General features: G+C 37.3%; 2 pseudogenes; one reads left to right on the forward strand and one right to left on the reverse strand.

Annotated features, from left to right (window-relative positions):
- Positions 1–2,873: 2,873 nt before the first annotated feature.
- Positions 2,874–55,281, reverse strand: LOC122444732 (annotated as a pseudogene).
- A 4,149-nt stretch (positions 55,282–59,430) lies between these two features.
- On the forward strand, positions 59,431–59,982 carry LOC122444733 (annotated as a pseudogene).
- Positions 59,983–64,981: the final 4,999 nt, after the last annotated feature.

Raw genomic sequence — 64,981 nt, forward strand, 5'->3', positions numbered from 1 at the left:
TTGACTTTGTACTAGGCACCATGTTAAGTACATATACTATTTTATTTAATGAACACAGTAACTCTGTGAGGTGGGTATTTTCATTCTACTTAACAGATGAGGAAATGATGAGACATTAACTAGATCTATTTTGGTGATCAATTCACAATATATACAAGCATCAAATACATTGTACACCTGAAGCTAATATAATGTCATGCATCATTAAAAAAAATCATGAGACAGAGAAATACTGTACAAAGTCACACAGTTGGTAAATGAGAAGCCATATATAAGGCATTACTGCTAATCAACAGATAATATTTCCTAGAACAATGTGAAGGCATGGACTTTTTCATTTTTCTATCACCAATCTTAACACATAATAACATTCAATAAATGTTTGGCCAACAAATTAATGAATGAAACTTGTCTTATTCAGAGTAGTAAATAAAGTGGTGACTTCTATAAGAAATAGAAATACTGGGAAGGAAATAATTGTTGTCCTTGACTATCTACTGAATAAATATTATTAAATTATATAAAATTATTGATACTTTATCAACAATAAAATAGCAAATAATAGCAAATGATATTTTTATGGCTGCCAGAATAAAAAAATATTTAGAGAATGTATTAGAAAGGAGTTAATGTATTAATAAGAGTGGTATCATCTGCATATGTGAGGTTGTTGATATTTCTCATGGCAATCATGATTCCAGGTTTAGATTCATCCAGACCAGCATTTCACATGATGTATTCTGCATATAGGGGCTTCCCTGGTGGCTCAGACGGTAAAGAATCTGCCTGCAATGCAAGAGACCCAGGCTCAATCCCTGGGTCGGGAAGGCCCCCTGAAGAAAAGAATGGCTACCCAATCCAGTATTCTTGCCTGGAGAATTCCATGGACAGAGGAGCCTAGTTGGCTACAGTCCATTGGGTCACAAAGAGTCAACACAACTGAGTAACTAATACTTTCACTTTCACTCTGCATATAAGTTGAATAATCAGGGTGACAATATATAGCTTTGACATACTCCTTTCCCAATTTTGAACCTGTCAGTTGTTTCATGTCCGGTTCTACTACTGCTTGATAACCTGCATACACGTTTCTCAGCAGGCAGGTAAAGGGGTCTGGTATTCCCATGTCTTTTTAAAGAATTTTCCACAGTTTGTTGTCATCCACACAGTCAAAGGCTTAAGCATAGTCAACGAAGCATAAGTAGATGCTTTTTCTGGAACTCCCTTGTTTTCTCCATGATCTGATGAATGTTGGCAATTTGATCTCTTTGAAACCCAGCTTGTACATGTGGAAGTTTTTGGCTCATGTACTGCTGAAGCCTAGCTTGAAAGATTTTGAGCATAACCTTGCTATCATGTGAAATGAATCCAATTCTGTGGTAGTCTGAACATTCTATGGCATTGATCTTCTTTGGGATTGGAATGAAAACTGAAGTTTTCCAGCCTGTGACCACTGCTGAGTTTTCCAAATTTGCTGACATACTGAGTGCAACACTTTCACAGCATCATCTTTTAGGATTTGAAATAGCTCAGCTGGAATTCCATCACCTCCTATAGCTTTGTTAGTAGTGATGCTTCCTAAGGCCCACTTGACTTCACACTCCAGGATATCTGGCTCTAGGTGAATGGTCTGACAATCTTGGTCATCTGGATCATAAGACCTTTTTTGCATAGTTCTGTGTATTCCTGCTACCTCTATTTAATTTATTATGCCTCTTGATGAGGGTGAAAGAGGAGAGTGAAAAAGCTGGCTTGAAACTCAACAAAAATAAAAAAAAATTTAAGATCACAACATCAAGCCCCATCACTTTATGGCAAGTAGAAGGAAAACATGGAAGTAGTGACATATTTTATTTTCTTGGGCTCCACAATCACTGCATAAATTGACTGCAGCCATGAAATTAAAAGATGCTTGCTTCTTGGAAGGAAAGCTATCACAAACCTAGACAGCATATTAAAAACCAGAGACATCACTTTGCTGACAGAAGTCTGTATAGTCAATGCTATGGTTTTTTTCCAGTGGTCATGTACAGATGTGAGAGTTGGATCCCTAAAGAAGGCTGAGTGCTGAAGAATTGATGCTTTCAAATTGTGGTGCTGGAGAAGACTATTGAGATTCCCTTGGACAGCAAGGAGATCAAACCAGTCAATTCTAAAGGAAATCAACCCTGAATATTCATTGGAAGGACTGAGGCTGAAGTTCAATATTTTGGCCACCTGATGCAAAGAGCTGACTCATTAGAAAAGACCCTGATGCTGGGAAAGACTGATGGCAAAAGGAGAGGAGGGTGGCAGAGAATAAGATGGTTAGATAGCACCACCGACTCAATGCACATGAGTTTGCGCAAACTCTGGGAGATAGTGAAGGACAGAGGAGCCTGGCGTGCTGCAATCCATGGGATCACAAAGAATGAGACATGCTTTAGTGACTGAACAACAACAACAGTATTAAGTGAACTAAATATGTAGTTAATATGGTGCCTAGTACAAAGTCAGTACTCAATCTGACAAAGGAAGACAATTTCTCTAGCATACTAGTACATTATCCAGTTACATGTTAAAAAGTATCTTCAAATTAGGAGCATAAGCTTTCTTATTTCCTGCTTGGTTATTCACAGTCTTCTGTGAAAGAAAATATTGAGCATCAAGTTCACTACTCTAAAGAAATAGGTGCTTGCCTTGATCCAATTCCATGGACAGACTCTTTTTTTTTTTTTTTTTTGACTGTCTTACCATACTTCTTTTATTTTTCCTGTTGTCTCATTTTAAAAACATAATTTAAACCAGTTGAATCATGTTGTATGTATACATATGTATCCTGGTTACTTCAAGTAACATTATCCCCCAAGCTATTTTCCAAGTTGCTCCATAGTTTACATATTTATAATTTTTAGTGGTTGCATGGACAGACTCTTGATGCCAGTCAAGTGGGAGACAAAGCAGGACAGAGCAAGCACATGTCAGCCCTGCCAGGGCATGTACTCTGAACGGTCACTGTGCCATTGCCCCAGTAAGGTTCTTGCTCAGTGACACAATCTCCCTCTGAGGTCCAGAAGATCTGTGCAGCAAGCTTCTCTGAAACTTCCTTGCACACTGCAGTTCCCTTTTCAATTGGAACCAGGGACACCTCAGGGGCCCTTGCAGAATTGTAGGGGAAATGCTTCAGTCTTAACACATGTGACATGGAATTTAGATAGAGACTTGTTTCAGTCCAAAATGTGTTTATCTGAAACACATCAATATATGATGTTCCTTACCTAACACTTGGAGGCGATACTCATGATGGAAATTCCCATCACTTGTTACTATTTGACACGTGTAAGTCCCATCACGAGTGATGACCACTGGATCGATCTGAAGGGCAAGATTCTTGTCAGGTCTGGAGGCCCAGGTTATTTTCTTGTCAGTACAGTTTCCTCCTATGGTCTGATTTGTATCATGCCTAAAGGCTCTGAAGCAGGGTGGCTTGTCTCTGAGGACTATTTCCCATGTTGCTAGCAGTACACTTGTCCACAGCACAGGAGGGCAAGGGAGCACAGCTTTTGTAACTACTAGTACTGATAGTGAAATTTTAAGTGGAAACACATACATAAACACACAAACAGAATAATAAAAGAAAAACTTTATAAATACTTCATGTGTTAAAATTTATTCACAGCATACTACATGAAATTGTACTTGAAATTTACTTTGCAAGTGGTCTTCTTCCAGAAATATTAGACTTCCAGAAATAACATTCATGAAATATATAAAGTATAATATTAAATCCATCCAATGATTAACCAACTTCTTCCTGTGTTATGTATCATTAGGAAAATAACATGTATTATATGTATGATGATTTTTTTAAATGTCATGAAAATTAATTCAGAAGATTTGATATCTATGAAACAAACTGATGAGAAAACAGAATCTGAATTAAAAGACAAAGACAGTGTTCTAGTCTTTCAGTCATAGAGACTGTCAGATGTATCTTATAATTCATACTCCTCAGGATAGAAATGAAATGATAAATGAAGTTTTGTCTCTTACTAAGTTTTGATGAGAGAGTATCAATCATTAACATCAGAACTAAATGCCTTTTCCTAAGGGTGGCACTTCAGGCAAATGTTAAGTAATGAAAACATATGGTACTTTCATTAAAAATATCTAGAATGATATATTTTTCTTTCTCTGACTTATTTCACTTAGCATAACATCCTCTAGGTCCATCTATATTGTTGCTAGTGGCAAGATTTTATTTTTTATGCCTCAGTAATAGCAATAGTAAAATAGTCCATTGTATAAATATGTGTGTGTATCACATCTCTATACAGTCATCCATCCATTTATCTTAATTATGTTGAAGTACCAAAAGAAACATTTGACAGTATTAAATAAAACATCAGGATGTACAGATATAAAGCACTATTTATAAACAAGTGGAATTTAAAAAATACCAAATCAGAAATTAAAATTCAGTGGATGGATTAATTTCATCAGAATAAAAATGGATAAAGAACCACCCAAGTTAAAGTTAGACAAATGAAAGTCCTCCAACCAGTAACATAAAGAACAGATTAAAAATAATAGAACTTCAACAGCTGGTGGGGCAATATAAAAAAGATTAACACATGTATATTAGAATCCAGTAGCATATTAAAAGTATTATATACCATAACCAAGTGGGATTTACTCAGGAATATAAGGACAGATCAACATATGAAAATCAATTAATGTATTACAAGACAAAACCACACCATATAATCACTTCAGTTGATGCAGCAAAAGTCTTTGACAACACACTTTCATAATAAAAACACTCAACAAACTATGGATAGAAGTGAACACCTCAATCTGATAAGAGATATTATGAAAAAACCATTTCTAAGTCAGTCTTAATTATCAAAGGCTAGATGCTTTCTTCCTAAAACCAGGAACAAGACAAGGATGTCTTCTCTTGCCTCTTCTATTCAATATCATTTTGGAATTTCCATACAGGCAATTAGGCAAGAAAAAGTAAATAAAAACATAATAGTAATTGTAAAGAAAGAAGTGGGCTTCCCAGGTGGTGCTAGTGGTAAAGAACCTGCCTGCCAATGCAGGAGACATGAGACATGGTTTTGACTCCTGGGTCAGGAAAATCCTCTGGAGGAGGGCATACCAATCCACTCCAGTACTCCTGTGTGGAGAATCCCATGGACAGAGGAGCCTAGGGGTTCCTAGGGGTCACAAAGAGTCAGACACAACTGAAGCAACGTAACACATACACACAAAGAAAGAAGTAAAACTATTTCTATTTGAAGATGGCATAATCATGTACATAGAAAATACTAAGGAATCCATTAAAAAAACATTTCAACTAATAAACAATTTCAGCAAGTTTGCAGAATACAAGATTAATGCCTAAAAATCATATTTTCATATACTTGCAATAAAAAGTTTAAATTTAAAAAACAATTCCATTTACCGTAGCATCAAAAAGAATAAAATACATTGGGAAAAAACTTTAGAAGAGAAGTGTAAAATTTTCATTCTAAAAATACAAAACACAGTTGAAAGAAATTAAATAAGACTTAAATAAATTTAAGACATTCATATTCAAGAATCAGAAGACTCAATGTTGTTAAGATGCCAACACTCCTCAAATTAATCTACAAATTAGATACAACCTCTACCAAAATCTTAACTGGGTTTGTTTGCAAAAATTGAGAAGTTGATGTTAAACTCCTATGAAAATGCAAAAGATCCTGAATAGTCAAAATAACCTTTTAAAATGACAAAGTTGGAGGACTCACATTTACTTATTTAAACATCTACTATATTTATTATGACACTGTGATATTGACATAAGGATAGACCCATAAAGCAATGAAATAAAATTTAAAGTCTAGATATAAACCAGTGTGTCTCTGGTCAACTGATTTTCAACAAAGGGTCAAGATCATTCAATGGAGGAAAACAGTCTTTTCAACAAATGGTGCTGGAGCAACTGGATATCTACTTGCAAAAGAATAAAAAAGTTAACTCAATATTAATCATAGACCTAGATATAAGAGTTAAAAGCATAAAACTCATAGAAGAAAAAAATAGGAGTAAATATTTGGATTAGGTAAAGTCTTCTTAGATATGATGCAGAAAAGCATAAGTGACAAAGGGAAAAGTAGATAAATTGTATATCAAAACAAAGAAGTCTTGTACTCAAATAACACTGTTGAGAAAGTGAAAAGACAACCCACAAAATGAGTGAAAACATTTGTAAATCACATACTTAATAAGTGATTTATATCTGACATACATAAATCCGTGCATGCTCAGTCGTGCCAACTGTTGTGACTCCATCCTGACAGGCTCTTCTGTCTATGGGATTTCCCAATGGAAAATTGGGAAAATTTCCTCCTCCAGGAGAATCTTCCCAACCCATGGATCGAACTTGAGTCTCCCATGTCTCCTGCATTGCAGGCAGAGTCTTTACTGTTGAGGCATCAGGGAAGCCCCTAAAGGGCTTTTATGAATAAATCACATAAAAAGTAAATAATCCAATTTAAAATTGAGAAAAAAAAAAAAAACAAACCACTATTGAATAGATAGTTCTCCAGAGGAGATATAAAAATATCACATCATCACATAAACACATGAAAAGATCCTTAATATTGTTAATCTTTAAAGAAATACAAATAAAAACCACAATAAGATGTTATTTCATCCCCACACAGGTAGCTGTAGTCAGAGAGGTAGAAAATAACACGTGTTGGTGAGGATATGAAGAAATTGAATCTTTAACAAATCTCTGGTGAAAATGTTACATTGTTCATTCACTTTGGAAAATAATTTGTAAGTTTTTTAAAAAAAATGTAGAGTTACCATATGACCCAGCAATTCTACTTTAAGCTCTATCTCCAGAAGAAATGAAAACATACATCCACAGAAATTTCTATACAAACATTTGTAGGAGAGTTGTTCGTAATAGCCCAAAAGTGGAAGCAATCTAAATGCCCATTAACTGATGAGTGGGTAAGTAAAATGTGGTATACTCTTACCATGGAATATTGTCAGGCAATAAAAAGTGACATAGTGATACACACTATAGCATAGAAGGACCTTGAAAGCATTTTGGTAAGCCAATCACAAAAGACCACATATACGATTTCATACATATATAGTTTCTAGAATAGGCAAACATATGAAACAGCAGTATACTTGAAGTTTCCTAGAGAAGGTGTTGTGGGGAGATGAAAGGGGAATTTATCCTTAAATCAAATACTAAAAACGGATAATGCAAAGTAGTATAGGCAAAAAATAAGTCAATAGATTAGTTTAAATGGTGTTCTTAAAAATATTAGTTAACTCAAAAGAAGGCAGGAAAGAAGAAACAAAGGAACAATAAACAGAGGGGACAAAGAGAAAACAAATAGTAAAATGATGGGTGTAAATTTTATCATATTAACAACTATATTCTATATTGAGACAAAAGCAAAGATTATCAGAAAGGATAAAAAAGCAAATTCCAATTATATGAGGTCTACAAAAATCAACTTTAAAATAAAGATACACATAAGTTGAAAGTAAAGGATGGAAAAATATAAGCTATGCAAACAGGACAAAAAAGCTAGGGAACCTATATTAATAAAAATAAAGTCTTCAAGATAAAGACTGTTACCAGAGATAAAGGAAATTTTGTAAAATTACGTAGATCAGTTCATCAGAAAGACAAAATTACTATAAATGTGTATATATCAAATAACCAAGCTTCAAAATACATGAAGCAAAACTGACAAAATTTAAAGGAGAAATAGACTATTTGCATAGTCATAGTTGGAGATTTTGACATCCTTCTCCCAGAAATTAATAGGACAATTAGAATAAAATATTTTTAAAGACAAAATATATGAACAGTATCAATTACCTTGATATAAAATATTTATAGAATAGTACACCCAATATACAGAATACACATTCTCTTCAAGAGCTCTTGATACATTTACCAAAGTTGACTATATTCTGGACAAAAAAGCAAGTGTCAGTAAATTTAGAAAGATCAGGGGGAAAATATATGAGTATCAAGGACTCTCACACTTTTGTTTTCTATTGAAGGCAATATATTGTTAATTGTGTGACTCATCTTTGTCTCTTGCTCTTGATTTTATACATTCTGAAATAAAGAAAAATTTGCACTGGTATTTCTACTTTTGAAAAAAAAAATACTTTCTTTCATATCTATCAGTCTATTTTGAAATAGTGATCCCCAGTGAGTAAAGAGGGTAGTCATACCATATTTGTGTAGTATTGTGCTCTCCCCAGTCTAGGTAGTGGTAATTTCACTATCTTTGTTCCTCATCTTGCTCTCCCTTCTTCCTTGACTTTCAACTTATGACTTTGCTTCACATTCTTTGAGAAAGAGCACCCCAATCTTCCCACTCTCAATCCAAGAATGACTTACATCTATGCTATCTCATCTTTCTTCTCCTTATTAAAATGCAAGACATTAGATTTTTCAATGCGAACCAAAATTTCAGAAATGGAAACTTGACTGAAATAAAGAAGTGCTTATTTGGGGCTTGTCAGGACTGCTGCAAAGGACAGACAGATCCAAAAACATTTGGACTGTATTCCACTGGACTACAAAATGGGAAAAGCTTATAAAGGCAAAAAAATGCAAGTTATGTGAATTGTTTGTCAAGAATTAGGATTGAAGCTGCCAAAGAAGTAAGGGCATTTGTTAACAAGATGTATTTGTTAAACAAGAATTGGTTGGTGTTTGAAAAAATTACATGGTTGTGAATGGAGTGGGGAACTTTGAAACAACAAGGATGCAGCTAGCAATTACTAGCAGATATTGTTTGAAAATAGCTGGTGGTGTCCTTGAGCTTGATCCAGTTCAGAAAAGTTCAAATTCTCAATGATGCAGAAATGTGTCCAAAAGCACATCCACAGTGGCCATCCAGCTTAATTGTGGATGGTTGTAGTATAGTTTAGTTATAGTTATTTAAATGGTTTTAAATGTGTCTTCACTGCCAAAATCCAGTTCCTTCATTTGTGCTCTGAATCCTGTTGATTCTCATCATCTCAGTGTTTTTTGGGTTTTTTTTTCTCATTTAGTTAATAAATATCACTCTCAAGGAAGGGGCAAAAACAAGAAACCTGACAAAACATTTCTTTTCAAGGAAAAAGTAATCTTGACATTTATGATAATGACTGATAGAATAATTTCTTTTTATGTAATATCTGTGAAATATCTATATTTTTATCAAATCAGCTTAAAGGTAAATTGTAGAATAGTAAGTGATCCTAATTTTCTACTGGCTTTAATTATAAACTTGAGGTTTATATAACAGAAGAAAAGTCACAAATAAAGAATGAAAATTTCTCAACAAATCAATGGGCAAATATTTAAATACTATTCAGTTTTTAACTTCTTCCAGTGTAAGGAGCTTGGAGGCCACCACTGCATCCTAATGACAAGCCAAAATCTGAACAAAATGAAAAATCAACAATGGCATTTATATCCATAAGTAAAATAAGGATACATGGCAAACTACTCCTCTCCAAATTGGAGATACCAGCAGGGAGATACTGAGAATCACAACTTACCAAAGCAGAAACTCAGAAACTTCAAGGGAACCCATGACAGAATAGGAAAACCAGAACTGTAATTGAGTTTCTGGAGGCTCAACCTCGATAAATCTGAGTTAAAAACTCAAGAGGGACACAGTCATAGAGGGACCTTCACATTTTTTGTGAGTTTTACCTTCAGGAAATCAACCAGATTCTCACAATTCCCCCCAGTATATACTGGGGAAAAGCCCGTCCTGCTGCTGGCAGGGAGAGGGGGAAAGGAACTATTTTAAAATGCATCAGGGCACACTGTCCTTAACAAAGTCTGATTTCAAGAGAAACCATTTAACTAGAGCCTCCCCTGCTGGGGTTTAATCAGAGTCTAACTTATTTGAGAAAGGAAATATCCTACTTCATTCATCTTGGTCAATCTGAGTTGTGGGAACAAAAACTGAGAAGCATTTGTAAAGTTCACAGTTCAGAGACACTGGCTCATTAAAAGACAGACACCTAATTGTAGGACTCTAAAATGCTTCCTCCTACTCCATTTTATGACCACATTAGTGAAGGTCTATTTACAACAGTTCTTTTTACCAGTACATCACATCTAGGTATCAAGAAAAAGTTACAAGACACACTCTTCAACACAGTTTGAAGAGACAGAGCAATTATCAGAACCAGACATGGCAGATATATTGGAATTATCAGACTTGGAGTTTAAACAATTATTAGAAAAAGCAAGGGAATTCCAGAAAAGCATCTACTTCTACTTTATTGACTATGTTAAAGCCTTTGACTGTGTAGATCACAACAAACTGGAAAATTCTTAAAGAGATGGAAGTACCAGACCACCCTACCTGCCTCCTGAGAAGCCTGTATGTGGGTTAAAAAACAACAGTTAGAACCAGACATGGAACAATGGACTGGTTCAAAACTGGGAAAGGAGTACGTCAAGGCTGTATATTGTCACCCTACTTATTTAACTCATGCAGACTGCATCATGGGAAATCCTGAGCTGGATAAAGCACAGTTGTAATCAAGATTTCAGGGAGAAATATCAATAATCTCAGATATGCAAATGACACCACCCTAATGTAAGTGAAGAGGAATTAAAAAGCATCCTGATGAAGGTGAAAGAAGAGAGTGAAAAAGCTGGCTTGAAAAACCAACATTCACACAACGAAGATCATGGCATCCCATCCGATCACTTCCTGGCAAATAGATGGGGAAACAATGGAAAGAATGACAGACTTTATTTTCATAGGCTCCAAAATCACTGTAGATGGTGATTGCAGACATGAAATTAAAAGACACTTACTCCTTGGAAGAAAAGCTATGACAAACCTAGGCAGCAGCATTAAACAACAGAAGCATTACTTTGTCAACAAAGGTCCCTATAGTCAAAGCTATGGCTTTTCCAATAGTCATATATAGATGTGAGAGCTGGACAATAAAAAAGGCTGAAAACCAAAGAACTGATGCCTTCAAATGGTGGTGCTGGAGAAGACTCTTGAGAGTCCCTTGGACTGCAAGGAGATCCAACCAGTCAATCCTAAAAGAAATCAACCCTGAATATTCATTGGAAGGACTGATACAGAAGTTCCAATATTTTGGCCACCTGATGCGAAGAGCCAATTCATTAGAAAAGATCCTGATGCTGGGAAAGATTGAAGGCAGGAGAAGGGGATGACAGAGGACAAGATGGTTGGATGGCATCACCAACTCAATGGACTTGAGTTTGAGCAAACTCCAGGAGATGGTGAAGAACAGGGAAGCCTGGTGTGCTGCAGTCCTTGGGGTGGGGAAGAGTCAGACAGAACTGAACAGCAACAACATGATTAATATGCTAAGGGCTTTAATGGATAAGCAGACAACATACAAGAGCAAATGAACAACGTAAACAGAGAGCTAGAAACTCTAAGAAAGGACCATAAAGAAATACTAGGGATCAAAAAAAACTGGAACAATAATGAAAAACACCCTTGATGAGCTGATTAATAGCTTATTAATAATTAATACTGGGGAAATAATCTCTGGTTTAGATGACATATCAGTAGAACTTTCAAAAATTGAATAGCAAAGAGAAGAGGGAGGAGTTAAGATGGCGGAGGAATAGGATGGGGAGACCACTTTCTCCCCTACAAATTCATTGAAAGAACATTTGAACGCTGAGCAAACACCACAAAACAACTTCCGATCGCTAGCAGAGGACATCAGGTGCCCAGAAAAGCAGCCCATTGTCTTCAAAAGGAGGTAGGACAAAATATGAAAGATTAAAAAAGAGACAAAAGAGTTAGGGACGGAGACCTGTCCCTGGAAGGGAGTCTTAATAGAGGAAGTTTCCAAACATCAGGAAACCCTCTCACTGGCGGGTCTGGGGGAAGTTTTTGAATCTCGGAGGGCAACCTAAGCAGGAGGAAAAATAAATAAAACCCACAGATTACATGCCTAAAAGCAACTCCCAGCAGAATAGTACCCCACACGCGCACATCCGCCACCAGCAAGTGGGGGCTGAACAGAGAGGAGCGGGCGGCATTGCTTAGGGTAAGGACCAGGCCTGAATGCCCTGAGGGCAATCGGAGGGAGCTAAAGTGAGATAGCAACTTAAACTGCGGGATAGCAAAAGAGAGAGAGAAAATTAACCTGCAAAAAGCCCAAACCTAGAGATCCATATATGCAATTTATAGATGAATAAACTAAGGCTTAAAAAACAAACAAACAAAAAAGCTCAAACCGAGATACTGCCGGCCTGTTCGCAGGACAAAGGAAGGACTGAGCAATTCCAGAGAAGAGCTAGCCGGCTGCGGACCAGCCCATACCCTGCCAGAGGCAGGAGGAAGGGGGGGAGGGGGAGGGGGCAAACTTGGCCCCAGAGACGCATCCCCTACCTAACTGCAAACAGGTTTCCAGTTTCTAACCAAAGACTCCCTGAGATTCTGGATGGTTGACATCCACTGGGAGGGTCGCAGCTAGAGTCCAGCTCCCCAGAAGAGACACAAGGCGCACCCGACCTGGCTCGCGCAGAAACTGAGGCTGGGACCACGGAGGGGATAAGGCGTGCTGCACCGGGGGAAGAGTGTGCTCATCTAGCTCCTGGATACCTGAGCTGCTCGGGCCAGGGAAGGCACAAAACGCAGGCTCAACTGAGTCTGGGCTTTTGTGGAGTACCCGAAAACTGGAACCTGAGTGGCTTAGGCCTGGAAAGTGCATGCAACTCAGGGCCCGCTCCCTGTAGAGCAGCCTGGAGCCTGAGCAGTATAGACAGGGAACGCACACACACCGTGAGCGGGGGCAAACCCAGAGTGGCCGGAACACTGCGAGTGCTCCCCACACACGCCAGTGATATTTGTCTGCAGTGCTCCTCCCTCCGCTCAGCACGACTGAACAAGCGAACCTAAACACCACCTCTGCCCACTTGTGTCAGGGCAGAAATTAGACACTGAAGAGACCTGAAAACAAGCCAAATAAACAAAGGGAACCGCTTTAGAAGTGACAGGTGCAACAGATTAAATTCTCTGCAGTTAACACCGACTGCACTGGAAAGGGCCTATAGATATTGAGAAGTGTAAGCTGGAACAAGGAGCTATCTGAAACTGAACTGAACCCACACTGCCTGCAACAGCCTCAGAGAAATTCCTAGATATGTTTTACTTTTTTTTTTAATTAAAAAAATTTTTTTCTTCTTTTTATTTTTTCTTTTATTTTTTTTCAAGTCCTCTATTACTCCTCTACTACTCCTTAATTTTCATTTTCACAACCCACTATAAGCTTGCAAAAAAAAAAGACCCTATTTTTAAAGCAAACTTCATATATGTTTCTTAAATTTTTTGTGTTTTTGTTTTTGATATTGTATTTTTAAGAGTCTAACCTCTACTCTAGATTTTTAATCTTTGTTTTTCAGTATGTGATATCAATTTTGGACATTTAAGAATCCAATATACAGTACCCATTTTTACTCAGGAGTGTGATGATTACTCTCTCCCCCTTTTGACTCTCCTTTTTCTCTCCCAGATGACCTCTATTTCCTCCCTCCCCCATCTCTTCTCAATCCAATTCTGTGAATCTCTGTGGGTGTTCTGGGGGTACCGAGAACACTTAGGGAACAGAGTACTGCGTAGATCTTGAATCCCCCTTTTCCTCCTTCTGCTCATCTCTATCTCCTTCCTCCCTCTCCTCTTCCTCATATAACTCTGTGAACCTCTCTGGGTGTCCCTCACTGTGCAGAATCGTTTCACCATTAACCTAGAAGTTTTATTATCAGTGCTGTATAGTAGGAGAGTCTCAAGTCTACTGGAAGAATAAGACTGAAATCCAGAGGCAGGAGACTTAAGCCCAAAACCTGAGAACACCAGAGAGCTCCTGACTACAGGGAACATTAAGTAATAAGTGATCATCCAAAAACCTCCACACCTACGCTGAAACCAACCACCACCCAAGAGCCAATAAGTTCCAGAGCAAGACGTACCACACAAATTCCCCAGCAACACAGGCATAGCCCTGAGTGTCAACATACAGGCTGCCCAAAGTCACAGCAAACACATAGACCCATCTCAAAGCTCACTACTGAACACTCCATTGCACTCCAGAGAGAAGAAATCCAGCTCCATGCACCAGAACACTGACGCAAGCTTCCCTAACCAGGAAACCTTGACAAGCCAATCATCCAACCCCACCCACTAGGAGAACCTCCACAATAAAAAGGAACCACAGACCATCAGAATACAGAAAGGCCACCCCAAACACAGCAATCCAAACAAGATGAAAAGGCATAAAAATACCCAACAGGTAAAGGAACATGAAAAATGTCCACCAAGCCAAACAAAAGAGGAGGAGATAGGGAATCTACCTGAAAAAGAATTTAGAATAATGATAATAAAAATGATCCAAAATCTTGAAAACAAAATGGAGTTACAGATAAATAGCCTGGAGACAACGATTGAGAAGATGCAAGAAATATTTAACAAGGACCTGGAAGAAATAAAAAAGAGTCAATTAAAAATGAATAATGCAATAAATAAGATCAAAAACACTGGAGGGAACCAACAATAGGATAATGGAGGCAGAAGATAGGATAAGTGAGGTAGAAGATAAAATGGTGGAAATAAATGAAGCAGAGAGGAAAAAAGAAAAAAGAATTAAAAAAAATGAGGGCAACCTCAGGGACCTCTGGGACAATGTGAAACGCCCCAATATTCGAATCATAGGAGTCCCAGAAGAAGAAGACAAAAAGAAAGGCCATGAGAAGATACTCGAGGAGATAATAGCTGAAAACTTCCCTAAAATGGGGAAGGAAATAGCCACCCAAGTCCAAGAAACCCAGAGAGTCCCAAACAGGATAAACCCAAGGTGAAACACCCCAAGACACATATTAATCAAATTAACAAAGATCAAACACAAAGAACAAATATTAAAAGCAGCAAGGGAGAAACAACAAATAACACACAAAGGGATTCCCATAAGGATAACAGCTGATCTTTCAATAGAAACCCTCCAGGCCAGAAGGGAATGGCAGGACATACTTAAAGTAATGAAAGAGAATAACATACAACCCAGATTACTGTACCCAGCAAGGATCTCATTCAGATATGAAGGAGAATTTACAGACAAGCAAAAGCTGAGAGAATTCAGTACCACCAAACCAGCTCTTCAACAAATGCTAAAGGATCTTCTCTAGACAGGAAACATAGAAAGGTTGTATAAACATGAACCCAAAACAACTAAGCAAATGGCAACGAGACCATACTTATCAATAATTACCTTAAATGTAAGTGGCTTGAATGCCCCAACCAAAAGACAAAGACTGGCTGAATGGATACAAAACAAGACCCCTATATATGCTGTCTACACAAGACCCACCTCAAAACAAGGGACACATACAGACTGAAAGTGAAGGGCTGGAAAAAAATATTTCACGCAAACAGAGACCAAAAGAAAGCAGGAGTCGCAATACTCATATCAGATAAAATAGACTTTCAAATAAAGGCTGTGAAAAGAGACAAAGAAGGACACTACATAATGATCAAAGGATCAATCCAAGAAGAAGATATAACAATTGCAAATATATATGCACCCAATATAGGAGCACCACAATATGTAAGGCAAACGCTAACGAGTATGAAAGGGGAAATTAACAATAACACAATAATAGTGGGAGACTTTAATATCCCCATCTATGGATAGATCAACTAAACAGAAAATTAACAAGGAAACACAAACTTTAAATAACACAATGGACCAGCTAGACCTAATTGATATCTATAGAACATTTCACCCTAAAACATTCAATTTCACCTTTTTCTCAAGTGCACACAGAACCTTCTTCAGAATAGATCAATACCTGGGCCAGAAATCTAGCCTTGGGAAATTAAAAAAAAATTGAAATCATTCCAGTCATCTTTTCTGACCACAGTGCAGTAAGATTACATCTCAATTACAGGGGGAAAAAACTATTAAAAACTAAACATATGGAGGCTAAATCACATGCTTCTGTATAACCAACAAATCATAGAAGATATAAAAAAAGAAATAAAAATATGCAAAGAAGCTAATGAAAATGAAAACACAACAATCCAAAATCTATGGGACACTGTAAAAGCAGTGCTAAGGGGAAGGTTGATAGCAATAGAGGCCTACCTCAGGAAACAAGAAAAAAGTCAAATAAATAACCTAACTCTACACCTAAAGCAACTAGAGAAGGAAGAAATGAAGAACCCCAGGGTTAGTAGAAGGAAAGAAATCCTAAAAATTAGGGCAGAAGTAAATGCAAAAGAAACAAAAGAGACCATAGCAAAAATCAACAAAACTAAAAGCTGGTTTTTTGAAAAGATAAACAAAGTTGACAAACCATTAGCCCGACTCATTAAGAAACAAATGGAGAAGAACCAAATCAACAAAATTAGAAATGAAAATGGAGAGATCACAACAGACAACATTGAAATACAAAGGATCATAAGAGACTACTACCAGCAGCTCTATGCCAATAAAATGGACAACTTGGAAGAAATGGACAGACTCTTAGAAAAGTATAACTTTCCAAAACTGAACCAGGAAGAAATAGAAGATCTTAACAGACCCATCACAAGCATGGAAATCGAAACTGTAATCAGAAATCTTCCAGCAAACAAAAGCCCAGGATCAGATGGCTTCACAGCTGAATTCCACCAAAAATTTAGAGAAGAGCTAACACCTATCTTACTCAAACTCTTCCAGAAAATTGCAGAAGAAGGTAAACTTCCAAACTCATTCTATGAAGCCACCATCACCCTAATTCCAAAACCAGACAAAGATGCCACAAAAAAGAAAACTACAGGCCAATATCACTGATGAACATTGATGCAAAAATCCTTAACAAAATTCTAGCAAACAGAATCCAACAACATATTAAAAAAAATCATGCATCATGACCAAGTGGGCTTTATCCCAGGAATGCAAGGATTCTTTAATATCTGCAAATTAATCTATGTAATACACCACATTAACAAATTGAAAGATAAAAACCACATGATTATCTCAATAGATGCAGGAAAAGCCCTTGACAAAATCCAACATCCATTTATGATAAAAACTCTCCAGAAAGCAGGCATAGAAGGAACATACCTCAACATAATAAAAGCTATATATGACAAACCCACAGCAAGCATCACCCTCAATGGTGAAAAATTGAAAGCATTTCCCCTGAAATCAGGAACAAGACAAGGGTGCCCACTCTCACCACTACTATTCAGCATAGTTTTGGAAGAGTTGGCCACAGCAATCAGAGCAGAAAATGAAATAAAAGGAGTCCAGATAGGAAAAGAAGAAGTGAAACTCTCGCTGTTTGCAGATGACATGATCCTCTACATAGAAAACCCTAAAGACTCTACCAGAAAATTACTAGAGCTAATCAATGAATATAGTAAAGTTGCAGGATATAAAATTAACACACAGAAATCCCTTGCATTCCTATACACTAACAATGAGAAAACAGAAAGAGAAATTAAGGAAACAATACCATTCACCCTTGCAACAAAAAGAATAAAATACTTAGGAGTATATCTACCTAAAGAAACAAAAGACCTATACATAGAAAACTATAGAACACTGATTAAAGAAATCACAGAGGACAGAAATAGATGGAGAAATATACCGTGTTCAATGATTGGAAGAATCAATAGTGTGAAAATAAGTATACTACCCAAAGCAATCTATAGATTCAATGCAATCCCTATCAAGCTACCAATGGTATTCGTCACAGAACTAGAAAAGATAATTTCACAATTTGTATGGAAATACAAAAAACCTCGAATAGCCAAAGTAATCTTGAGAAAGAAGAATGGAACTGGAGGAATCAACCTGCCTGACTTCAGACTCTACTACAAAGCCACAGTCATCAAGACAGTATGGTACTGGCACAAAGACAGAAATATAGGTCAATGGAACAAAATAGAAAGCCTAGAGATAAATCCATGTACCTATGGGCACCTTATCTTTGACAAAGGAGGCAAGAATATACAATGGAAAAAGACAACCTCTTTAACAAGTGGTGCTGGGAAAACTGGTCAACCACTTGTAAAAGAATGAAACTAGAACACTTTATAACACCATACACAAAAATAAACTCAAAATGGATTAAAGATCTAAATGTAAGACCAGAAACTATAAAACTCCTAGAGGAGAACACAGGCAAAACACTCTCTGACATAAACCACAGCAGGATCCTCTATGACCCACCTCCCAGAATCTTGGAAATAAAAGCAAGAATAAACAAATGGGACCTAATGAAACTTAAAAGCTTTTGCACAACAAAGGAAACTATAAGCAAGGTGAAAAGACAGCCTTCAGAATGGGAGAAAATAATAGCAAACAAAGCAACGGACAAAGGATTAACCTCAAAAATATACAAGCAACTCCTGCAGCTCAACTCCAGAAAAATCAATGACCCAGTCAAAAAGTGGGCCAAAGAACTAAACAGACATTTCTCCAAAGAAGACATACGGATGGCTAACAAGCACATGAAAAGATGCTCAACATCACTCATTATCAGAGAAATGCAAATCAAAACCACAAAGAGGTACCATTACACGCCAGTCAGGATGGCTGCTATCCAAAAGTCTACAAGCAATAAATGCTGGAGAGGGTGTGGAGAAAAGGGAACCCTCTTACACTGTTGGTGTGAATGCAAACTAGTACAGCTACTATGGAGAACAGTGTGGAGATTCCTTAAATAAACTGGAAATAGAACTGCCATGTGACCCAGCAATCCCACTGCTGGGCATATACACCAAGGAAACCAGATCTGAAAGGGACACGTGCACCCCAAAATTCATCACAGCACTGTTTATAATACCCAGCACATGGAAACAACCTAGATGCCCATCAGCAGACGAATGGATAAGAAAGCTGTGGTACATACACGCAATGGAATATTACTCAGCCATTAAAATGAATACATTTGAATCATTTCTAATGAGATAGATGAAACTGGAGCCCATTTTACAGAGTGAAGTAAGCCAGAAAGATAAACACCAATACAGTATACTAACACATATATATGGAATTTAGAAAGATGGTAACAATAACCCTATATGCAAGACAGAAAAAGAGACACAGATGTATAGAACAGACTTTTGGACTCTATGGGCAAAGGCAAGGGTGGGATGATCTGAGAGAACAGCATCAAAACATGTGTATTCAAAAATAAACTCAAAATGGATTAAAGATCTAAATGTAAGACCAGAAACTATAAAACTCCTAGAGGAGAACATAGGCAAAACACTCTCCAGCATAAACCACAGCAAGATCCTCTATGCCCCACCTCCCAGAATATTGGAAATAAAAGCAAAACTAAACAAATGGGATCTAATGAAACTTAAAAGCTTTTGCACTACAAAAGAAACTATAAGTAACGTGAAAAGACAGCCGTCAGATTGGGAGAAAATAATAGCAAATGAAGAAACAGACAAAGGATTAATCTCAAAAATATACAAGCAACTCCTGCAGCTCAATTCCAGAAAAATAAATGACCCAATCAAAAAGTGGGCCAAAGAACTAAACAGACATTTCTCCAAAGAAGACATACAGATGGCTAACAAACACATGAAAAGGTGCTCAACATCACTCATTATTAGAGAAATGCAAATCAAAACCACAATGAGGTACCATTACACACCAGTCAGGATGGCTGCTATCCAAAAGTCTACAAGCAATAAATGCTGGAGAGGCTGTGGAGAAAAGGGAACCCTCTTACACTGTTGGTGGGAATGCAAACTAGTACAGCCGCTATGGAGAACAGTGTGGAGATTTCTTAAAAACTGGAAATAGAACTGCCATATGACCCAGCAATCCCACTTCTGGGCATACACACTGAGGAAACCAGATCTGAAAGAGACACGTGCACCCCAATGTTCATCGCAGCACTGTTTATAATAGCCAGGACATGGAAGCAACCTAGATGCCCATCAGCAGATGAATGGATAAGGAAGCTGTGGTACATATACACCATGGAATATTACTCAGCCATTAAAAAGAATTCATTTGAACCAGTCCTAATGAGATGGATGAAGCTGGAGCCCATTATACAGAGTGAAGTAAGCCAGAAAGATAAAGAACATTACAGCATACTAACACATATATATGGAATTTAGAAAGGTGATAACGATAACCCTATATGCAAAACAGAAAAAGAGACACAGAAATACAGAACAGACTTTTGAACTCTGTGGGAGAAGGTGAGGGTGGGATGTTTCAAAAGAACAGCATGTATATATCTATGGTGAAACAGATCACCAGCCCAGGTGGAATGCATGAGACAAGTGCTCGGGCCTGGTGCACTGGGAAGACCCAGAGGAATCGGGTGGAGAGGGAGGTGGGAGGGGGGATCGGGATGGGGAATACATGTAACTCTATGGCTGATTCATATCAATGTATGACAAAACCCACTGAAATGTTGTGAAGTAATTAGCCTCCAACTAATAAAAAAATTAAAAAAAAAAAAAAACAAACATGTGTATTATCAAGTGTGAAACAGATCGCCAGTCCAAGTTGGATGCATGGGACAAGTGCTTGGGGCTGGTGCACTGGGATGACCCAGAGGTATAGGATGGGGAGGGAGGAGGGAGAGGGGTTTGGGGTGGGAAACACATGTAAATCCATGGCTGATTCATGTCAATGTATGGCAAAAACCACTACAATATTTTAAAATAATTAGCCTCCAACTAATAAAAATAAATGAAAAAGAAATTAAAAGAAATTTAAAAAAAATGAATAGCAAAGAGAAGAAAGATTTTTAAAAATAGAAGAGAGTGTCTAAGGACTGTTGGACAAATACAAAAGTTGCAACACATTAATGGAAACACAGAAGGAGAGAAGATGAAAACAAAAAGGACAAGGAAATGAAAGGAGATAAGAAGAAATATTTGAAACAACAATGACTGGAAATTTCCTCCAAATTAATGTCAAAACCAAACCAAATTTCAAGGAGACTTGGAGAACACCAAGCAGGATAAATGTCAAACAAACAACTACTAGTGGGCATATCAACCAGATTCATATTCATATCATATCAGGCATATCATATCATATCAGGCATATCATATTCAAACTAAACAAAAAATGAAGAAAAACATCCTAAAGAAAGCCAGAGAAACATAGCATCTTACTTACAGAGAAACAAAGATAAGAATTTCATCTTTATTCTCCTCAGAAACTGTGCAAACAAAAGAGAGTGGAGTGAAAATATTTTAAATATTGATAGAGAAAAACCTCTCCCACCTAGAATTCTGTACCTTGTGAAATTATCCTTCAAAATTAAAGAAGAAATAAAGACTTTCTCATATAAATAAAAATTGAAGAAAGTTATTGCCAGTAGACCTGCCATATGAGAAATATTAGAAGTTCTTCAGAGAGAGGAAATAATACAGGTCAGAGACTCAGACCTGTATTAGAGAATAAATAAGTGAAGGTAAAATAAAAACCTCTTTTATTTACTTTTAATTGATCTAATAGAAAATAATAATAATTCAAAATAATAATAGCAACACTGTATAGCAGAAAGTGAAGAGGAACTAAAAAGCCTCTTGATGAAAGTTAAAGATGAGACTGAAAAAGTTGGCTTAAACCTCAACATTCAGAAAACTAAGATCATGGCATCTGGTCCCATCACTTTGTGGCAAATAGATGAGGAAACAGTGGAAACAGTGTCAGACTTTATTTTTTGGGGCTCCAAAATCACTGCAGATGGTGATTGCAGCCATGAAATTAATAGACTCTTACTCCTTAGAAGGAAAGTTATGACCAACCTAGATAGCATATTAAAAAGGAGAGACATTACTTTGTCAACAAAGGTCCATCTAGTCAAGGCTATGGTTTTTCCAGTGGTCATGTATGGATGTGAGATTTGGACTATGAAGAAAGCTGAGTGCCAAAAAATTGATGCTTTTGAACTGTGGTGTTGGAGAAGACTCTTGAGAGTCCCTTGGACTGCAAGGAGATCCAACCAGTCCATCCTAAAGGAGATCAGTCCTGGGTGTTCATTGGAGGGACTGATGTTGCAGCTGAAACTCCAGTACTTTGGCCACCTCATGCAAAGAGTTGACTCACTGGAAAAGACCCTGATGAACGGAGGGATTGGGAGCAGGAGGAGAAGAGGACGACAGAGGATGAGATGGCTGGATGGCATCACCGATTTGATGGACATGAGTCTGAGTAAACTCCGGGAGTTGGTGATGGACAGGGAGGCCTGGTGTGCTGCAATTCATGGGGTCACAAAGAGTCGGACACGACTGAGAGACTGAACTGAGCTGAACACTCTTTTCAGTTATACAGTTGAATTATTGTTTGTTTATATATAAGTGAAATGAATGACAACATTGATACAAGGAATGGTCAAAGCCAAGAATATTAGTAATTCTGAATGTTGGCAAGAATGTGAAACAACATGGACCCTCATTGACTGCTGACAAGAATGCAAAATGGTACAGCAACTTTGGAAGACAGTTTGGTGGTTTCTCAGAAAACTAGACATCATTTTATCATACAATCCAGCATAGTACTGCTTGGTATTTACCCAGTGGAGCTGAACAACTCATGTCCACACAAAAACCTGCACACTAATGTTTATAGCAACTTTATTCATAAATGCCAACATCTTGAGGCAATCAAGGTGCTTTTCAGTAGGTGAACAGCTAAATGAACTGTTACATCCAGACAATGGAATATTATCCAGTGCTGAAGAGAAATGAGCTATCAAGCCAAGAAAAGATACTGAGGAAACTTAAATACATATTAAAGTGAAATAAGCCAATATGAAAAGGCTACATACTGTACAATTTCAACTACATGGTTTTATTTAGAGGTAAACTATGGAGACATTAAAGAGATCAATGATTAGCAGGATTCAGAGGGGAAGAGAGAGAGAAATAGGCTAAACACAGAAGATTTTTAGGGCACTGAATCTTTGTATGATACTATAATGATATGACATTATACACTTGATCAAATCCATGGAAAGTACAAGCCCAAGAGTGAACTTTATGTAGACTATGGACTTCAGGTGATAGATATGCATCGATCTAAGTTCATCAGTTGAAATTAACATAGTGCTCTGATGAGGCATGTTGATATTGGGTGAGAGACTATGCAAGTGAAGAGTTAGGCGGTATTTGGGAAATCTCTGTACCTTCCTCTTAATTGCTGTTAACATAAAACTACCCTTAAAAAATTAAATCCTAAAACACACACACCTTTTTATAATTAGTGAATGTTTAATGTTATCAAATACATAAGGCTTTCTTCCTTTGGACAGGTAATAGAGTCAATTTTCTTCCTTTGGACAGGTAATAGAGTCAATTATATTAACAGGTTTTAATTAAACTCTCCTACCGGTGACTCAGAGGTAAAGAATCCGCCTGCAATGCAGAGAGCATAAGAGACTCAGGTTCGATCCCTGGGTCAGGAAGATCCCCTGGAGGAGGGCATGGCAACCCACTCCATTATTCTTGCTTGGAGAATCCCTTGGACAAAGAAGCCTGGCAGGCTACAGTTCACAGGGTCGCTAAGAGTTGGACACGACTGAAGCAACTTAGAACAGAAGCACAGTTACCTTGTTTTTGGCCATCTATTTCCTGCCACACTTAAATATTTCTCTAGCCCTTTACATGAGTCAGAATCTGCTACTGACTTTTGAGTTCATCCAAAATGTTCCTCCCCACTCCCAATTTCTTTCTGCTTTCACTGGCCCTAGATTGCTTTCTTTCTTTCTCCAAAGAACAGGCTCTTTTCTCCCTTGACTAGATGTAATATGGAAGCATGGAAGCCAGTGTTTCTCAGAATATTGTGAAATATCATTGGGATCATAGCAAGAAAAAATAGGATTCAAAAGTTTGTTTCTGGCTACCCAAGTATGCTCTAATTAGCGTCACTTCACTCATTTATTCCGCATGTTTACACTTATGGGTAAGATTCCATTTGTACAAAGAATTCTGGTCAGAAGTTGAAAGATAAATAAAGATTAATTATTTATCATTTATATGTTCTTATGTTCCCTGAGTCTCATTTTCTGAAAATTGTACCCACAATTTTCTTACCTCTATTAAAAACTGCAAAACCCCAAATAGAAATTTAAGGTTTCCTTTTTAGCCTTGGGGCTAGAAATATGAAAGCAGGAAATGCTACATACCAGTAAATATTAACGTCCGAAAACTAAGAATTCAATTGACTCAATAAAAATACAAACAAAAAAATGGAGAAAAAAATACTACATTTGTCTAAACATAGAAGTTTAGTTTTATTCCATTCGAGGGTCCCCAATATTATTCTGGACTTCACTAGTCAGTGCAACATTGGAATAAAGTAAAACCAGCAGGTTTGCTAGATAATGCACAAATCTATCATTACTACTAGAGCAAACCATAAAACATCTTATAAATGGATCAAGAGCATCCTCATCACTACTGAAAGATAGCTTTAATTTTTGCTAAAAATGTCATAGAATCAGACTTACCAGACATCGTGATAATGAAGGAGACCAGAAATGTCTCAGTTGAAGTCCTCCCAAACTTCTGCCTTTGGGGTGGTTGGTATTCTACTTTAATAGAAATCCACTATAAATCAGTCAGGATCTCTATCTTTCGGTCACTTTTGTTTACTCTCAGTTCAACAGTATGATGCATCATTTTTCCTTGCCATTTTAATTTATCTTTATCTCTGTTCTATATGCTTTTGGCTGGTTAACAACTGACAGGAAATGTCTGTGAGTTTTGCTAAGTGACAAGGCAAAAAAACCCAAAGCTTACTATTCATTGGTTTTCCCACAGTACTGAGGTGATGAGATAAATTACACAGCAATTCTTTTAAAAGTTGGCATTTTTGGAAGTATAAATTACATAGGTAAAATGCACAAATCTTAAGTTTACAGAATGATGAATTTTTATACTTGTATACACCAAAACCAAGATAAGGCCATTTTCATTATTTAAGAAGTTTCCTTCATGCTCTGTCTTTGTCAATATCCTTCCTCAGAAATGAACACTACTCTGAATTTTGTTACCATTTTGCTAGTTTTTGAACTTCATACAAATGAAATTTTTTACACAGTTCATGTTTTAATGCCATGTCAATTTTTTATGAATATGCCATAATTCATTCATTCATTTCTCTGTGGATTTAGATTGGTCCAGTTTGGGACTAACATAAACAAAGCTTCTATGAGCGTTTGTTTTTGGTTTTGTTTTTTTTGTACATATCTTTTGGTCTGCTTATATATTTATATTCTTGGATATATAGCAAGGAATAAAATTAGTGGGTCACAGGATAGACATATGTGTGGCTTTAATAAACATTTCCTGTTATGGGTTGAATTGTGTCCCCTCAAAGTTCATATGTTGATGTTTTAACCTCCAGTATCTCAGATGGTGACCTTATTGGGGAATAGGACCATCACACATGTAATTATTAATATGATGAGGTCTTATTGGAGTAGGTTCGGTCCTAATCTAATGACCGGTGCTATTACAAAGAGAGGAAAATGGGACAAAAACATGCATATATAAAGATAAAGGCAGAGATCAGAATGGTGCTTCTACAAGCTAGTGAGCATCAAAGATTTCCAACTAACCATCAGAAACTGGAGAGAAGTTTCTTTCTTCCTGTTTTAGGAGATTTACAGATTCTTTTGATGATGGGACATGACACAAAGGCACTTGAATAGATATCAATAATAGGCAGACCTCTTTGTTACTTAATGGCTTCAAAAAATAGAAGGCTGACATATAGGGCCATAGGGTTTGCACCTGTGGACAGAGTTAATATCAGGCTGGGAGTGTAGAGAGCAACTTACCACAAGGAGGGCGGGGTTAGATTTTCAGGGCTCCTGGATTGGCTAATTTGGATAGTATCCTAGACTCCTGTGTATAATTGTCTATGCACATATTCCTTGTGGTCTGATACTTTGCTCTAGGGCAATGAAGATGTGTATGCAGTGGCCTGGACTGTGAGAATCCAGATAAGGGAAGTGATGAAAATGTGGACTTAATCAGCTACTCAAGCAGAGTAGCTCATCACCCTTTAGTCAGGGCATCAAAATTTGGTTTAGACAGTATTTTTTGTTTGTTTGTTTCATTTTATTTATTTATTTATTCATTTATTTATTATCTTTGGCTATGCTGGGTCTTCATCATTGTATGAACTTTCCTCTAGTTTCAGCACTCTGGGGAGCATGGGCTTCAGTTGTTGCAGCACGTGGGCTCAGTAGTTGCAGCTTTCAGCTGCAGAGCACAGACTCAGTAGTTGTGGGTGCCCAGGCTTAGTTGCTCCACGGCATGTGGAATCTTCCCAGATCAGGGACTGAACCTGTGTCTCTGGCACTGACAGGTGAATTCTTTACCACTGAGCTACCAGGGAAGCCCCTAATAAGTATTTTTTAAAAACTAAAAACTATATTAAAACTGACCCATTGTTCTTCACATCAGCTTTGAGCTTGTTTGTAGGTAGTATTTGAGTGGCCCCAATAGTAAAGGAAACAATAGTAAAGGAGACTTCTAAAGAGTAGTGCCTAAGTTTCCTAAACAGGTTAAAAATATTTTATTATGAGATGAAAATAAGTAGAAGTATAAGAAGTTATTGTAGGTTGGTCCATAACCAAGTTCTCCATTATATAGTTTTAGCCAAGAAAACAAATCTGGAATTCTAAGAACCTATAACAATATCTTCAATTCAGTTTAGTCATTCAGTTGTGTCCAACTCTTTGAGACCCCATGGACTGCATGCAGCATGCCAGTCCTCCCTGTCCAATGCCAACTCCTGAGGTTTACTCAAACTCATGTCCATTGAGTCGGTGATGGCATCCAACCATCTCATTCTCTGTCATCCCCTTCTCCTCCCACCTTCAATCAGGGTCTCCCGCCAGCATCAGGGTCTTTTCAAACGAGTCAGTTCTTTGCATCAGGTGGCCGAATTATTGGAGTTTCAGTTTCAGCATCAGTCCTTCCAAATAATATTCAGTACTGATTTCCTTAAGATGGATTTGTTAGATCTCTTTGCAGTCCAAAGGACTCTCAAGAGTCTTCTCCAACACCACAGTTCAAAAGCATCAGTTCTTTGGCACTCAGCTTTCTTTACAGTCCAACTCTCACATCCATACATGACTACTGGAAAAACCATAGCTTTGACTAGACAGAACTTTGCTTGCAAAGTAATGTTGAGTTGTAAAGTATGTTAAAAGTATGTTATATTTTTATGACAATATTATTTCAGTATATTCATTGATTCAAGGTGGCAAGTCCATTGTTGGAGGGTTTGAGCTTGTAGTTCAGTAAGGTATATGTAATCATTAGTGATATTTGTATCCAAGTGGAAGTAGTTGTGGTGGTCATTATCAGAGATGTAGGGTGGGAGGTTGTAGTGGCAAACTAGAGATGGGAAGTAGGAGAAAGCACTGAGGAGTGAATGATTTCCCTCCCTAGGAGCCCTTGGGGTGAACCTATATGAGGCCTCCTGGGGAAAGCAATACTCTCCATTAATTTTTAGAATGACACAGATAGATTTCCCTTTAGACATGAGAGTATAGGGAGAGTGTAGGGAACTATGTCTTTACAGAGCACAAGGAGTATATTGGGATTATGGGCTAAGCAAACAGTGAGGGGCAGTTTTTGCATCAGAAGCTCATGGCAGGACTTCCCTGGTGGTTTAGTAGGTAAGACCCCATGCTCCCAATGCAGGGGGTGCAGATTCCATCCCGGATCAGGGAACTAGGTCCCCCATGCTGCAACTAAGAGTTTTCATGCAGCAACTAAAAGATTCCATATGCTGCAAATAAAGAGATCCCACATGCTGTAACTAAAATAAAAAAAAGATTCCATATGCCGTAATGAAGATCATAGATCCCACCTGCCAACTAAGACCCAGTCAAATAAATAAATAACCCAGTCAAATAAATAATTTTTTTTAAGTTTATGGGCCATCATACATAGTCCAGAGACTTTAGAGTTATGACAGGAAATCCTAAAACCTGCACAATGAATAAGTCTCTGAGAGCACTAACTGAAGTACCTATTGATTTTAACTTAGACATTAGAGCCTTTTGTTGGGGTGCCATTTAATGTGAGCTCATTTGTAAGTAAAAGTGATTAAGGAAAATTCATAAATGAGGAATGTGTTGTTTCTGATTTAATTTAACTTTTTAAAAAAAAACTTTGGCTGAGCTAGGTCATTGTTGCAGCACGTGGGCTTTTCTGTAATTGTGGCACATGGGCTTCTCTTGGGGACTTCTTGCTGTGCTGCACAGGCTCCAGAGCACATGGGCCAGTAGTTGTGGCACATGGACTTTCTCTAGTTGTGGCATGCTGGCTTAGTTGCCCCATGGCATGTTGGATTGTAGTTCCCTGACCAGGGATCAAACCTGTGTCCCCTGTGTTGGGAGGCTGATTCTTAACCATTGGACCATCAGGAAAGTTTAATTTAATTTTAATTTATTAGTTATTGTGTCAGAATGTTTATGCCCACTCTGTTAGTCTGTTCAGGCTGCTATATTAAAAAAAATAAATAACAGAAAAAATTTTTTTCACAATTCTGAAGGCTGAGAAGTCCAAAATGGATGCACTGATAGATTTGGTGTCTGGTGAGGACTAGCTTTCTGGCTCATAGACAGTCTTTTCATTGTGTTCTCACATGGTGAAGGGAACAAGTTAGTTCACTGGGACCTCTTTTCTTTTTTTGGTTATAATTTAAATTTATTTATTTATTTATTTTTAATTAATTAATTTATTTATTTTACTTTGCAATATTGTATTGGTTTTTGCCATACATTGACTTGAATCCGCCATGGGTGTACATGTGTTCCCCATCTTGAACCCCCCTCCCACCTCCCTCCCCATCCCATCCTCCAGGGTCATCCCAGTGCACCAGCCCCGAGCACCCTGTATCAGGCATCCAACCTAGACTGGCGATTTGTTTCACATATGATAATTTACATGTTTCAATGCTGTTCTCCCATATCATCCCACCCTCTCCCTCTCCCACAGAGTCCAAAAGACTGTTCAATACATCTGTGTCTCTTTTCTGTCTCGCATACAGGGTTATCATTACCATCTTTCTAAATTACATATATATGCATTAGTATACTATATTGATGTTTTTCTTTCTGGCTTACCTCACTCTGTATAATACGCTCCAGTTTCATCCACCTTATTAGAAATGATTCAAATGTACTCTTTTTAATGATTGAGTCCTATTCCATTGTGTATATGTACCACAGCTTTCTTATCCATTCGTCTGCTGATGGACATCTAGGTTGCTTCCATGTCCTGACTATTATAAACAGTGCTGTGATGAACACATGTCTCTTTCAAGTCTGATTTCCTCAGTGTGTATGCCCAGTAGTGGGATTGCTTCCATGTCCTGGCTGTTATAAACAGTGCTGCAATGAACACATGTCTCTTTCAATTCTGATTTCCTCAGTGTGTATGCCCAGGAGTGGGATTGCTTGGTCATATGGCAGTTCTATTTCCAGTTTTTTAAGAAATCTCCACACTGTTCTCCATAGTGGCTGTACTAGTTTGCATTCACACCAACAGTGTAAGAGGGTTCCCTTTTCTCCACACCCTCTCCAGCATTTATTGCTTGTAGACTTTTGGATAGCAACCATCCTGACTGGCGTGTAATGGTACCTCATTGTGGTTTTGATTTGCATTTCTCTGATAATGAGTGATGTTGAGCATCTTTTCATGTGTTTGTTAGCCATCCGTATGTCTTCTTCAGAGAAATGTCTGTTTAGTTCTTTGGCCCACTTTTTGATTGGGTCTTTTATTTTTCTGGAGTTGAGCTGCAGGAGTTGCTTGTATATTTTTGAGATTAATTCTTTGTCCATTGCTTCGTTTGCTATTATTTTCTCCCATTCTGAAGGCTGTCTTTTCACCTTGCTTATAGTTTTCTTTGTTGTGCAGAAGCTTTTAATTTTAATTAAGTCCCATTTGTTTATTTTTGCTTTTATTTCTAATATTGTGGGAGGTGGGTCATAGAGGATCCTGCTGTGGTTTATGTCAGAGAGTGTTTTGCCTGTGTTTTCCTCTAGAAGTTTAATAGTTTCTGGTCTTACGTTTAGATCTTTAATCCATTTTGAGTTTATTTTTGTGTATGGTGTTATAAAGTGTTCTAGTTTCATTCTTTTACAAGTGGTTGACCAGTTTTCCCAGCACCACTTGTTAAAGAGATTGTCTTTTCTCCATTGTATATTCTTGCCTCCTTTGTCAAAGCTAAGGTGTCCATAGGTGCATGGATTTATCTCTAGGCTTTCTATTTTGTTCCATTGACCTATATTTCTGTCTTTGTGCCAGTACCATACTGTCTTGATGACTGTGGCTTTGTAATTGAGACTGAAGTCAGGCAGGTTGATTCCTCTGGGACCTCTTTTCTAAAGGCACTAATCCCATCCATGAAGGCTCCATGGATTAGGTCCATAGGACCTAAGCACTTCCCAGGCCCCCCCTCCAAATATAATCACTTCAAAGGAACAGGTTTCAACACATGAACTTGGTGCCACAAGTGGCTAATCACTTCTATTGCCCTAAGGTGGCTCCCACTTGGGCTAGTATCTAACTATGTCATTTAGCCAATTAGAATTGCTCATATTTAATATTCCAACAGCTTAGAAATTGGAGTAAGGAGAGACAAGGAAACCACCAGGAGACACAACAGCAAGTAACAAGATTAAAGTAAAGCACACTGACTTCCCAAACTGTTCTCCTCGTGGTTTTGAATGAATCAGTAAGCAAGAACAGACCCCCAAGAAGCTATACAAGTCAGCAGTCATGACCACTTTATCCTTCTGACAGTGTCAAGTATTTTATAAGATTGAAAGAATTTTTTGACAACAGAACATAACACAACACTCACATAGATAAGAGGCGGAATTCTTTGTTACTTAAAACTCCAAATAAGAGAAGTCTGCCAAACAGGGCCTTAACCCAAGCAGGGTTAAGGACAGACTAACAGCAAAAAAATATACTGTATTTGTTTTTCTCTGTCTGACATGTTCACTGAGCAAAATACCCTCCAGGTCCATCCATGTTGTAGCAAATAAAATGTCATTCTTTTTTATAGCTGAGTAATTCTATGTATATACCACTTCTTTATGATTCATCTGTTAATGGACACTTAGGTTGCTTCCATATATTGGCTATTGAAAATACTGCTGCTAAAAACATTGTGGTGCATATGTCTTTTTCAAATTAGTTTTTGTTTTATTCAAATATGTACCAGGAGTGGAATTTCTGGATCACATGATAGTTCTATTTTTAGATTTTTGAGGAATCTCAGTACTGTTTTCCATATCGACTGCACCAATTTCCATTCCCACCAACAGTGCATAAGGGTTCCATTTTCTACACATCCTTTCAAACATTTGTTATTTATTGTCTTTTGATGATAGCCATTCTGACAGATGTGAGCTAATATCTCACTGTGACTTTGATTTTCATTTCCTTGATGATTAGAGAGGATGGGAATCTTTTCATGTGCCTGCTGGCTATCTGAATGTCTTCTTTGCAAAAATGTCTATTCATGTCTTCTGCCCATTTTTTAATTGTTATCTGGTTTTTTGATATTGAGTCATGTGAGCTGTTTATATATTTATTTAACCCCTTATCAGCTATATCATTTGCAAATACTTTCTTCCATTTGGTAGGTTCTTTTCATTTTGTCAATGATTCACTTTTCTGTGCAAAAGGCTTTAAATTTAATTAGGTCCCATTTGTTTATTCTTACTTTTGTTTGCTTTATCTGAGAAGACCTATCTGAAAATATATATCTGAGACTTACGTCAAAGAGTATTCTGCCTGTGTTTTCGTCTTGGAAGTTTACAGTTTAGTCTTACCTTTAGATATTTAATGCATTTTCAGTTTATTTTTGTATATGATATGAGAGAATGTTCTAATTTTACTCTTTTACATGTAGCTGTCCAATTTTATCAGCACCACTTATTGAAGGGACTATATTTTCCCCATTATGTATTCTTTCCTCCTTTGTCACAGATTAATTGATCATAAATTCTGGGGTATATCTGTGAGCTCTCTGTTCTATTCCATTGATCTATGTATCTGTTTTTGTGCCAGTATGATTATTGCAGTTTTGTAGTATAGTCTGAAGTCAGGAAACATGATACTTCCAGCTTTGTTCTTTTTCCTTAGGATTGCTTTGGCAATTCTGAGTCTTTTGTGGTTCCATAAAGATTTTAAGATTCTTTGTTTTGGTTCTGTGAAAAATGTCATCAGTGCTTTGGTAGGAATTGCCTTAAGTCTGCAGATTGTTTTGAGTAGTATGGACATTTTAACTATATTAATTCTTCCAGTTCATGAACAAGGGATATCTTTTCATTTCTTTGTATCATCCTGAATTTCCTTCATCAGTGTTGTATAGTTTTCAAAGGTCTTTCACTTCCTTGATTAAGTTTATTCCTAGGTATTTTATTCTTTTTAATGTGATTTTTTATATTCATAGATAGATGAACATTATTCCTATGTTTACATAAAAACAAATTGATGTTGAACAGGAAAATGTTTTCCCAAAGGGTTAAAATTTATCAAACAGTGGAACTTGATCATTCCTGTTAGTTTATCTCTGAGTTCAGTTCACTGACACATCATTATTAGTATCCACCCTCACTAATCATTTTCACACAATATCTAAAAGACTTTGGGTGCCACTTACCATTCTCTGGAAATCCCTTAAACTACTTTCAGTTACAAGAGAATGGCAAGATTTTTATCTGTTCATATTGTATTCCATTGGAGGCAAAAATACATCCCTCAATTCTCTTGTTTAAACTATGGTTGTTCCACTATGGAGAACAGTATGGAGACTCCTTAAAAAAACTGGAAATAGAACTGCCATACAACCCAGCAATCCCACTGCTGGGCATACAAACTGAGGAAACCAGATCTGAAAGAGACACGTGTACCCCAGTGTCCATCGCAGCACTGTTTACAATAGCCAGGACATGGAAGCAACCTAGATGTCCATCAGCAAACAAATGGATAAGAAAACTGTGGTACACATACACAATGGAATATTACTCAGTGATTTAAAAGAATGCATTTGAATCAGTTCCAATGAGGTGGATGAAACTGGAGCCTATTATACAGAGTGAAGTAAGTCAGAAAGAAAAACACCAATACAGTATACTAACGCGCATATATATGTAATTTAGAAAGATGGCAATGATGACCCTATATGCGAGACAGCAAAAGAGGTACAGATGTAAAGAACAGTCTTTTGGACTCTGTGGGAGAAGGCAAGAGTGAGATGATTTGAGAGGGTAGCATCAAAACGTGTTATTATCATATGTGAAGCAGATCACCGATCCAGGTTTGATGTATGAGACAGGATGCTCAGGGCTGGTGCACTGGGATGACTCTGGAGGATGGGATGGGGAAGGAGTTGGGAGGGGGGTTCTGGATGGGGAACACATGTGTGCCTGTGGCTGATTCATGTCGATGTTTGGCAAAAACCACTACAATATTGTAAAGTAATTAGCCTCCAATTAAAATAAATAAATTAAATTAAAAAAAAAACTTTGGACGTTGTCAGTGTCCAAATAAAGAACTTAAAACTAACACATAAAGAACACAGTATAATCTCTGTATAACAGTAACTTTGCTTTAAATTTTTCTCATTAAATAATTATTTTTATTATCTCTCTACAAGAAAGTTATAAAAATACCTGTAAAAACATTGAAAAGGTTCTTTAAAAATCCTGGAATGAAAAATTCTGAAGTATAAATTATAGTACATCTTCTACGATTTGCAAATAAGAATAAAATGCATTCTTCAAGCTAGAATTTCTGAATTATTTTGACAGGAATTTTCCAGAAGGAGCCAGAACATCAAACCTTAGCAATTTTCTATTTTCATCCCAACTGAGTTTTTGAAAAGCTATAAAAACTATTGATAGGTGTAGTTCACACAGGAACTTGCTTATGCCACTAATGATGAGGTCAATCTGAAGGACAGAGATTTGTATCCTGGACACACCAAGCTCTTCCATGCAACTGATTGAAGTGGTCTTCTCTTACTTTTTCCCTTATGTTTTAAATAAAAGTAAATATACATATGGTAAAAAAAATTAAATGGTACAGAAAGATTTAAAATATTCAGTAAATACCCTTTTCTTTCATAACTTAGAAAATCTGATGTTTTCCAAATCATCAGTCACATGAATAATCTTCAAAGTGAAGTCAACCTTGGAGTCTCTTCATTTGAAAATTATTCTCAGGACTTTTAGAAATTGTTGATTCTCTCATATATTACCTCTGTTACAGAGGTAAGCCACGAAGTCATCTTCTTTAAAAAAAAAAAAAAAAAAAAAACCTAACTAGAAAGCAATACACACAGTCTACTCAGAGACAAGTCCAGGCAGGCAGCACCTTGTACTCTATGGTTCTGGTCCTGGTTATGAGCAGAGTTTCTGGTATCAACTAGAAACATGGGCCAGTGTCAGGAACTCAGCAGAGCATTTCCTAAATGCTTTGGATCCCCCTGGCCAGTTGCACATCCTCTGGGAAGAGCATGAGGTAGTGGGCATGACAGGAGAAGAAATAAACATCCTCGAAGAGGTGAACTAGAAATGCTTCTGCCATCTCTGGTAGGGCCAACAGGGCGTGGGCTTGCCAATTGAAGTCCATACCATGAGTGAATTTAACACGTTTCTCTTGCCAGGAGGCAGAAGAGGTTCTTTTTTAATAGCAGGTATGTGCTCTTCTGAAGAGTTCAGATCTCCTTCAGGACCCCATGTCTCCTGTGAGCAAGTTGATGGGAGAAAATACCTAAGGACTGAGCCGGCCAGTGAGCAACAGGAGCCAGACTCAAGGTGTGCCTCCTTGGTGTTTTGGGCTTGTGGCTTTGGCAGCCCTGGCCCATAGCATGCACACAGAGTTGTAGGCCCACAGCTCCTTCTCAGTTTTCCACTCTGGGGGCAGAGGCTGGGAGAGCCAGGAGTGCTCTGGCCATATGTCCTGGCTGGGTGGTGTTCAAATTATCCACCTGTTGTGATTTTAAACATAATTTCCTTTAAACTTTCTCTTTCTTATAGTTCATTATTAGTGTTGGCAAGCAACCCATTTCTATATACTAATCTTGTATCCTGCAACTTTACTGAATTCAATTATTGATTCTAATAGTTTTGGGGTAGAGACTTTAGGGTTGATGTATTCATGTCATCTGCATATAGCGACAGTTTTGCTTTTTCCCTTCAGTTTGGATGTTTTGTATCTTTTTCTTGGGTGATTACTGTGGTTATGACTTACAGTACTATGTTAAATAGAAAAAGTGGGAGTTGACATCCTTGTCTTGTTCCTGATTTTAGAGAAAAAGCTTTTAGATTTTCAACATTGAGCAGGACGCTAGCTAAGGGTTTGTCATAAATGACCTTTATTATATTGAGCTATGTTCCCTCTGTACTAACTTTGATGATAATTTATATCATGAATAAACTTTGAATTTTGTTACATGTTTTTTCTGCATCTATTGAGATGCTCATGTGCTTTTTATCACTCATTTTGTTAATAGGGTTACCACATTGATTTGCAGATAATGAACCATCTTTACATTCCTAGAACAAAACCCACATGTTCATGATGTATGATTTTTTTAATATACTGTTGAATTCAGTTTGCTAATATTTTGTGGAAGATTTTGGTATCTATATTCATTAGAGACAATGGCCTATAATTTTCCTTTGTTTGTAATGTCTTTGTCTAGTTTTGGTCTCAGGGTAATGGTGGCCTCTTAGGATGAATTTGGGTGTCTTCTTTCCTCTTCAATTTTTTTGGAATAGTTTGAGAAGGATAGATATTAACTCTTCTATTTATGTTTAGTAGAATTTCCCTGTGAAACTATTTGGTTCTGCACTTTTGTTTTCTGGGAGCTTTTTGATTACTGATTCAATTTCATTACTAGTGATCTGTCTGCTAAGATTATCTTTTTCTTCCTGATTCAGTGTTGGAATATTGTCTGTTTCTAGGAATATATTCATTTCTTCTAGTTTGTCCAATTTTTTAGCATACAAATGTTTGTAATATTCTCTCATTATTTTTTGCATTTCTCTGTGATGTCAGTTGTAATTTCTCCTCTTTTTTTTCTTATTTTGTTTATTTTAATCCTCTCTCTTTTTTTTTAATGAGCCTGGTCAAAGGTTTATCAATTTTGTTTATCTTTTTAAAATTGGTTTCACTGACCATTTCTATTGTTTTTTTTTCTTTTTCTTTTCTTAAGTTCTCTATTTTGTTTATTTCCTCTCTGATCTTTATTATTATTCCTTCCTTCTGCTGACTTTGGTCTTTGTTTACTCATCTTGTTCTAATTCCTTTAAAGGAATTAGGTAAGTTAGGTTATTTACATGAGATTTTTTTCTGTTTCTTGAGATAAGCCTATATCACTATGAACATCCCTCTTAGAAATACTTTTGCTATATCCCATAGATTGTGGAAAGTTGTGTTTTTAGTTTCATTTGTCTCAAGGATTTTTTCTGATTTCCTCTTTGATTTCCTTATTGGTTTTTTAGTAGCATGTGGTTTAGCCTCCATGTGTTTGTGTTTTTCCCCCATTTTCTTGCTGTAATTGATTTCTACTTTCATACTGCTATGGTTGGAAAAAATGCTTGATATAATTTCTATCCTCTTAAACGTATTGAGACTTGTTTTGTGGCCTAGTTTATGATCTGTCTTGGAGGAAGTTCCATGTGCACATGAAAAGAAAGTGTATTCTGTTGGCTTGGATGAAATGTCCTATAGATATCTGTTAAGTCCAACTAATCTAATGTGTCATTAAAGATCATTGTTTCCTTATTGATTTTCTGTGTAGAAGACACCCACTGATGTAATTGCAGTTTAAAATTCCCTACTGTTATTCTATTATTGTCCATTTTTCCCTTTACATCTGTTAATATTTGCTTTATATATTCAGATGTTCTTATATTAGGTGCATGTATATTAACAAATGTTATATTTTCTTCTTGTATTGAACCTTTTATCATTATATAATGCCATTGACAAAAAGTTATAGAATTTGTTTTGAAGTTTACTTTGTTGAGATGAGTGTTACTACCTTTGTTTTCTGGTCATTTCCAATGCATGAAATGGCTTTTTTCACTCCCTAACTTTCAGTCTGTGTTTTTTTCATTGAAATATAGTTGATGTACAATATTGTATAAGTAACAAGTGTACAATATAGTGATTCACAACTTCCAAAGGCTATACTCCACTGGTAGTTATCACAAAACACAGGCTATATTCCCTGTGTTGTACAATATATTCTCAAAGCTTATTTTGCATGATAGTTGTGTCTCTAAATTCCCTACCCCTATTTTTCCCTCCTCTTTTGCTCACTGCACTGGTAAACAGTAGTTTGCTCTATAAATCTGTGAGTCAGTTTCTTTTTTGTTATACTCACTAGTTTCTTATACTTTTTTAGATTCCACATGTAAGTGACATCATACAGTGTTTTTCTTTCTCTGTCTGACTTATTTCACTTAGCATAAGACCCTCCAAGTCCATCCCTGTTGCTTCATTGCTTCAAGTGGCAAAATTTCATTGTTTTGTGTTTTCAATATCATATTTTATGTCTTTTTGTCTATCACCTATTTATTATAATTATACTTAATTTCCCAACTTTTGTCTGTTAACCTTCATATTTGCTTATTTAAATGGTTGATACCTAACCTTCATTATATATTTGCCTTTACTAGTGAGAATTTTTCTTTTCTATAAATTCTTAGTTCTTGTTGTAACCTTTTATTTTCTGCTTAAAGAAGACTCTTTTTTTTTTTTTTAATTTTTTTATTAGTTGGAGGCTAATTACTTCACAACATTTCAGTGGGTTTTGTCATACATTGATATGAATCAGCCATAGATTTACACTTATTCCCCAACCCGATCCCCCCTCCCACCTCCCTCTCCCCCCGATTCCTCTGGGTCTTCCCAGTGCACCAGGCCGGAGCACTTGTCTCATGCATCCCACCTGGGCTGGTGATCTGTTTCACCATAGATAGTATACATGCTGTTCTTTTGAAACATCCACCCTCACCTTCTCCCACAGAGTTCAAAGTCTGTTCTGTGCATCTGTGTCTCTTTTTTGTTTTGCATATAGGGTTATCGTTACCATCTTTCTAAATTCCATATATATGTGTTAGTATGCTGTAATGTTTTTATCTTTCTGGCTTACTTCACTCTGTATAAGGGCTCCAGTTTCATCCATCTCATTAGAACTGATTCAAATGAATTCTTTTTAACGGCTGAGTAATATTCCATGGTGTATATGTACCACAGCTTCCTTATCCATTCATCTGCTGATGGGCATCTAGGTTGCTTCCATGTCCTGGCTATTATAAACAGTGCTGCGATGAACATTGGGGTGCACGTGTCTCTTTCAGATCTGGTTTCCTCAGTGTGTATGCCCAGAAGTGGTATTGCTGGGTCATATGGCAGTTCTATTTCCAGTTTTTTAAGAAATCTCCACACTGTTCTCCATAGTGGCTGTACTAGTTTGCATTCCCACCAACAGTGTAAGAGGGTTCCCTTTTCTCCACACCCTCTCCAGCATTTATTGCTTGTAGACTTTTGGATAGCAGCCATCCTGACTGGCGTGTAATGGTACCTCATTGTGGTTTTGATTTGCATTTCTCTGATAATGAGTGATGTTGAGCATCTTTTCATGTGTTTGTTAGCCATCTGTATGTCTTCTTTGGAGAAATGTCTGTTAGTTCTTTGGCCCATTTTTTGATTGGGTCATTTATTTTTCTGGAATTGAGCTGCAGGAGTTGCTTGTATATTTTTGAGATTAATCCTTTGTCTGTTTCTTCATTTGCTATTATTTTCTCCCAATCTGACGGCTGTCTTTTCACCTTACTTATAGTTTCTTTGTAGTGCAAAAGCTTTTAAGTTTCATTAGATCCCATTTGTTTAGTTTTGCTTTTATTTCCAATATTCTGGGAGGTGGGTCATAGAGGATCTTGCTGTGATTTATGTCGGAGAGTGTTTTGCCTATGTTCTCCTCTAGGAGTTTTATAGTTTCTGGTCTTACATTTAGATCTTTAATCCATTTTGAGTTTATTTTTGTGTATGGTGTTAGAAAGTGTTCTAGTTTCATTCTTTTACAAGTGGTTGACCAGTTTCCCAGCACCACTTGTTAAAGAGGTTGTCTTTTTTCCATTGTATATCCTTGCCTCCTTTGTCAAAGATAAGGTGTCCATAGGTTCGTGGATTTATCTCTGGGCTTTCTATTCTGTTCCATTGATCTATATTTCTGTCTTTGTGCCAGTACCATACTGTCTTGATGACTGTGGCTTTGTAGTAGAGTCTGAAGTCAGGCAGGTTGATTCCTCCAGTTCCATTCTTCTTTCTCAAGATTACTTTGGCTATTCGAGGTTTTTTGTATTTCCATACAAATTGTGAAATTCTTTGGTCTAGTTCTGTGAAAAATACCGTTGGTAGCTTGATAGGGATTGCATTGAATCTATAGATTGCTTTGGGTAGAATAGCCATTTTGACAATATTGATTCTTCCAATCCATGAACACGGTATGTTTCTCCATCTGTTTGTGTCCTCTTTGATTTCTTTCATCAGTGTTTTATAGTTTTCTATGTATAGGTCTTTTGTTTCTTTAGGTAGATATACTCCTAAGTATTTTATTCTTTTTGTTGCAATGGTGAATGGTATTGTTTCCTTAATTTCTCTTTCTGTTTTTTCATTGTTAGTATATAGGAATGCAAGGGATTTCTGTGTGTTATTTTTATATCCTGCAACTTTACTATATTCATTGATTAGCTCTAGTAATTTTCTGGTAGAGTCTTTAGGGTTTTCTATGTAGAGGATCATGTCATCTGCAAACAGTGAGAGTTTCACTTCTTCTTTTCCTATCTGGATTCCTTTTACTTCTTTTTCTGCTCTGATTGCTGTGGCCAAAACTTCCAACACTATGTTGAATAGTAGTGGTGAGAGTGGGCACCCTTGTCTTGTTCCTGATTTCAGGGGAAATGCTTTCAATTTTTCACCATTGAGGGTGATGCTTGCTGTGGGTTTGTCATATATAGCTTTTATTATGTTGAGGTATGTTCCTTCTATTCCTGCTTTTTGGAGAGTTTTAATCATAAATGAGTGTTGAATTTTGTCAAAGGCTTTCTCTGCATCTATTGAGATAATCATATGGTTTTTATCTTTCAATTTGTTAATGTGGTGTATTACATTGATTGATTTGCGGATATTGAAGAATCCTTGCATTCCTGGGATAAAGCCACTTGGTCGTGGTGTATGATTTTTTTTAATATGTTGTTGGATTCTGTTTGCTAGAATTTTGTTAAGGATTTTTGCATCTATGTTCATCAGTGATATTGGCCTGTAGTTTTCTTTTTTTGTGGCATCTTTGTCAGGTTTTGGAATTAGGGTGATGGTGGCCTCATAGAATGAGTTTGGAAGTTTACCTTCTCTGCAATTTTCTGGAAGAGTTTGAGTAAGATAGGTGTTAGCTCTTCTCTAAATTTTTGGTAGAATTCAGCTGTGAAGCCATCTGGTCCTGGCTTTTGTTTGCTGGAAGATTTTTGATTACAGTTTCGATTTCCTTGCTTGTGATGGGTCTGTTAAGATCTTCTATTTCTTCCTGGTTCAGTTTTGGAAAGTTATACTTTTCTAAGAATTTGTCCATTTCATCCAAGTTGTCCATTTTATTGGCATAGAGCTGCTGGTAGTAGTCTCTTATGATCCTTTGTATTTCAGTGTTGTCTGTTGTGATCTCTCCATTTTCATTTCTAATTTTGTTAATTTGGTTCTTCTCTCTTTGTTTCTTAATGAGTCTTGCTAATGGTTTGTCAATTTTGTTTATTTTTTCAAAAAACCAGCTTTTAGCTTTGTTGATTTTTGCTATGGTCTCCTTAGTTTCTATTGCATTTATTTCTGCCTTAATTTTTAAGATTTCTTTCCTTCTGCTAACCCTGGGGTTCTTCATTTCTTCCTTCTCTAATTGCTTTAGGTGTAGAGTTGGGTTATTTATTTGGCTTTTTTCTTGTTTCTTGATGTAAGCCTGTAATGCTATGAACCTTCCCCTTAGCACTGCTTTTACAGTGTCCCATAGATTTTGGGTTGTTGTGTTTTCATTTTCATTCATTTCTATACATATTTTGATTTCTTTTTTCTGCTTAAAGAAGACTCTTTTAACATTCCTTGTAAGATCCATTTAGATTAACTCTTTTAAGTTTTGCTTCTGAAAAGCTCTTTATTTTCCCTTTAATTCTGAATGATAACTCTGCTCGGTAGAGTGTCCAAGGTTGTAGATTTTCCCCTTTCAGCACTATAAATATATCATGTCCCTCCCTTTGGCTTGCAAAGTTTCTACAGAAAAATCAGCTGATGGCCTTATAGGGGCTCCTTTATTTGTGACTCTTTGTATGTCCCTTGCTGCCTTTAAAATTCTGTCTTTAAAAAAAAAATTCTATCTTTATCTTTAACTTTGCCATTTTAATATGATATGTTTTAAATTATACCAATGTTTTCTTAGGTCAGTTTTCAATACAATGGAAATAAATACAAAAATAAATAAATGGGATCTAATCAAACTTATAACCTTTTGCACAGCAAAGGAAACCATAAACTAAGTGAAAAGACAACCTACAGACTGGGAGAAAATATTTGCAAATGATGCAACTCATAAGGCCTTAACTTCCAAAATATGCAAACAGCTCATACAACTCAATAACAAAAAAAACAAATAACCCAATTTTAAAAAATGGGTAAAAGGCCTAAATAGACATTTCTCCAAAGACACACAAATAGCCAAAAAGCACATGAAAAGATGCTCAACATAACTGATTATTTGAGAAATGCAAATCAAAACTATAGTGAGTTACCAGCTCACACTGGTCAAAGTGGTCATAATTATGTGGATCCCTTTGGGTTTATTTTGTTTGGGAATTTCTTCAATTTCAGGAAACTTTCAGCCATAATTTTACCAAATACTTTTGCAACACTTTCCTCTCTCTTCTCCTTCTGGGAACCCTATAATGCAAATATTAATATGATTGATTTTGTCTCAGAGCTCTCTTAAAATTTATTTTTTATTTTTTTTTTTCTGTTTGGTGCTCTGATTGGGTGGTTTTCATTTTTCTGTCTTCCAAATTGCTTATTCTTTCTTCTCTATCATCTAATCTTCTCTTAATTCTTTTTAGTGTAATTTTGTTTCAGTTATTGCATTCTTCAGCTGTGACTGGTTCTTTTTTACATTTTTTAGTTCTTTGTTAAAGTTCTCACTGTATTCATCTATTCTGTTCCCAAGCTCAGTTATCATTTTTATTACTAGTGCTTCAATGCTTTTATCTGGTAAATTATTTATCTCTGTTTCACTAGGTTTTTCCAGGGTTTTTTTCCATGTCCTTTAGTTTGAAACATAGGCCTCTGTCTTCTTATTTTGTTTAACTTTCTCTGTCTCCATGAAATTATGTGAAACAGTTACCTACCCTGGTTTTTGTGAGATAGCTGGAGCTGAAGTGAGCATGGGTCACATATATCTCCAAGGTGTCCTGGCAACCATCACTTTGGTGGGATGTAAGGCTGGAGGTGGAGGAGTAGAGACAGAGCCAGATGTGAGCTTCTCCCGTGCCTAATGGAAGTCACCACCCTATCTGAGTGGGCAGATAGGGTGCAAACCAGGGGCAAGGCCCAAGGGTTTGGAGCAGAAGCTCTGAAGAGTTGGATTTCTCCCCATGTGTGTGATGGCACTCTCTGCCTTGGTTGGGATAGTGGACGGGACCTGGGGGCTAGTGACTTCATATCTGTGCTGGTTCACGTTTTCCCCATTATGCATTCCTTGGTTAGAGACTGAGTTGGGTCAGAGGGTTTAGAGTCACACTACTGAGCTGATTTTGCTCCTGCTGAAAATATTAGTGTCTACCATGGAACTAGTTTCAGTTCAGTTCAGTTCAGTCGCTCAGTCGTGTCCGACTCTTTGCAACCCCACGAATCGCAGCACCCCAGGCCTCCCTGTCCATCACCAACTCCCAGAGTTTACTCAAACTCATGCCCATCGAGTCGGTGATGCCATCCAGCCATCTCATCCTCTGTTGTCCCCTTTTCCTCCTGCCCCCAATCCCTCCCAGCATCAGGGTCTTTTCCAATGAGTCAGCTCTTCGCATGAGGTAGCAAAGTATTGGAGTTTCAGCTTCAGCATTAGTCTTTCCAATGAACACCCAGGACTGATCTCCTGCAGATGGACTGGTTGGATCTCCTTGCTGTCCAAGGGACTCTCAAGAGTCTTCTCCAACACCATAGTTCAAAAGCATCAATTTTTCGGCACTCAGCTTTCTTCATAGTCCAACTCTCACATCCATACATGACCACTGGAAAAACCATAGCCTTGACCAGATGGACCTTTGTTGGCAAAGTAATGTCTCTGGTTTTTAATATGCTATCTAGGTTGGTCATAACTTTTCTTCCAAGGAGCAAGTATCTTTTAATTTCATGGTTGCAATCACCATCTGCAGTGATTTTGGAGCCCCCAAAAATAAAGTCTGACACTGTTTCCACTGTCTCCCCATCTATTTCCCATGAAGTGATGGGACCAGATGCCACGATCTTAGTTTTCTGAATGTTGAGCTTTAAGCCAACTTTTTCACTCTCCTCTTTCACCTTCATCAAGTTAGCTCCCCCTAAATGTGAGCAGGAACTTGTGTGCTGGTAATGGTTGCCTCCACCCTGGTCTGAAGCAGGGTTGGGTCTGAGCTGGTTCTGTTTCCTCTAAGTGTACACACTCTTCTTGGTAAGGACAGCCTTCACAATGGAGAGCAGTGCCAGAGCAAGAGGGGATAAAGCTGGCACCCAGTGTGGCTGGGTGTACACAAGGGCTTCTCTGGCAAACTGGCCAGAGCCTCAGGTAGTTTTCAATCTGTTTCTTGTATATTGTTCCTAGTAGTAAGCAAGCATGTGCAATGCTCTTCAAGAGTGTACATACACACACTGGAATATTACTCAGCTATAAAAAATAACACATTTGAGTCAGTTATGAAATAGATGAACCCAGAACCTATTATACAGAGTGAAATGCCAGAAATAGAAAGGAAATACCATATATTAATGCATATGTATGGAGTTTAGAAAGATGGTACTGATGATCCTACATGCAGGGCAGCAAAGGAGACACAGACATGAAGAACAGACTTTTGGACTCAGTGGGAGAAGGTGAGGGTAGGATGATTTGAGAGAATAGCATTGAAACATATAAATTACCATATGTAAAATAGATAACCAGTGAGAGTTTGATGTATGAGGCAGAGCACCCGAAGCCAGTGCTCTGTAACAACTTGCAGGGGTGGTATGGGAGGGAGGAGAGTTGGAGGGGGTTGGGGATGAAGGGGACACATGTATATCTAAGGCTGATTCATGTTGGTCTATGGACCATCATACATGAATAATGGTGGGAACCATCACAATATAGTAAAGTAATTATCTTCCAATTAAATAATTTTTTAAAAAGTGTTATCTTGGTTTCTTTCATCTCTCTTGTAAGTCCCACTGGTTTTCAAAACAGCTGAAAAGACTCATCTTACTGGTGTTGGACCCTTGTACTGGGGTACCTTAAAGTCCTTGTTCCTTTCAGGTAGGATCCCTGAGCCCATGATATTCCCTGCCTCTTTTGTTTTCCTGCTAAGGTTTGGGTTCTGACCAGATGGCTTCTACTCTCTTCCTAACTAACTTCATGTGGATCTTTCTTTACAGTGCTGGTTGTAGAAGAGCCTTTCTGACAGTTTCCATGTTGTTTTCAGTAATAATTGTTCCACATATAATTGTATTTCTGATTTGTTCATGGGGAAGTTGAGCTCAGCATCCTCCTTTTCTACTGTCTCTGTTTTCCTCTCTATGTGTAACTTATTGAAGACTCACCAATTTGCTGTTAACAGTAACTTCACAATTGTACATTTCTACTAGTAATATATGAGTTCCAATTCCTCTATAACCTTGCCTACACCTATTTTTCATTTCAGCAGTAGTAGTAGTAGGATCCTAGTGGGTGTTAAGTGATATCTCATTTGGTTTTGATTTGTATTTCACTAGTGACTAGCAGATCAGTCCTGGGTGTTCATTGGAAGGACTGATGCTGAAGCTGAAACTCCAGTACTTTGGCCACCTCACGCGAAGAGTTGACTCACTGGAAAAGACCCTGATGCTGGGAGGGATTGGGGGCAGGAGGAGAAGGGGACGACAGAGGATGAGATGGCTGGATGGCATCACTGGCTCGATGGACATGAGTTTGAGTAAACTCTGGGAGTTGGTGATGGACAGGGAGGCCTGGCGTGCTGTGATTCATGGGGTTGCAAAGAGTCGGACACGACTGAGCGACTGAGCTGACTGACTGACTGACTGACTGACTGACTGACTGACTGACTGACTAGTGACACTGAGCATCTTACCATGGGTTTGTGCTTACTTGTATAACTACCTTGGAAAAATTCCTATACAAGATTGAATTGTTTGGTTTTGAGTAGTACAGATTTTTTATATATTCAGCTTTTTTAGTTTGCTATTCTTGTCTTTTTCCTTAAGACAAGTTAGGTTATTGATTTGAAATATTATTCTTTTAAAAATAGAGGTTTGCAGCTATAATTTTGCCTCTGAGCACTGTTTTTGTTTTCCATAAATTTTGGTATATCATGTTTTTATTTATCTCAATGTGTTTATAAATTCCCTTATGATTTCTTTTCTGTTCTATTATTTATTTTTAAAAAATGTTTAACTTCCACATATTTGTGACTTCTCTAGTTTCATTCAATGGTTGTCAGAGAAGGTATTTTGTATGAGTTCAATCTTTTTAAATTTATTGAGATTTGTTTTGTGGCCTAACACATAGTCTGTCCTGGAGAATGTCTCAGTCATGCTAAATGAAAACTTTTTTTTCCTTTGGGGGTAGAGTGTTCTGTATTTCTGTTAGATCTAGTTGGTTTATACTATTGTTCAAGTCTTCTATCTCCTTACTGACTATCTATCTAGTTGTATTCATTAATGAAAGTGGCTTATTGAAGTCTCCAGCCATAATCACAAAATTTCCTATTTCTCCTTTCAATTCCCTAGTGGCTCAGCAGTAAAGAATCCACCTGCAATGCTGGAGATGCAGGAGACACAGGTTTAATCCCTGGGTTGGGAAGATCCCCTGGAGGAGGAAATGGCAACCCATTCCAATATTCTTGCCTGGGAAATCCCATGGACAGAGGAGCCTGGAGAGCTACAGTCCATGGGATCACAAAGAGTCAGACACGACTTAGTGACTAACACTTTCTTATAATAATTACATCCTGTATATGTTATTAATATATCATGGCTTCCCTGGTAACTCAGCAGTAAAGAATCTGCTTGCAATGCAGGAGACGTGGGTTTGATCTCTGGGTTGGAAAGATCCTTTGGAGAAAGAAATGGCAACCCACTCCAGTGTTCTTGCCTGGGAAATCCATGGACAGAGGAGCCTGGTGGACCATCGTCCATGAGGTCACAAAAGAGCTGGACATGACTTAGCAACTAAACAATACGTTATATCCCACATGCTGACTTTATTCTCAGAAGTCAGACGTTTTTATTTATGTTGGTGGTAAGCTATGTGCAAAAATCTGTTCACTTTCAAGGTCACTTGTAGAGACCTTACAGCCTTTCATCAACATGGCTTAAGCTGCTTCTGCTTGGACATATCTTGGGCTCCAGTTATTCCATCACCCTCCATAGTCAGCTTGCCTCACTGCACTTCTCCCCCCAATTCTCTGGGCAGTCTTTCTCATCTTTCTCCTCTACTGCTTTTCTAAAGTGCATATTTAGCACTGAAATAGTTACTCACATGAATTTCCTGTTCAGGTTGATTCTTGTCACAAACATTTCCACCACTAATACAAACATTTTGTCAATAGCATTAAACACACAAATGCAAATATACCATATACACACAAACCAAGCATTAGGTTTTCATGACGTGGTCGATTGTGGTCATCATAAATATCAGGGCTCAGAGGAAACCGTTCTTTGCTTATTTCACATCTGAACCACAGGCAAAGTGGTTGATTATGTTGCAAATGCTACAGTTTCTGTATCTGTTCTAACATTTGGGCAATATTTTATCAGTAGTCTCTAAATGGTTATGACTATGAGTAAGACTTTGTTACTCTGTCTTATTTTATTTTGCTCCTGCAAGATTTTTTTGTTTTTTTCATCTTTTTTTTTTTCTTGGAATGAAAACTAGTGGTGCTAATAACTCCATGGTTACACTTTAAGATAATAGATCCAACTACACATTCAATGAGTGGCATAACAGAGAGACAGACATACTCTGGACTAGAGTGAGTTGCAATAGGTTTTATTTCATCTTACCTCTAGATCAAATCCAAAGAGGACAGGAGAGAATTTAAAAACAGATACAAGCACTCATTTCTTTAATCTTTCCTCTCATACTTCATCAGTTGTAAAACATACAACAAAAGCACTAGATAGTTCAGTTCAGTTTAGTCTTTCAGTCCTGTCCGACTCTTTATGACCCCATGGACTACAGCACACCAGGTTTCCCTGTCCGTCACCAACTCCCAAAGCCTACTCAAACTCATGTCCATCGAATTGGTGATGCCATCCAACCATCTCATCCTCTGTCATCCCCTTTTCCTCCCGCCTTCAATCTTTCCCAGCATCAGGGTCTTTTCAAATGGGTCAGTTCTTTGCATCAAGTGGCCACAGTATTGGAGTTTCAGCCTCAGCATCAGTCCTTCCAATGAATATTCAGGGCTGATTTCCTTTAGGATTGACTGATTGGATCTGCTTGCAGTCCAAGAGACTCTCAAGAGTCTTCTCCACCACCACAGTTAAAAAGCATCAATTCTTCAGCACTCAGCTTTCTTTATAGTGGAACTCTCACATAGCTTTGACTAGATGGACCTTTGTTGGCAAAGTAATGTCTCTGCTTTTTAATATGCTGTCTAGGTTGGTCATAATTTTTCTTCCAAGGAGCAACCATCTTTTAATTTCATGGATGCAGTCACCATCTGCAGTGATTTTGGAGCCCAAGAAAACAAAGTCTCTCACTGTTTCTATTGTTTCCCCATCTATTTGCCATGAAGTGATGGGATTGGATGCCATGATCTTAGTTTTCTGAATGTTGAGTTTTAAGCCAACTTTTTCACTCTGCTCTTTCACTTTCATCAAGAGGTTCTTTAGTTCTTCTTCTCTTTCTGCCATATATATCCCAACAAAAAATAAATCAATAAAAATTTTAAATCATGATTTGTGATGAACAATAAACACATTTAAATATATAGTTTAAACAAGGGAGAATTATTTATAAAGAACAAAAGTGTTTTGACCTTCAATATGTAAAAGTATACATTGAAGAAGGAAATATATATTGGAGAAGGAAATGGGAACCCACTCCATTATCCTTGCCTGGAAAATCTCATGAACAGAGGAGCCTGGTGGGCTGCAGTCCATGGGGCCGCAAAGAGTCGGGCATGACTGAGTGACTAACACTTACTTATGTAAAAATAGCATAAAACCAACAAAACAGAAAATGAAAGGAAAGGTAATGTGAAGAAGTGTGACGTTGGTCTTTATCTGCCATGGCAGGGAGTCACCAGACACAGTGACAGTGAAATTGCAGGTTTTAAAATGGACAGTTACATCATGTGCGTAATATTGCTCACAACTTAGAGAACTCCTTTTGAAATTAGTGTCACTTCTGGTAAAGAATTTTGTTTTCAATATGTAGGGGGCACAAGTCCAAACTAACTGAAACAGACACTTAAGCAAATTTACTTTCTCTATTTGGTATGCTGTGTTTTTGTTTTGTTTTTTGACTGCCTTATGTATCATTATGGTACATCAGAATATATTGCTTCTGAAAAGGAGCTTACTTTTTATATGTAAGCTTAATTTTTTAGAGAAGTTTGAGAGTCACAGAAAATTAAGCATTAAGTACAAACAGTTTCTGTTTGCCCCCTGCTTCCACATGTACACAGCCTCCCCTATCATCCCTACCAGAGTGGTACATTTGTTGCAATTGATGAACAAATAATATTGCAGCATTATCACTCAAAGATCATAGTTCACATTAACATTTGTATATGGCAGGGACATTTGTATCTCACGTTCAGTGATTACATCTGCTCCTTTTGCTAGCTTAAAATAAAGTAACAATAAATGTAATAATTTTTATTTAAGATAACATGCTAATATGAAATAATTTTCATAAAATAATTTGTCTTTCCTTCTTTTTATACATATTCAAAGAAAACTGTTCAGCTAATGTTAAGAGTGGTTGTTTTGAGTGGTGGAATTTGAAGCAAGTACATTTTCTGTATTGCCTGTATGTCCTATAAGAAGGACATTTCACCAAAATAAAATAAAATATATTATTCTAAAAATAACTAAAGAGAAAATTGTATGTTCTAGGAACCTCTGATAAATATTTCCACAGTGTATGTGAATGCTGACTTATAGCATATTTGGCAGAATTGACTTAGAAAGGTATCTTGAAAAACAGGAGACTTGAGAAAAAGATACAATATACAATTTGATTTGGGAAGGTAAGAATAATAAGTGGGATAAGTAGAATACTTCAACACATATTTATTTAGGCTAAAAATTGAAAGTATTTACATCAAAAATAACACATATTTAAGGCATTTTAGACTAAGTCCCATAGTGTACTAGTCTGCTGTGGCATCAGTAACAAAATACCACAGACTGACTGTTTGGCTTAACCACATGGTGTTTGTCCAAAAAGCAGGTTATTAAGGCTAAAGAGCGTGTTTGTTAGTAGTCAACAAAAACCAAAGTTATGATTGTGTTAATTTTAAAGAATATGGGCAAATATATAGATTTATTTACAAAACAAGACAAAAACAAAGAGAGGAAGCTCTGCAGCTTAAGAGTCTGAGTCTTAACCACCAGAACCTTGTTACAACTCTAAAAAAAAGGGAGAGACCCACAGCTAGGAATTTATAGTCAATTCAGTAATTTATTGTCAGTTCAGGTAAGCCAAATGATACAGCTCATGAATTTTCATTACTTTTTCACATTTGATAATATCTTATAATTTTATATAATTTTCTAAAGTTTCATTCCCCCAATTTAAGACTAATTCAATAATAAGTGGTCCTAATTCATATTTTCTCTCAGCTAAAACAGTAATTCTTGGGCTTTTTAGTTTCAATATGTCTTTATACCCTTAAAAATTGTTGAGGATCCCAAAGAATTTACCATAGGAAAATTTAGAAACACACACACTAATAATACATAAGTACTCACTCCATAAGCCATCAAAGCAATAATATCAACATATGCCACGCAGCGTCTAGAAAATGAATGCAAGAGAACGTAAGTGCAAAAAGCAAACATATCAGTATTATTATGAAAATAGAACCTACCTTGAGGACCTCCTGCAAGGGTTCCTAGGACCACATTTCAACTAGAACTAAGCTAAAACAAGCTTGAACGCTCAAAGACTGTTCTTCTTTTATGTATGTGTGTGTCAAAAACATTAGAGAGGCAGGAAATGTAGAAAAAGAAAAAATAATCTGATTTATTTCTTTATTTTTATTTTTCGGCTGCTCTGGGTCTTCGTTGCTGTGCATGTGGGCTTTCTCTAGTTGCAGCGAGTGGTGGGTACTCTAGTTGTGGTGCTCAGGCTTCTCATCATGGTGGCTTTTCTTATTGTAGAGTATGGACTCTAGGGTGCTCAAGCTTCAGTAGTTGCATCTCCCAGGTACTGAGCTGGGGCTCAGTAGCTGTATTTCAGGGGCTTAGTTGCCCTGCAGCATGTTGAGTCTTCCCAGACCAGGGATCAAACTCATGTGCCATGCATTGGCAGGTGGATTCTTAACTCCTGGACCGCAAGGGAAGTCCCTGTAATTTGATTTAGTACTTGTTATTCCTCTTTTAACAATTCTAGTTGGCAAAGCAATTGTGATAAAAAGCTATTTACACTTTTAAAGAAAAACCTTTTTTTAAAATTGTGTGTTGTGTTATATTTTTTATTAAAAGGAATAAAAAAATATTCCTTTTTTTATTATGTGTCATATTCACTGCTATACCTTGACATATCCAAAAATACATGCATAAAAGACATAAAAGCTTTTCACATAAATGATGAGTTACTTCCAATATATATTTCCATCCTTGTTAATAAGAAAAATAATAGTTTAAGTGATATGTGAGGCACATGGTACAGTGCCTGGCAGAGTAGTAAACATTCAAATGACAATTATGGCTGTTTGCTGCTGTTGCTGCTGTTTTGTTTTAGTAGTTGTTTTTACCAGTGCCATTAGTATTGAATACTAGAACTATTGAGGTAGCATAGAAGGATCATAAAGTTTGCTGCCTATGAATTCCCCATTTAAATAAATATACTTTGAATGTAAAGTCCATTTTGATTAACTAATAGATAACTTGCATCCAGTAAACTAACAGAAAGCAATGGATCCCACAATAGTCAGAATGCCCAGAAGGAAAGAAAAACTTAAGGCTGAGTCCAAGGGGTAGAATAACCTGGAGGCTCAAGGACTTTAATTACAAGTACAAGTAATATCTTAAAAGTACATTCCTTATTGACAAGTCAAGTTAATCTATAGTGTACTATTGATGTTGATAATTCTTGTTTGCTCAAAGTAGCAAAGGTATCTGGGAAAAGTCAGGTATTTTGCTTTTCTCTAAGAAATATAAGAGTTTTCTAGTGAAATTTTGCTGGAATGTTCCATGAAAGTTCTTTGGAAAGGGTTCTGCAAATAAGACATCAAATGTCAGCATTCTGATAAAAAAAAAAAAACTGCTTGACCAATGTGCTACTTAATATTATGATATTATACAAAAAGAACCTCAGTAAGGCATTTAGGAATATTTCCTGATATGATTCACAGTAAGGTTTTTTAAAATATATATATAATCTAAAACTTCCCAGAGAGCAGTTTTTATAGCCCTCCCCATTGGTTTTATGATAGTCATCAATGATCCACTGATTAATTCAAAACACATTTAAAATTGTTATTCTACCTGACATCTTGAAGGAATTTGAAATTTTTGCCTCTTCTTCCCTCAAACTCTTTCATTGGTTTCCATTGATTTTCCTTCCCCATGGACTCCACTCTGCCTCTTTTATTAGATTCTGTTCTTTGGGCCATTCCTAAAAATGTGATGTTTCCCAGATTCTATCTTGTGCTTGCTTCTCTATCCAACTCAACATCTTTGTCTAGAAAAATTTGATTCATTGCTTATAAGAAGATGACTTCAAAATCTGAATCCCATTCTAATTTCCTTTGAATCTGTGTTTCCAACTCGTCTGTAAAACATATTAATTCCAAACAAACCATCTCCACTTCCATCTCTGCATAGGCGAAATACTCTTTGCAAAAACAAAACACTCTGTGACATAAATCACAAGCAAGATCTTTTTTGATCCACCTCCTAGAATAACTAAAATAAAAACAAAAATAAACAAGTGGGGCCTAATTAAGCTTAAAAGTTTCTTCACAGCAAAGGAAACCATGAACAGAATGAAAAGACAACCCTCAGAGTGGGAGAAAATATTTGCAAATGAAGTGACTGACAAGGGATTAATATCCAAAGTTATACAAACAGCTCATGCAGCTCAATATCAAAACACACAAACAGTCCAGTTAGCTCATGCAACTTGATATCAAAACACCCAAACAGTCCAGTTAAAAAGTGGAAGATCTAAATGGACATTTCTCCAAAGAAAACAGATGGCCAAGAGGCATACAAAAAGATGCACAGCATCACTAATTATCAGAGAAAAGTAAATTAAAACTATAATGAGGTAGCACCTCGCACCAGTCAGAATGGCAATCATCACAAAATCTACCAACAGTAAATGCTGGAGAGGGTGTGGAGAAAAGGGAACCCTCCTACACTGTTGGTGAGAATGTAAATTGGTACAGCCACTATGGAGAAGAGTATGGAGGTTCCTTTAAAAAGTAAAAATAAAGCTATGATATGATCTTGCAATCCCATTCCTGGGCATATATTCAGGGAAAACCAAAGTTCAAAAATGTTCATTGCAGCACTACTTACCATAGCCAGGACATTGAAGCCATGTCAATGCCCATCAATGGAGGAATGGTTAAAGAAGATGTGGTACATATACCCAATGGAATATCACTGAGCCATAAGAAAAGATCAAAATAATGCCATTTGCAGTGCCATGAATGGACCCAGATATTGTCATACTGAGTAAAGTCAGACAGAGAAAGACAAAAATCATATGATATTGCTCATATGTGGAATCTAAAAAATGGTACAAATGAACCTATTTACAAAACAGAAATACAGTCACAGATGTAGAAAATAAATTTACAGTTACTATGGGGGAAGGGATGGGACTTCCCTGGTGGTTCAGTGGTAAACAATCCTTCTGCCAATGCAGGAGATGCAAGGGACGCAGGTTCAATCCCTGGGTCAGGAAGATCCCCTGGAATAGGAAGTGGCAACCCACTCCAGTGCTCTTGCCTGGGAAATCCCACGAAGAGAGGAGCCTAGCAGGCTACAATCCATAGGGTCACAAAGAGTCAGACATGACTGAGCGACTGAGTACGAGGCGGGAAGGGATGAGCAGAGGGATAACTTGGGAGATTGGAATTGACATATATACACACTACTATATATAAAACAGATAACTAATAAGAACCTACTATATAGCACAGGGAACTCTACTCAGTACTCTGTAACAGCTTTTATGGTAACAAAATCTAAAAAAGAGTGGATATATGTATATGTATAACTGGATCACTCTGATGAGCAGCAGATACTAATTCTCACATTATAAATCAACTATTGCTGTTATTGATAAATAAAATAAAATGCCCTCTTTTTAGTTTGTCAGCCTAATTAACTTTTTAAACTTCAATCTATCCTTCAGACCTCATTCAAATTGTATCCCCTGTATAAAGTACTCTAAATTCTTCTCACTCCCATCTAGCATTTAATGGTCACTATCTCTTCTATAATTCTGTTTTTCTATTCAGCAACCACCAGAATTGGCAACACAATAACTAGAAATAATAAGATAGTGTGAAAACCACTATGGTTTTCCACTATGGAAAATAACATGTGATTAACATGGTTAAAAAAGAAAAAAGGAAATAAAATGAAAGAACTAAACTTTTAAAAATGAAAAATATAATTATTGGAATCAAATCTCAGTGGGTAGATTAAAAACCTGATTAGACATAATCAAAAAGAAAATTAAGTGGTGACACAACCTGGTAAAATGCACTGTCAGAATGCACTAAGAATTGATAAAGAGATTAAAAAAATAGAGTGAATTTTATCTGAGAAAATCAACCTCAGTCCAATAATAAGACAGAAGGCAAAGGAAAACTTGAAAGAGGAAATAAGACAGGATGAAAAAATTCAATGTAAGTCAATTATAATTTCCTGAGGTAATAACCAAGTACGTCAATAGGTGATGACACTTGTTTGGGAAGAAGTTATGATAATTAGATCAGTTACTGCAAGACTGCTCACCTATGGTTAGACTTTTGCTCCTGTTCAAATGTAAAACAAAGCAGGTCACATAATATACATTGTTGCCTACCCAGTGGCATGTGCTCTGGGCAGTCACTGTCTTGTTAGTCCTAGATTCATGCACAGTGATGCAATCTTCTGAGACTCAGAAAATCTGTGCAAGCTGGCTTCCCTGCAAACTTTGCACATTGAAGTTTTATTCTTCCCCTGAAGTAGTGTCACTTCTGGAGATGCTGTAAATGAGAACAGGAAAAAAAATCAAAAAAGCAACAAAGTTTTATCTGTGACTATTTCATAAGGATTTATAGTGCATGCTAGTTAAGCACATGGGCTCTTGAGTTAGATTATCTGGGTGCAAATTCTGCCACAACTGTCTTATAACTGTGTAAACTTGAACAAGTTTCTGTGCTTTATCAAATAAAAGAATGATACTAATTTATAACATATTGATTATGCAACAGTAGGGGACTAAATACTCTGCCAGTTACTCATGATATGACCTCTATTGTAGGGTGCATCTTGTGCTGGAATATGCTCCCTTTGCTCCTCCAGATCAATTCTCCAATCTTTTCTGCCATTCTCTGGGTCCTAAGAGGCTGACTTCTTGGAGGCATTTACAGCAAATGTAGATCAAAGGTGGAAGGAGAGTGAGGTTGGAGTACTTTTCCTGTGGGGGTGTTAGGGTCACTCCCATAGCCATCGTCCTATAGGCAGCCCTCTCAAAAACACTGCTTTCTTCAGATTCCTTCATCTTGTAACTTCAGGCCAAGGAGTGTAATGCCTTCCAGCAGTTGCAAGACACCAGGTCCTTCATTATCTCTTATTGGTTATGGAAACCACATCTTTTTAAAGCATGCATGCTTTTGTAAAACTCTCCCCAAGTTACTCAAAGTGTGCTGGTTGTTTACTGCTGGGACTGTAACTGATACACATCCCATTCTGGAGATGTTAAAATGTGAAAAAATATTGCACCTTAGATATAGTGAAATATATCACTTGGCTCCTCTGTGTCTCAATTTCATTTCCTTTAAATAGGAATAATATTCCTTTTAGGATTACTGTGATTAAATGAACTAATACATGTAGAGTACTTAGAAAAGCATCTTGCATGTAATAAGTGCTCAGTAAATATCATCATTAGTATATTTGAAGTATTGTGATAGGTACCATGAATTATGCAGAGACGGATAAAAGACAAAGCACAATTTCAAGCATCTTGGTAGTCTTGGTAAGTGACCACGTTTTCATCTCAAAGTCAGATATTTTGACCTGAAGCCCAGTATTCTATCAAAACTTCCCTGATAATCCAAAATACCTGGAAAGAAGATCACTCTAGGTTAGTTCAAAAACACTTGTAAAACACTTGTTAAAATAAGAGAAGTGTTATTAATTTTAATTATATACGGTAACCAGCCTAATAATTAAAATGCATTGTCATAATGCACTAAGCAATGAATAAAAAGATAAGAAATTAAAATTATCTTGAGTGCAAAACTGGTAGTTATTTATAAATAGATTCTTCAAAAGATAAGATAGGAAAGAGATAAGAAACCTAAGCTTAACTGAGCATCCCCTATGTGAGAGGCACTTCTATGCTATGTGAGAGGCACTTATATACTCACGAACTCTCTACAGGGAGAAATGGCTACCCCTGTTGTACAGATGAGAAATCTACTGCTGAAGAGCAGAGCAGAGACAAACTCAAAGCTTCCACAGTCAGGAAGGGGGAGCACAGGGAACAAGCATACATTTTCTACCTCACACTGCCTCTGGAGTTCTTTTTTTTTTTTTTTTTTCATTTATTTTTATTAGTTGGAGGCTAATTACTTTACAATATTGTAGTGGTTTTTGCCATACATTGACATGAATCAGCCATGGATTTACATGTGTTCCCATCCTGAACCCCCCTCCCACCTCCCTCCCCATCCCATCCCTCTGGGTCATCCCAGTGCACCAGCCCCGAGCACTTGTCTCATGCATCCAACCTGGACTGGCGATCTGTTTCACACTTGATAATATACATGCTTTGATGCTGTTCTCTCAGATCATCCCACCCTTGCCTTCTCCCATAGAGTTCAAGAGTCTGTTCTATATATCTGTGTCTCTTTTTCTGTCTTGCATATAGAGTTATTGTTACCATCTTTCTAAATTCCATATATATGTGTTAGTATACTGTATTGGTGTTTATCTTTCTGGCTTACTTCACTCTGTATAATGGGCTCCAGTTTCATCCATCTCATTAGAACTGATTCAAATATTAAATCCCCTATCGTGGCCTAAATAGCTTGTACCCGCTTATAAGGAGATTTAACATTTATGTGTGAGTTTGTTCTTAGACTCCTTTTTGGTTTTTGCTTTATTTTAGGGTTGGGTGTTTATTTTTGTTTTTTGTTTTTTTGCAAATGGCACAAAGGTGCAGTCTTAGAATTATCACAAGTGTCTTTTTTCAAAAAACAAGACTTCTTTAAAACCTTGCCTCTCATTGTTGATCTACATACCAGCAATATCAATATCACATGGTTCAGTTTTAGAAATGCAGAGCATTAGATCCCCATGCAAGGACTGTTCTAAAACTCTTACCAAGGAAACTAGAAAGAGAAGAATGAAATTGAGATATTTAAAAGACATAAAAATTCTGGTGGAAAACAATCTAAAGTATCTTTCTCAACATGGTTTCCTCTACTTTTTTTTTCCTCCAGTACTTTTCACCCTTCCCCACCACCACTCCCAATAGACTCACCAGCTGTGAAAGGGAGAAAAATTGTGAAAAGTATCCCCAAAGCTGAAGATATCTTCTGAAGGGAGTTCCCTTCTTCTTCCTATCCTTACCTCTCTCTTTTCCTTCCATATACCTAGCTGTAGTATTTTTCTTCTCCTGATCTCCCACATAAGCATTAGTGAGAAAACCCCTGCTCCCTTAACTCCACTGTGTTTGCAGCTCACGAGAAATTTATGAGGAAGCATTTCCTATTTGGAGAGTTAGGTAATAATGACTGAACTTCCTGATTTGTGCTTTTATACATTTATTTCTCTCCAGAGAAACATATGCATTTGACCCACTATTCAGTTCTAATTGTAATCAATTGAGTTATATCCCAGATAATGTTTAAATAATTCTTATGAGACATGCATCAGTATATTCATTTTTATAAATGGGGGAAGTAGAAAAGTAACTTATCCTAATTTGATCAATGGCAGAGCTGTACAACCAGGATAGACACAATTTTTTCATGGATAGTTTTCTTTCCCTTGCATTGTATCGTGTATGTGTGTGTGTTTGGTAATTTGTTGTGTGGTTTGTTACAGAAGCCAAACACGATCTCTCATTCTAGAAGTATACACTTTAATACAAAAAAACATAGAGTATTTAAAACACTCATAAAGACCATAATACTAATAGTTCTCCACTCATATGACCCCCTGCCAAACTTGGGCTGGGGCTGGCAATCAGTCTGCAATCCAAAATTAAAGCCCAGCTGGTACAATTTTACTCTGATCCATCCAGCAAATCCTATTCACAAGCCCTGCACTTCCACAGATAGGGAGGGGACCAGGTACCGTGATAATGCTGCACCTGACATTTCTCAGGCACTTTCAACCTGGCTCTAGCCACCGCTGCCCCACTGCTTTTTTCTGAACATGGTCTTAGTGCTATGCCATCCCTGACAGGAGACACCTCTGCCTACTCCACAAGCGCAGATCTTTTGTAAGCCAGGCCAGGTCCTTATTGCCTCTGCCCGACCTGCCTGCACACTCACACTCACACTTTCACGCCGTGCAGATGATGTTACCCTCTTCTACTTCATAATTTCTGCTTTATTTCTTTTTTCTTCTTTATTCTGTTTGTTTCTCGCTGAGACATTTTAAGATATGCTGCTTTCTGCCACAAAATAGAGGGGGGTCGGGTGGGGGAAGCAATCTACAGAGTCAATGCAGTGTTAACATGGGTTTTCTATGTGGAAGGGGTCAGTGAAGACTGAAGGGTGTGAGTTTCTGCTTATAAATTCTCCTTTTCGTCTTCTTAAACAAACAGTAATCCTTCTCTTGGGGTTTGTTCTATAAACAAATGATTAACATAGGTTTCAGTTTGATTACCCAAAAGAAAGATTAATGAAAATTTCTTGTGTAAAAAACATCGGAATCAGATTCTTGTCACCAGATAGATAATTCTTCAACACATCTGAAGATTAAAGTTTTATTCTTTTTAATTGGTGAATTTTATTACTGTCAATATTCTGGTTGTGAGTGTGTGCTCAGTCGTGTCCAATTCTTTGCAACCCCATGGACTAAACTAAGCTCCTCTATCCTTGGAATTTTCCAGGCAAGAATATTGGAGTGGGTTGCCATTTCCTACTCCAGAGAATCTTCCCAACCCAGGGCTCAAACCTGCATGTCTTGTGTCTCCTACATTGGCAGGCAGATTCTCTACCACTGTGCCACCTGGGAAGTCCTCTGGTTGTAATATTATACTATTATTTACCATAATGTTATCATTAGGATGGGCTTCCCTGGTGGCTCAGATGGTAAAGAATCTGCCTGCAATGCAGGAGACCAGGGTTTGATCCCTGGATCAGGAAGATCCCCTGGAGAAGGCAATGGCTACCCACTCCAGTATTCTTGCCTGGAGAATTCTATGGACATAGGAGTTTGGTGGGCTACAGTCTATGCTATTGCAGAGTTGGACCCAACTGAACAACTCATACACATTTTCATTAGGGCAAACTGGAATGGTGCACAGAGATCTTTGTGTTATTTCTTTGCATGTGTATCTATAATTATCTCAGTAAAAGTTTCGATTTAAAAACTGAAAGTCAGATGTGGCTGAGGAAGGAGAATATCCCTGAAATTTACAGCCAAAACATTTATTAGGACCAGCCTGTGGGCCATGGACCAAAGGAAGATGGAGCATTTCTCTTCCAGTGTGGTTTTGATATGGCTTTTTCCAGAGCATTTGAACTGGGATTAGTTGCTGGATTGGGTCATCATGAACTAGCCAGTCCATCACAGGGAGATCTGCCCCTCAGAGATAATGGCCTTCAGTCCCAGAAGGAGCCTGCTATTGGTCATTGGGCTTCCCAGTTTGTACTATTCAGAGGAATCCAGAACAGTAAGGAACTAAACAGAACCTGCTGTCTGAATGGGAGAACTTGCATTCTGGGGTCCTTTTGTACTTACCTTTCCTCTTTGGATGGAACTGTAACCGTGACATGCACGAAGGGAAGTGTGTGGTTCTGTGCCCCATGACACCTGGATGTCCAGGAAGTGTTCCATGTGTAAACGCTGGCATGGCCAGCTTTGCTGGATTCCTCAGTCATTCCTACCTGGTTGTGATGAGCAACTCGCAGCTGCTGGAACTCCAGAATTAACACTGTCTGCATTTGCTCTCATGCTTCCTTGCTATACAGGTATTAACCCATATTTACATACAACATTTGTCATGCAAATTTCATGATCTGTCCTTCCAATATCCCGCCTGAGAGATGATCATTCATTAGTTGCTTTGAAAGAATGGATACATTTCCTTATGATCCCTAACATTTCCTTAAAGTACCAACTACTTTCCTCTGCCCTACTCTCCCCCAAACAACTGCTTTTAAAAAAATAAGCCATTTATTATGCCAAAGTCCTGTGCTTCTGATACATGTAATTCTAGCAAAGGTTTACTAATAGTTTCCTTTAAACAATTGAGTTCCATCTTCAGATTATTAAAGGTTACGCCCAATGTGGAACTGAGTATAAAACATTGGATAGAGTTGATCAAATTAATGAAGATATTATCTTGGGAAGAAAAGAAAGTATCTGTAAAGGGAACAAAGAAGAGATGGGGCAAATATAAGAGGTAAGAGTCAGGATGCCGAAGTAATGGAAGTGTGCATGTGTCCCTGGGAGACTAGGTTAAAAAGTGAGAGCAAATGAGAGAGAGTTGAGAAAATAAAATGGATTACTTAGTTGATTGAATGAGTACAGAGAAACAAGCCAAGCTAAGTTGAAGGGCAAGCTTCTATCATCTATAGGTAGCTATATAAAACAAGAACACATGTTTTCTCAAGGGTTTGTAGAGGATAAAGTCTCCTTGAAAAAAAATTCTATCTAAAGTCTCCCAGTGTATTAAGAGAGCTAATTCATTACGATTTCTCCATATTATGCAATTATTTTAATGGTGGTAAAAGAGAAAATATTCACAATATATTTAGTTGTAAACCAGGTGCTAAAACTATACATTGTAAAGTCCACCTTAAAAATATGTACCTGGTGTATTTCTGGTGTGCCCAGCACAAATGGGACGTAGGTTGAAAAAAAAAAAAAATGGAAAGTCAGGTCTAGATCTCAGATCTTGTATGTTGGTAAATTTAGGATAATGGAAAGGAAGTTGGTTGCAAACTTAGAACTTTTACCAGGCTAATTTCAGGAGTTGCAACACATGGATGGAAGAAATAATTTGAGATATTATTATATGAATGATCCATTCATAAGGGATATCATTCAGTCGTGTCTGACTCTTTGTGACCCTATGGACTGTAGCATGCCAGGCTCCTCTGTCCATGGAATTCTCCATGCCAGAATATTGGAGTGGGTAGCTGTTCCCTTCTTCAGGGGATCTTCCTGACCCAGAGATCAAACCCAGGTCTCCTGCATTGCAGGCAGATTCTTTGCCATCTGAGCCACCAGGGAAGCCCATAAGAGATACCTCTAAGTAATTAGGATGTTCTATACTTCCTCACTACACCTAAGTTTTAGGGAAATTCACACTCTTTCCAAAGTTTTCTTTAGTACCTCTGACAGAGATTTAATATAGTTTTTGGTGGTTGTAATTTCTAACATCAGTCATAGAAAAATTTTTAAAACAAAATCCATCACCTCACATAGTAACTTTTTTGTATATTTGAAATTAGCACGTTTCAAGTGTAAAATACAGAATTATTAACTACAGTCACCATGCTGTACATTAGATTCCTAGAACTTATTCATCTTATGATTGAAGGCAGGTACCCTTTGACCAGCATGTCCCCATTTCCCCAACATCCCAACCCCTGATAATCACCGTTCTACTCTCTGTTTCTATGATTTTGACTTTTTTTCCTTTAGATTACACATATAAATGATACCATGCAACATTTATCTTTTCCTTTTTGTCCTATTCACTTAGCATGATGCCTTCCAGTTTCATCCATGCTGTCACAGATGATAGGATTTCCTTTCTTATTTTAAGGCTGAAGAGTAATCCATTGCATATGTATACCACATTTCTTAATCCATTCATCCATCAACACATTCAGGTTGATACCTTGACTATAGTGAATAATGCTTCAATCAAATTGAAAGTAGAGATATTGTTTCAAGATAATAGTTTCATTTCCTTTCAATATATACTTAGAAGAAGGATTACTGAATCATGTGGTAGTCCTAGTTTTAATTTCTTGAGGACTCTCCATACTGTTTTCCATAACAGTTTATTGGTTCATTTTTCTACCAACAGTGTACAAGGATTCCCTTTTTTCACACCCTTGCTAGCATTTGCTACCTCTTTTCTTGTTGATAATAATCATCTTAAAATGTATGAAGTGATAGCTTACCATTACTTTGATTTGCATCTACCTGATGATTACTGATGTTGAGCACCTTTTCATGTATTTTTTGGTCATTCATACATCTTCTTTGGAAAAATGTCTACTCATGTCCTATGTCCACTTTTAAATTGGAGTATTTGGTTTTGTTTCATTTTTGCTATGGGTTGGATGAGTTCTTTATATATTTTGGATATTGACATCTTACAGATATGGTTTGCAAATATTTTCTTCATTTTATAAATTGCCTTTTCATTTTTATTGAATTATAATAAACTCATAACGTTATATTAGTTTCAGGGGTACAACACAATGATTTGTTACTTGAATATATTATAAAATGATCATCACAATAATTCTAGTTAACACACATCACCACACACAGCTATTAAAACTATTTTTTTCTAATAATGATAAATTTTAAGATTTGCTCTATTATCAACTTTCAAATACTCAATCCTGTATAATTAATTAGAGTCACCATGCTGTACATTGTATCTCCATGACTTATTTATTTTATAATTGGAAATTTGTACCTTTTGACTCCATTTACCCACTTCACCCACACCCCACCCCCTACCTCTGACAACCAACAGTCTATCCTTTTTATCTGTGAACTTGGTTTGGGATTTGTTTGGGTTTTTTTTAAGATTCTACATAAGTGAAACATATCTTTCTTTGTCTGATTTATTTCACTCAGCATGATGCCCTCAAAGTCCACTCATGTTGTCATAAATGGCAAGATTTCACTATTTTTGTGGCTGAATTATATTCTATTCTAAGTATTTACCACATTTTCTTTATCCATATATCCATCAATGGACACTTAGATTTTTCCCCCTTGTCTTGGCTACTGTAAATAACCAATTCAACAAGAAAGAGTAAAAGAAAAAAAATAAAAGAGTTGGTGGAGAAAACATAGTAAATGAGACATGTAAAGTAAGATTGTAGAAATATAGCTAAATATGTGAGGCTTCCCTGGTGGCTCAGACAGTAAAGAATCTGCCTGCAATGCAAGAGACCAGGGTTCAGTCCCTGGGTCTGGAAGATGAGCTGAAGAAGGAAATGGAAATGGAAATCCATTCCAATATCCTTCCCTGGAGAATTTCATGCACAGAGGAGCCTGGCAGACTAGAGTCCATGGGGAAGCAAAGAGTTGGACATGACTAAGTGACTAACACTTCACATGTAAGTAATCACAAGAAATGTAAATAGCTTAAATTCTCTAATTAAAAGTTTAAATTCTCCAGTTAAGTCACTCAGTCGTGTCCAACTCTAAGAGATCCCATGGACTACAGCATGCCAGGCTTCTCTGTCCATCACCAACTCCTGGAGTTTACTCAAACTCATGTCCATTGAGTCGGTGATGCTATCCAACCATCTCATCCTCTGTCATTTCCTTCTTCTCCTGCTTTCAATCATTCCCAGCATCAGGGTCTTTTCAAATGAGTCAGTTCTTCACATCAGGTGGCCAAAGTACTGGAGTTTCAGCTTCTACATCAGTCCTTCCAATGAATATTCAGAACTGATCTCCCTTAGGATGGACTGGTTGGATCTCCATGAAGTCCAAGGGACTCCCAAGAGTCTTCTCCAATATCACAGTTCAAAAGCATCATTTCTTCGACACTCAGCTTTCTTTATAGTCTGACTCTCACATCCATACATGACTACTGGAAAAACCATAGCTTTGACTAGATGGACCTTTGTTGGCAAAGTAATGTCTCTGCTTTTTAATAAGCTGTCTAGGTGGGTCATAACTTTTCTTCCAAGGAGCAACCATCATTTAATTTCATGGCTACAGTCACCATCTCCAGTGATTTTGAAGCCCAAAACAATAAAGTCTCTCACTGTTTCCACTGTTTCCCCATCTATTTCCCATGAAGTGATGGGACCAGATGCCATGATCTTAGTTTTCTGAATGTTGAGCTTTAAGCCAACTTTTTCACTCTCCACTTTCACTTTCAGCAAGAGGCTCTTTAGTTCTTCTTCACTTTTTGCCATAAGGGTGGTGTCATCTGCATATATGTGGTTATTGATATTTCCCCTGGCAATCTTGATTCCAGCTTGTGCTTCATCCAGCTTGGCATTTTGCATGATGTACTCTGCATATAAGTTAAATAAGCAGGGTGACAATATACAGCCTTGACATAGTCTTTTCCCTATTTGGAACCAGTCTGTTGTTCCATGTCCAGTTCTAACTGCTGCTTCTTGACCTGCATACAGATTTCTCAGGAGGCAGGTAAGGTGGTCTGGTATTCCCATCTCTTGAAGAATTTTATTGTGATCCACATAGTCAAAGGCTTTGGCATAGTCAGTAAAGCAGAAATAGATGTTTTTCTGGAACTCTCTCACTTTTTCAATGATCCAACAGATGTTGGCAATTTGATCTCTGGTTTTTCTAAATCCAGCCTTTTCTAAATCCAGCTTGAACATCTGGAAGTTCATGTACTGTTGAAGCCTGGCTTAGAGAATTTTGAGCATTACTTTACTAGCGTGTGAGATGAGTGCAATTGTGCAGTAGTTTGAACATTCTTTGGGATTGCCTTTCTTTGAGATTGGAATGAAAATTTACCTTTTCCAGTCCTGTGGCCACTGCTGAGTTTTCCAAATTTGCTGGCATATTGAGTGCAGCACTTTCACAGCATCATCTTTCAGGATTTGAAATAGCTCAACTGGAATTCCATCACCTCCACTAGCTTTGTTCATAGTGATGTTTCCTAAGGCCCACTTGACTTCGCATTCCAGGATGTCTGGCTCTAGGTGAGTGATCGCACCATCGTGATTATCTGGGTCGTCAAGATCTTTTTTGTATAGTTCTTCTGTGTACTCTTGCCACCTCTTCTCATTATCTTCTGCTTCTGTTAGGTCCATACCATTTCTGTCCTT

The sequence above is a fragment of the Cervus canadensis genome, chromosome 7 (genome assembly GCF_019320065.1).
Source record: "Cervus canadensis isolate Bull #8, Minnesota chromosome 7, ASM1932006v1, whole genome shotgun sequence".
In the NCBI taxonomy this organism is placed as follows: Eukaryota; Metazoa; Chordata; class Mammalia; order Artiodactyla; family Cervidae; genus Cervus; species Cervus canadensis.